The sequence below is a fragment of the Trichosurus vulpecula genome, chromosome 6 (assembly GCF_011100635.1).
Source record: "Trichosurus vulpecula isolate mTriVul1 chromosome 6, mTriVul1.pri, whole genome shotgun sequence".
In the NCBI taxonomy this organism is placed as follows: Eukaryota; Metazoa; Chordata; class Mammalia; order Diprotodontia; family Phalangeridae; genus Trichosurus; species Trichosurus vulpecula.
This window is the reverse complement of record NC_050578.1, coordinates 61,149,919-61,222,007: the sequence shown is the minus strand read 5'-3', so window position 1 is coordinate 61,222,007 and position 72,089 is coordinate 61,149,919.

The window sequence follows — 72,089 nt, the reverse complement described above, 5'->3', positions numbered from 1 at the left end:
TGTAAGAAAATCATGAGAAAAGACTTAGCACCTTAATAAAGGTGGCACAAAAATACTAAAGAAAATAACACCTTAAACACAGGATAGGCCAAATGGTAAAAGAGGCACAAAAATTCACTGGAGAAAACTCCTTCAAAAGAAGAATTGGCTGAATGGAACAAGCTCACTGAAGAAAATAATTCCTTAAAAGTCAGAACTTGGAAAAAGGAAGCTAATAACTCTATGAAACATCAAGAAACAATAAAACAAAATCAAAAGAAAATGTGAAATATCTCATTGGAAAAACAACGGACCTAGAAAATAGATTCAAGAGAGATAATTTAAGAATTATTGGTTTACTCGAAAGTCATGATAAAAAAAGATCCTAGAAATCATCTTTCCAAAAATTATTGAGGAAAATCTGATATCCTAGAACCAGAGGGTCAAACAGAAATTTAAAGAATCCACTGATCACCTCCAGGAAGAGATCCCAAAGTGTAAACTACCAGTAATATTATAGCCAAATTCCAGAGCTCTCATGTCAAGGAGGAAATATTACAAGCAAGTGAAAAGAAACTACTCAAATATCATGGAGCCTTAGCCACAATAATGCAAGATTTAGCATCTTCTACATTAAAGTATTGGAGAACTTGGAATATAATATTCCAGAAAGCAAAGAAGTTAGGATTACAACCAAGAATCACCTACCTGACAAAACTGATTAGACTCCTTTGGGGGAAAATGGATATTTAATGAAATAAAGGGCTTTCAAGCATTCCTGATGAAAAGACCAGAACTTATATCATATTGCTTGACTTTTCAAGGAAGGGTTTGGAGAAGGATGGAGAGAGAGAATTTGAAATTAAAAATTAAAAAAAAAATGTAAAGATGTTTTAATATGCAATTGGAAAAAATATTTAAAGAAAAAGGTGGTAAAGGGCTTCTTTAAAATGTATGGTTTTGTCATTCATTTGAATATGACGGCTATTTAAAAGGAAATTTTATTCTTTTTGCCAAAGAAAATACTTGTGACAAAATGCTTTGCCATCTGTATTTTAAAGCAACATTGCACACTTCATTCCTAGTCATCTGGCATTCTTTTCAATTGGCTGCATTTTTCAGGTAATCTAGTGCTTACGTACATTCTTATTTTAATTTTTAAATGTATGTTGTAAGTTACTTGAATAATTGTGTTTTTCATTATTTTTTAACATATTATAATTTTTCATAATTTTAAAAGTCAATTTACATAGTAGATGGCAAGTGCAGAATGCTTACTATGTTTTGCCAATTCATGTAAAGCATGTCACCTTGGTAACAGTGAAGTAGCTATTATGATACCATTTTATTGAGAATTTATTTTCTCTATAGTCCTGCAGTTGATTTACTGTGACTTGCAAATATAGAATGACTGCCAAGTTGACATGGAAGCTCTGATTTCCCTAAACTGCCACAAATATATAAATACTAAAGCTGGATAAATGACTTAATTGTGGCAAGGTGGCATCCCCAACCACATCTTTTCATTTGACAAGGAATGATGTAGAATTCTGCATAGGATTACTAAATCTGTTTGGATTTTAGCAGGCCTTAAATTTTATGTATTAAATTAGCTATAGGGAACTGATGCTGTTACACCAAGTCTCAAAAAGTCTAAACTCTTAGGTAATTTTTTCTATGTAGACCAAAATGCTAAAGGATTATGGTGCTAGACTGTAAGGTACCATAAGAGCTCCATTTAAAGGCATCTCATTTTAAAGATGAAAAATTAAGGTATAGAGATTTATCCACCATCATACAGGAAGTATCAAAGATAGATTTTAAGCTAAACCCTTTTTTAAAATTAAAGGAGTATGTAGAAGAAAGAAAAGAGACAAGTGGTTTAGCCAAATGAGAAAGAAATCATGTAGGTGATTTGGAAGGATCTGGAATACTGAAACAAGCCAGAGATCAAATTTGAGGAGGTCAAATTTGGCAAAATTGATGAGCAATTGAAAAACAGTCTTCAGGCCCAGATACTGATCAAAACTCCCCCTCTGGGTTGTAGGATAAGGAAGATAAATGATAAATAATGATAAATGATAAATCAAAAATAAGCAGATTAAGAAAGATTAAAGTCAAGGTGGTGGCTGGAAAGCAAGGACTTGCTTAAGCTCTCCCCCAAATCCCTCCCTGTAAAAAATGGCTCTGAACAAATTCTAGAGCTGCAGAACCCACAAAATAGCAGAGGGAAGCAGGTCTCCACCCCAGGATGGTCTAGATGGTCACTGGGAAGGGTCTACTGCACAGTGCTGGGAGCTCAGTGCAGCCCAGTGTGGGCTACAGCAGGATATACCAGACCATGAGTCAGCTGGAGCCGGCCTTAGGGCCATGAATCACTGAGCTGTAGCAGTTACCAGACTTTTCAACCCACAAACACCAAAGACTACAGAGCAGGTTAGTGGGAAAACTGTTGGATGGAAGTGAGAGCAGTCAGGGCCCAACCCTGGGGGTGGTGGAGGTGCGGTTATGGCAGCAGCAGCTGGAGCAAGCTGCTGTGGCTGCAGCAAGCTGCTGTGGCTGCTTTCAGAACTGCACCATCAGCTTCTTCCTGAGGAATCCCTGGCCCAGAGGGTAGGAGGAATCGAGAGGCAGATCAGATCAGAGCAGAAGTGCAGGGAGCCCTTTAATGGCACAGAGACAAGGTTCTATTGCTTTGCACGGCTTGGCTCTGGGTCGCGGTCCTGGTTGGTGTTTTTTGGGGGAGGAAAAGCGCTGCTGTGTGGTGATGGTGGAGTAGAAGTAGCTCTGAACACAGCAGCACAGGCCCTAAAGCTTGGTAGAAAGTACTCTCTACTCTACAAGCAGTCATACCCTGACAAAAAGCTCAAAGTTGGCTGAGAACATGGCCAGGCAGTAAAAAAGGATGCAGACTCAGACTCTAGAATCTTTTTTTTAGTGACAGAGAACATCAAAACATACAGCCAGAAGAAGTCAACAAAGTCAAAGAGCCTACATCAAAAGCCTCCAAGAAAAATATGAATCGATCTCAAGCCATGGAAGAGCTCAAAAAGGATTTGGAAAAGCAAGTAAGTGGAGCAGAGGAAAAATTGGGTAGAGAAATGAAAGTGATACAAGAAAATCATGAAAAACAGGTCAATGACTTTCTAAAGGAGACTCAAAAATACCCAAAAAAACCACCTTAAAAAATAGACTAAACAAAATGGCAAAAGAGCTCCAAAAAGCCAATGAGGAGAAGAATGCCTTGAAAGGCAGAATTAGCCAAATGGAAAAGGAAGAAAATACCACCTTAAACGTTTATTATATTGGAGCAAGTGGAGGCTAGCGACTTTATGAGAAATCAAGAAATTATAAAACAGTACCAAGAGAATGAAAAAATGGAAGACAATGTGAAATATCTCATTGGAAAAACCACTGATTTGGAGAATAGATCCAGGAGAGATAATTAAAAAATTATTGGACTACCTGAAAGCCAGGATCAAAAAAAGAGCATATACATCTTCTTTCAAAAAATTATCAAAGAAAAGTGCCCTGATATTCTAGAACAAGGGGGTAATATAGAAATTGAAAGACTCCACCAATCGCCTCTTGAAAAAGATCCCCAAAAGAAAACTCCTAGGAATGTTGTCACCAAATTCCAGAGCTCCCAGATGAAGGAGAAAATACTGCAAGCAGCCAGAAAGAAACAATTTTAGTATTGTGGAAACACAATAAGGATAATACAAGACCTAGCAACTTCTACATTAAGAGATCAATGGGCTTGGAATATGATATTTCAGAGGCCAAAGGAGCTAGGATTAAAACTAAGAATCATCTAGCCAGGAAAACTGAGTATAATGCTCCAAGGCAAAACATAAATTTTCAATAAAACAGAGGACTTTCAAGCTTTCTCAATGAAAAGGCCAGAGCTGAATAGAAAATTTGATTTTCAAATACAAGAATCAAGAGAAGCATGAAAAGGTAAACAAGAAAGAGAAATCATAAGGGACTTACTAAAGTTGAACTGTTTTGTTTATATTCCTAGGACTATGGAAAGATGATGTTTGTACTTCATGAGAACTTTTTCAGTATTAGGGTAGTTGAAGGGAATATACATATATATGGACAGAGGCTACAGGGTGAGTTCAATATGAAGGGATGATATCTAAATATAAAATAAAATTAAGGGGTAAGAGAGGAATATATTGAGAGAGGGAGAAAGGGAGAGACAGAATGGGGTAAATTATCTCACATAAAAGTGGCAATAAAAACAGTTCTGTTGGAAGTTAAGAGGGGGCGGGTGAGAGGGAAGGAGTGAATCTTGCTCTCATAGGATTTGGCCTGAGGAGGGAATAACACACACACTCAACTGGGTATCTTACCCCACAGGAAAGTAGGGGTAAGGGGATAAGAAAGGGGGGGACAATAGAAGTGAGGGCAGGTTGGGGTAGGAGGTAATCTAAAGCAAACACTTTTGAAAAGGGACAGGGTCAAGGGAGAAAACTGAATAAAGGGGGAAGGATAGGATGGAGAGAAATATAGTTATTTTTTCACAACATGATTATTGTGGAAGTATTTTGCATATTGATACATGTGTGGCCTATGTTGAATTGCTTGCCTTCTTAGGGAGGGTGGATGGGGAGGGAAGAGGGGAAAGAATTTGGAACTCAGTGTTCTAAAAGCGGATGTTCAAAAAAAAAGTTGTTTTTGCAAGCAACTGGGAAATAAGATATACAGGCAATGGGGGTATAGAAATCTATCCCTCCCTATAAGAAAGTAAGGAGAAAGGGGATTGGGGGGGAGTGGGGTGAAAGAAGAGAGGGCTGACTGGAGAACAGGGCAATCAGAATATACACCATCTTGGAGTGGGGTGGAGGGTAGAAATAAGGAGAAAATTTGTAACTCAAAATCTTGTGGAAATCAATGTTGACAACTAAAAAGTATTACATAAATAAATAAATAATTCTCAAAAAAAGAAAGATCAAAGTAGATGAAAGAGTAGAATTTAAAGAGGTAAGCTCAAAGAGAATAAGAAGATAGTTGACAAAAAGGTAAAATATATAAAAAACATAAGTGGCACAATTAGAGGGTTAAGAAAAATGATGGAATGAATCAGTAGGTAGAGTAAATTGGTGAAGCAGACAGATGGTTTGGGCCAAGCTGATATGGAGGTGACTGTGGTTGTGTGCTTGTTCAAAAATTGACAGGATTCTGTTCAGACTGGAGGCTCCTGAGCTAAATGAGGGATATCAATTTCTTTTATATTTTTATATTTGTATACACATCCCAAGATAGGATTCTTATTGGATCTTTTTGCTCCACCTTAGATTATAACAAGCTGATAGCTATTGCTGTTTTTCTTGGCTAGGGGACAGTTGGTACTATTGGGTCATGCCACCATCTCCATTGTTTTATAGACCCCTCCCCTGGCATGCATAATATCTCTCTCTATAGGAATAGAGATTAGGGCAATAATTGGAGAGAAGGGCCTGTATGTGGGAGGAAAAAGAGTGGAAAAGTCCAGTGACATCTACATTCCAAGAGAGGGGACCCAAAGGAGCATCTAGCCTCCTTTTTTGTTTTATATAGTCAGTCTTCACATAGGCACCTGGCTATACTTGAATTGCCTTAAGGATAACTTCATTCTTCAAGAATTGAAGGAATTGATAAAGTAACTTCTGTTATCAATCTGAATCATACCATCAGGGAAAAATTGGTGCTGAGGTAAATTACATGAAAGGGAAAAAGGAGTGGGAGGTCTAGTGGAGAATGACCACAAATTCTTAGTGTGTGATAGAGAGAGGAAACTTGAATAGATTAGATGTTGAAGAACAGATTGTTTCAAAGCACCCAGAGAAAGTAGAGTTAACATTCTCTATACTACAATTACATAAAGGAATTAAACCCAGAGGGATGAGGAACTCTCAAGAAAGGATTCTCAGGAAAGAGAGGGAAATAATTTTGATGAGGATGAAAAAAAAATGGCATTTGTCTGTGGAGATCAAGGTGGGTAAACAGAGAACTTATCAAACAACTGACAATTTTTTTAAAAAAAGACATATAAAATATGGATATAAGGTCAGGAAAAAAAGATAAATAGTAAAAATAATTACTTGTTCTTTTGAAATTAGTGAGGATAGTTCCAAATACTAGAAAGGGTTTTGTTTAAGCTATTTTGGGAGAAAATGGGGGATAAAAGAAAGTAAAAACAACTGTGTGAGATAGAAGGGATGATGATACCTTATGAAAGAGAAGACAAAGATTTTCAGTTTTGATTTTGCTTCTATGTTCTCTGCTAAGAAGAGTGCCAGAGCACTCTGAAAAAAAAAATGACTAAAGCCAATATAGTGAAGATAATGAAAGGAAACATTTTACTTCCCTTGACTTATTCAAGTTACCTGGACAAGATGAACTAAACTGAACACACAAGTAATGAAAGAGTGGGCACATGAGACTCTATCAGTGGTATTTCAAAGACAGGAGAAAAGGCAGAATATCAAAGGAATGGGGAAAGGCAAATCTCATCCTGATTTTCAAAAGAGGAAAGAAAATGGAACCTACAAATGATAGGCCGGTGTGCTTAGACTTTTATTGGTGACAAAATTCTGTATATCTTATTACAGATGTAATTATATATACATATATATACATACACACATATATGTATGTAAATGTACATACATATATGCATATATGCTTATGTATGTTATATATTACAGTATAATTATATAGGATATAATTCTATAGAAAAAAGTTATAGTTACAAAGAGCTATGAAATTTGAAAAGTGATCTTTTGGGATATGATTATTAAATTGAAGATAAGAAAAATGTGGTACTTATGCTTTTTTGTTGTTGTTCAGTCATTTTCAGTTGTGTCTGACTCTTCATGACTCCATTTGGGGTTTTCTTGGCAGAGATACTAGAGTGCTTTGCCATTTCCTTCTCCAACTCATTTTACAAATGAGGAAATCGAGACAAGTGTTAAGTGACTCACAGCTAATTAGTGTCTGAGGCTAGATTTGAACTCAGGAAGAGGAGTCTTCCTCACTTCAGGCCCTGCACTTCATCCACTGTGCCACTTAGCTGTCCTACTACTGTAGGGCATATACAGTGGGTCACAAAAATCTCAGTGCATGTTTAAGCTTTGGAGTATACCCTATAATTTATTTAGAATTTAGTAAAGAGCTTTATGAAATACCTTTTGATATTCTTGTCAAAAACATGGCCATATTATGGTAAAATTTGAAAGATTAAGAACTGGTTGAATGACTGAACTTAGGAAACAATCATCAATAGTTCAATGTCAAATTGGAAGGAGGACTTCAGGGCAATGGCCCAGGAATCTGTGTTAGGGCTTGTGCTACTCACATAAAGGCTTGCTTGTCAAATTTCTAGGTGATGCACGGATTGGGAAGCCAGCTTTCCAAATGGATAACAGGGATTATAATTCAGACAAAAGCTAGTATATGGGGTTGAACCTAATAAATTAGAAGTTGTTTTAATGAAACTTAATAGGGACATATGTAAAATCTTATACTTGAGCCCAAGAAATTAACTTTTACAAGTATAAGACTAGGGAAGCATGTTCAGACAATAGTTTGTTAGCTAAAAGTTCTTGGGGTTTTACTGAACCATAAACAATATGAATCAACAGAGTGATATGCCAGACAAAAATGCTATTTAGATCTTGGCCGGCATTAAAAGAGCTAGAGCTTTCAGCAGTAATGAGTTGGTAGTCCCATGTATTTTGCCATGGTTAAGCCATACCTGGAGTGCTCAGCTCTTGGTGTTCTGGTTTAAGAAATATATTGACCAAGATTAAGACCTTGCCTCCATACTGTATTATGATCAACTGAAAGAATTGGTGATGGCGATCCTGGAGACTGACTTCAAATATCTGCATGGCTGTCATCTGGAAGAATTGCTAGATTTGTTCTGTTTGCACCCATGGAATAGACCCTTGAGAAAGAGGTGTAAGTTGGCTTGATGTCAGGAAAACTTCCTAATGATTTTTCCTTCAGTCAAGAAGATACCAGTTAAAATCCAGCCTCAGAGATTTAGAAGCTGTGTCACTCTGGGCAAGTCATTTAATCTCTGCCTGCCTAAACTTTCTCAACTGTAAAATGGGAATGATAATATCGATGACATCCCAAGGTCACTGTAAGGAAAAATGAGATATTTTTAAAGCACTTTGCAAACCCTAAAATGCTATACAGAATGCTTGCTGTGTTGATGTTGTTATTACGACTGGTTTTTTTTTTGTTTGTTTTTTTAGTGGGCTTCCCCTTTCAGCAGCAGCCGGACGACACCTTGTCAGTTATGTTGCCATAGGAATTCTTTGTCAGGTGTGGGTGGGGCTGTTGAGTTCCCTTCTAATTTTTAAAATTCTATGATATGCGGCAGGTAATAGGAGCCAGGCTTTTGAGGAGTATGTGTTTGGCCTCAGGAAAAGGGAAGAAAAGAATAGGGTCCTTAGATAAATGCCTTGATTTCCCCTAAGAGTGTCTGAACTTTGCATAGCTCAAATTGTACCAAATCTAGACTTTTTGTCACCCCATTAGAAGTAGCACCATTGACTCGCCTTAGGGAAACTGAAAGTTAATTATTTGAGGTTAAAACATCCCCTATCTTGGACCATGGGACAATAGAAACCTCATCTTATTCATCATGATGGACCTGTGACACACTTAAGCTATTAGTTTTTTTTTTTTCCTCAGTTGACTAACGGTACTTTGATGTATGCTTATAAATGAGTCTTACCTGAGATGAAATTCCTAATTAAAATGTACCGCAGCAAAGCAATTGATCTTTGGAAGGCTAAATATGTGCTGACTGAAGGACTAACAGACCACTCAGGCAACACACTCTGCGAGACCTACTCAAGCATGCCCAAAACGAAAATCATGAAATATGATTTTAAAATGCTTGTTTCTTTTTTTAATCTGTTCTTAAATTCAGCAAGCAAGAAATAGATTAGACTAATAACAAGGGAAAAAATAACTGAGCAAGAATTATCTCAAGGAGAGAGTTTGGGAAGTGGAGATTTTTTTCTCAATTAAAATATAAATAATAGAGAATCACCTATTTGAGATAATTTGTATGATTGTAGCTCTGAAACTAGGTGAGGACTCTGCTTTTTTAGATGATTAGGGAAGGTATTAATAGATGATGTGCGGGAACTGATTCATACTCTCTGTCTCTAGCTACTACTATATAACACATCTGCAAGGAAAAACAAAATCATGATTGGGGGAGCAGGGCAGCAGTGGGGTGCCACGCAGACAGTGGCCACGGAAGTAATTGTTACCAGCTGCTCCTGACTAGTGTCCCACTAACTGCAAAACATCCTTAATCGTTTGCCTATTACTATTCACTGTCTTTTTCTCTTAAATCAAACTGTATAAAGAAAAAGCTTTCTGATTGGAATTCTACTGTGTGTTTTTCTTGATGCCTATGGTTTCACCTTCTTTCAGTCAAACCCAAGAGACGTTTATGCTGCCGAGTATGTTAAAAGAAGATGCCTGTGCTTAACTACACGATAAAACTAGAAAAAAAAATCTGTTTTCAGCAGATTCTGATGGTTTCTAATCCCAAAGGAGTTTATAAACCCCTGGGCTATTTAAGGCAATTTGAAATTCATTAAATGAACAAAACTAGGAAATTAAAAGTGAAAAAAAAAACACCTAATGTTCTCCTTCCTCCTTTAGCTTTCCCTCACTTTTTTCATTTTCTCTTTCCTTTCTTTTTTCACCTTCTTTCCTCCTCTGTACTCCTTTCTTTCTTTTTGCTCATTCTCTATTTTCCTTCTTTTTTTCCCTCTTCTCCCTTCCTCTCAGTCTCCTCTCATTCCTATAAATACTATTTGGAACATATAGATTTCTGAGGTTTATGCAGCGCACATTCTTTCAGAAAACAGAGCAATTTTCTTACAATTGCCTACATTAGTTTGCTGTCAGGTGTTTGGGATTTTTCTGTTTTTTTTTCTTTTCCTCTTCTTGAACATGTCAGTTTGTGAAGGGGAAAATCTAATTATTAATCCTGGAAATTGAAATAAAAACGGCAAAGAAAATCTTCACCCAACCACAGAAAAAGAAAGAAGAAGGAAGGAAGGAAGGAGAGAGAGAGAGAGAGAAAGGAGGAAGAAAGAAAGAAAGGAGAGAAAGAAAGGGAAAGAAAAGATAATGCTTGCCCTTTTGTTCTTTCAGGCAATTCTCAACATAATCATTATCACTTGGCCTATATAAATGGACACTTTAATTTAAATGCATGCGAAGTTAATAGTTGACATGTTACACTGTTAGAATATGCTAAACTATAAAAATATAATATTTATCTAGAAATAGTTGCATATATTCAAAAAGTTCCATACATACACTCACATTATTGGGGTCACTTAAAAGATGGATGAATAGAATTCAATGATTTGCTCATAAACATAGACATTGGTAATTGAAGACAAGTTGATGATTAGAAATAAATCTAATGCTGACAGTACATTGCTGATGTGTGTATATGTATATACACATATGTATATGTATGCATATGTATATCTAGGCACATCATATATGTGTGTACATATTCTTGTCTCCTTTTGTTTATAGACATACAAATGTGTGTGCATGTATATGTGTATTATGCATTCATGTATATAGTTATGTGTTAAACAGAAATTACATATAAGATTTATATCTAATCACACATGATTTCATATCTAAAATATAATCTATAAGATCATATATGATTTTAACTATATGTTCATATTCTTCTTTTATATACACATGCATGTGTGTAAGTATGTATATGCATATGCATATATCTAGGACTACCATATACATATATATGTATGTATGCACCTGGATACACACACATATATGCATACATCTAGGGATATGTGTATATATGTGCATGGAATGTAGGGTGTGTTCAGAGAAGAATATTACCTCTGCTGTGAGGGCTGCTTTCCACCTTTGGTGTTCACCTGATTCACCCAGTTCTCACCTGTGGCTCCAAGAAGCTGCAGCATGCACAGTGGCCCCACCCCAGTAAACTGTTTCAGCAAACAGGCTTGAAGGTAACCAAGGAGACTTAAACCTTTTGGTGAATTTGAGGGTATCTACGCCAAGCATGTGAAGATTTCCCCCAGAGGAAAGTGTTGATGAGAACAATTTGTTCCAACTGCCATAAAGGTTGATGAAGCAGCTACTGTGGAGTGTTTAGAGCTTGGTTAGACATCAAAGATGCCAACATCATCCACTGCATCCTGAGCCATCACTAGTTATCTCGATTTTGTCTTGCCGCTGGACTGCAACGACTCTGGAAGGGTAAGTGAGGTTTATGACTTTGCATAACTCTGCCTTACAAATCTATTTTATGCAGAAATCAAAATATATCACCTATACCATTTTACCATTTTTAAAAATCTACCTCAAAGTCATATGGTGACCAGGCTGGACAGCATGAAATCCAGTAGACCTGAGAGACCGACAGCTCATTTTACAAGAGAATCCAGTAGGTACTGCATCCAAATAGCAGTCCTGAGTGAAACAAAGCTGGCAAATCAAAGAAACTCTCAAGGTCTCTCTGAAGAACTTTGGAATTGATTGTGAGACGTAGAAGACACTAGCATAGGACCACGCAGCATGCTGTGCCTGCACCGTAGGTGGCCCGGTGCACGATGAACAACGCAGAATTGAAGTAGCTCACAAGAGACATGAGATGTGCAAATTTAGACACTGTCACTCCAAATGTTGGACTATTTGTACCCAAGCTATGATAGAGACTTCTGCGATCATATTGGTCTGATCATCCACAGTCCAACACACCGTACCTTTGACTCCAAAAAAGTGATGTGATTTTGCTATTCCTTGAGAATGAAGGGCAACAGCCAACATATTTGCATATAGAGATATGTACACACATACTTTAAATACCACTTTCATTTTGGACTTTCTACCCTACTTAAAATCCTTATTCTTTTCTTATTTAGATCAAGAGAATGTACCTAATCTGTGTTCTGTGAGATATCGTTTCAAGAAATCCTTCCTTGTAAGTATGCTTTTCTTTCTGATTCTCTGTTAGTTTTTGTTATTGTTATCTGCTTTGTTTTGATGCAGTCTTCTTATTTCATTTGTATAGATATGTTGTAAGCAAGCATTATCTTTCCACTGGAATATAGTCATTTGTATGAATGCAATCAGTTTATTTCTATGAATCAAATTATTTTAATGCAGCTACTTTTTTTGCTTTCTAAAAACATGTGACTCTCATTTTTAGTTCATGGTAACATGGCAAAGTGCACATGGGAAATTTAAACCTAAAAAATAGCTGTAGAAATGTTATCTCATGAAATAACACCAGGCTTTACCTGAAGGCTGAACTCTCTCCTTTGGCCTGATGATAGTTTTATATTTTAAAAATGCACATATGTGAAGATGGTAAAGCATGAGCAAACAGCGGGTCTTTGGAGAATTACTATAATTGCTCTGACCTCAAAGGCTAAAACATTAAGAAATTCAAGAGAATTGTAGAGCAGAGAGAGGGCCTCCCAGCCGAAGCCACCTTTTCCATTGTAATATTTCGGTTTCTTTCTATGCCCTTTACCATAATCATTTATAGTGATGGTTTAATCTCACTTTTATAGGTCTAAATAATGTAAATCATCTCAAGGCACACTCAACAGCACAAATGTGAAGTACAATTAGTCACTGATTTATCGTTTCAGTGTATGTGCCAGTGAGGAGAATAACCTTGTGATATTCAGAATGGATAGAAATTATGTAATAAAACTGTGTTTGAGTACAAAAAGGGAGGTGGGGAGGGAAGAAAGTTATGACTATATTTGATGGATTTCTTTTTTTCCAAATTTTGTATTCATGCTTGTCCAGCCTCACCATGTTTTGTGGAGTCCAGTTCTATGTATTTATTAAACAGTAAACTCTAAAACTTTCTCAACTTCAGTACACAAGGTGGCACAGCCAGTGAGTTAAAGTGATTGCATCTCTCACCTCCTTCTCCTGCATCTTTCCTAAATGGATTTCATCTCGTTAGATGCAGCATAAAGCTTTTGCCTGGCAAGGTCTTTTGGATCCTTATTCTTTCCTTTAGTATGTATGAATTCCTGCTTTGTTCCACTTGGAAATTTGATGAGCATACGTCTAAGTCATCATCCAAATCATTAATAAAAATGTTAAACAGTAGAGGATCATAAATCCCCAATATAGTCTACTGGAGACCACCTGTCACTCTGAAATTGAACCATTAAAAACTCCTCTTTGAGTTCAGGTTTCCAAACAATGCTGAATCAGTCTGGTTGTATCATTATCTTTAAGCCACAGGTCTCCATCTTTGGCAAAAGAGTACTATCAGATGCTTTATTAAGAGCTTTGATAAAATCCAGGTAAAATTTCCATACTCATGGAGTACAATGAGCTAGATTCTAAAAACTTCTCAACTAAAAAAAAAATTTAAAAGAATTTTGTCAATCTCTGTATGTTTCATTGTATGTTTAAGTTTTTTAATCATTAAAATTATACTAAAATATTTGAAATGAGCAAAGAAATTATTTTTGATAAAAAAATAAAGTGTGGGGAGCTTTACTACGTGAATTTTGCAAACCACTGCATTAAATATTATCCAACGTTCTTTCCAGCTTTAATGCTCACTCCTAATTTGGTTTGATTCTACTTTTTTTTTTTAAATCAACTCAAACATTGCAGCTTCGGTAAGAAATATTCAGTAATTTTAGCACAAGCATTACTTCTATGCATCTGATCAGAGAAAACTGATTTGTGGTAGCCAAAAAAGTGACTGCAACTTTAGGGGGTAATACGGAGAGGTGACTACCTCAATTTATGTCTTAGTGATTCCAGGTGAACTTGTGTGCAGCATTATGGTCACTACATTTTAGCAAAGATTTTGGACCAACTGAAGCAGAATTTTGCTTATTTTGCAAAACTAGAAGTAAAGTGGGGGAGTTGCAAAGAGGAAGATTTTCATTTAATAGAAAGAAAATTGTGCCCTAAAAAAGAGCAGTCCAAAAATATTATGGTCTCTCTTACAAAATTATAGGTTTCCTTTCACTGATTCCGCCAGTCGAAGCCAGAGAGCACACTTGTTGAGGGTGTAAAGAGGATTTGTGTACATATGTGTTGGACAAGAAAAGTACTAAAGTACCCTACAATATTAATATTCCATAATTTTGTAATTCCTATAAATTATACTTCAGCCATACAGGATATGTAATATGTTATTATAAATTTAAGTACGATGTCATTGGGACAATTTTGCCATACCCTTCTTTTGTACATGTGATACCCCACTCTGCATTCCACTAACTGGGCCTTAATAGTATTTTGGGTTCCCAGAGGGTGTCTGGCTACTGTCAATGAGGGTTGTGGGGGTAACCCTGATTTCTAGCACCATCAGTCTTGAGTTTTGACCAATATGCTTCCCATTAACAAAAGAGCAGCCAAAGTTCAATTATTTATTTACTAAGTATATTCTAAGGGAGAAGGAAGAGAGACAGAAAGAAGAGAGATTTTTTCCCCCAAGGGGACTGCAAGCCCCATTTAGAGCTTGATTATAATCTTCCCAACTGGAGATTGTCCACTTCTAGACAAGTTCAAGTTTTGACTAAACTCACCTCTAGACTAATTGCTATTTTTATTAATAGGAAGAGAGGTGTTTTCATCCAGTAGTCAAAAGTACTATAATCCATTCAAACTGACTAACCTAATCACTTCTGATTGTTCAGTTCATTCACAGAGGTATCTGGATCTTCTGTGATCAAAATGGTTTTAGAATTCCACCCCTAAAACTCATTATGTGACTTACCTCAGTAAACTCCCCAGGGGATTTAGGATTCTTCATAGGGTTTATTTAGTCTTTAGTCTGTTAACAATTTACTGAATTTCCCTATAAATTTGAATGTTCATAAATATCCCCAAAGTCTTCTATTATTTTTGATGAGTTATGAAAAACAAAACTTTTCAACTTTTTTTTAACATCTTCTGAAGCAGTGTTGAATTTTGGAAAACATTTCCCCTATTAATTTAAAACATTGTTTTCCGAGGGAATCTAATTAACAAACCTTGTTTTTTCTAATCAAAAGCAAGCCAAGACTGTGCAAAAAAAATAAATACTGCTGTTAGGAAATCATTTCTGCTCCAATTATTTGGATTTCTAGGGGAATAAAATTAAAACAAACAACTAAATAAAAAGCACACAACTGTTCAGAACTTGTGCTTTGTCAAAATAAAATACAACTCAAAGCATATGAACTTGACATTATAAATCTAGGCACTGGTAAAGTTCTCATTTTCTAGTATCTTTATAAGAGAAAAAAGGTTTCCTCTTTAACTTTTTTTAATATAAACTTACGCAAGTTTTACATATCTTGTTTACTTATATGTCAACATGTTACATATAGGTGTACAGAAATATAAATATGATTACTAACTGTGTCTTTCCCTTCACCCTATTTTCCCCTATTTATACTTTTTTTCTCTCCTTTCACCCTGTCTCCCCTCACCAGTGTTTTGCTTCTGACCACCACCTCACTTAATCTGCCCTCCCTTCTATCAGGTCCCCCTCTCTTTTCTTTCCCCTCCTACTTCTGCTCTCCCTTCTATCAATATGGGGTAAGATAAATTTCTATACCCAACTGCATATGTTATTCCCTAATTAAAAAAAAATCCAATGAAAATAAGGTTCAAATGATGCTCACCCCCTGCCTTCTTTCCCTTTATTGTAATAGGTCTTTTGCACCTCTTCATGTGATGTAATTTATCTCTTTCCTCTTCTCCCAGTACAATCTTTTTTCACCCCTTAATTTGTTTTTATATCATCACATCAAAGTCAACTTATACTCAGAACCCTCTATGTATACTCCTTCTAATTCTAATAGAGATGTAGTTCTCAAGAATTACAAGTATCAGCTTCCCATGTAGGCATGTAATCATTGAATAATATGTTGCTGTTGTTTTCTTTCCTCTTTACCTTTTTATGCTTCTCTTGAGCCTTGTATTTGAAGATCTAATTTTCTGGTCAGCTCTGGTCTTTTCATCAGGAAAGTTTCAAAGTCCCTATTTTGTTGAATGTTCATCTTTTCCCCTGAAAGATTATGCTTTCTTTTGCCAAATAGCTGATTCTTGGTTGGAATCCAAGTTCTTTTCCTTCTGGAATATCATATCCCAAGTCCTCCAGATATCATATTTAATGTAGAAGCTGCAAAGTTCTGTGTAACCCTGACTGTGGCTCCTTGATATTATATTTTTCTGGCTGCTTGCAGTATTTTCTCCTTGAGCTGATAATTCTGGAATTTGGCTACAATACTCCTTGGACTTTTCATTTTGGGATCTTTTTCGGGAAGTAATTGGTACTTTCTTTCAGTGACTATTTTACCCTCTGATTCTTGGATATCAAGACAGGTTTCCTTGATAATTTCTCAAAAGATGCTTGCCAGGCACGTTTTTTGATCATGGTTTTCGGTAGTCCAATAATTCTTAAATTATCTCTCCCGGATCTATTTTCTAGGTCAGTTTTTTCCCAACTAGATATTTTACATTTTCTTCTATTCTTTTCACGATTTTGACTGATTCTTGATATCTATAGAGTCCTTAGTTTCTATTTTCCCAATTCTAAGTTTTAAGGAATTATTTTCTTTAATTAGCTTTTATACCCCCTTTTCCATTGGGCCAATTATCCTTTTTAAGGAGTTTTTTTTTTTTCCAGTGGACTTTTTTTTTCCATTTGGCCAATTGTATTTTTTTAAGATGCTTTTTTTCAGTCAGTTCTTGTCCTTCATTTTACAGGTTGTTGATTCTCTCTTGCATGACTCTCATTTCTTTTACCCAATTTTTCTTCTACCTCTCTTATATGATTTTTAAAATCCTTTGTGAGCTCTTCCAAGAAGGCTTTTGGTGCTTGAGACTAATTCACATTCCCTTTTGAGGCTTCACATGTAGGCATTTTGACGTCGTTCTCTTCTTTTGAGTTTATGTTTTGGCCTTCCCTGTTGCCATAGCAGCTTTCTAAGGTCAGTACTCTTTTCTGTTTTTTACTCATTTTTAGTCTATTTCATGACTTTTAAAGTTGAGTTCTGCTTCTAGGCCACAGGGAGCAGTGTCCCAAGCTTCTTGCATTGGGAGGTGAGGAGCCTAGTCACTGGTTTTCTGCAATGGGGTCTCAAGTGCTGATGGTCTGCCCACTGTGCTGGGATGGCCTGGCTTAATTGTGCATGTTGTGCTGTGGTTCTGAGGCTGGCAGCTTGTCTTCTACGGTGGAGCTGGAGGCCTCACACCTGGCCTGCTGAGCCAGGACTGAGGTGTTTTAGTTGCTGATCCATGCTATGGCTAAGAGCCTCCCACTGGCTTGCCCAGACACTGTCTACACTTCTTGGCATTCCCCTGTTACCCAAGTGTGAGAGAGAACTTTCCTTGAAGTCCTTTTAAGTTATTCAAGCTGGAAAATTGTTTCATTCAGTCTATTTGTGGGTTCTGTCACTGCAGAATCTGTTTACAGGCTTGATTTAACATTATTTCTGAGGGAAACTGGGGAGACCTCAGGCAATTTCCTGGCTTCTCCATCTTGGCTCACTCCCTCTTCTGAGTATTTTTAAAAATAAAAATGAAAGTTTTTTAATCTTTAAAATATATTTCTAAAAATCTGTATAGAACTCAACTTTATTAAAATTAATGCTATAACTATTAAACCCACATTTAACTATTTTTACAAACTATTTTTAAATTTACATTTGACTTCCTTTTTTTTTTCCCAACCAGGCTATTACCTGGGAGAAGACACTATGGGATTCTGACCCAGAAGCCAATGTAATTTGCATTTCTGTAGCTCAGATTCTTACAATGAAGCAAATCTGCTAACTTAAGGTTTGTGATGATTGTACCTCAGAAGAGTTAGTCATAACAATGGATAATCCATAATGTATCTATGACAGCTGACTGCAATGCAGGGTGGTCTGTGTGCTCTTTATTCAGGTCATTCACAAAGCAAAGCTTCTTCATATACCCCCTTTTACCTGAATTAAAACACCGAGGATGGCTGGTTGTACTACTGCTGCTGTTAAGCCCTGGGAGAGATACTTTGTGGAACAGGGCCTATCGAAGGGGTGGGGAACCTGCAGCCTCAAGGCCACATGTGACTGAATCCAAACTTCACAGAATAAATCCTCTTAATAAAAGGATTTGTTTTGTAAAACTTGGACTCAGTCAAAAGGCCATACTTGAGGACCTAGAAGGCCACGTGTGGCCTTGAGGCCGCAGGTTCCCCAGTCCTGGCCTATTTATTCCCTGAGCTGACTCCTTTTCCCTTTCCCACTACCATTTTCCCACATTCTTCTTTCAAAATCACAAATAATCTTAATGAAAACTGTTTTTTTTTTCCCTTTATGTAGCTTAACTACTGATGGAACTTTGCCTAGGGCACAAAAATTTAGAGATCATTTGCCCAGAGCACTTTCACTTCCACAGGCTCAACCAAGTAATTTTGAAATGCTAAAAGTCCTATAATGAAGATAGAAGCTGTCAGTTAAATGAAAACAAAACCCTGAAAACAAAAATTAACACGACATTCTTGTTGAAAAAGTATAAACTTTGTTTCAGGGAGAAGCTTTGGGACATTAAAAGCACTATACAATTTCTCAAATGAAATGTAGCTCATTCTCCTCCCATTACCTCTAATCTGTTTATCCTTCTGCATCAGACACAGAGTCTGTTGACCACACTCATTCTGGGAGTCCAGTGAACTCACTGCAGTTCTAGGTATTTGGGGAGAGGGAAGTTTAAAAATTATCTCCAACTGCAGCTCATGAACCTCAACTGATGCATCCTACTTTTACCATTCCTTTATAGAACACATTTAGCTTCTTAGCAAAGGTATTCTAATTAAATAGCAATAAAAAGCAGTAAGGGTTTGGTTCCCTTGACTGTAAAAGAAGATATAAGATGACCCCTTAGGTGTCTTGTTTCAGATTAATGTTCCTTCATATAACTTTTGCGGTCACTCTTCCACAAGTACATATGCTGTTGTGAGAAGAGCAACACGTTGTAGGAATTATGTGTGGTACATCCACACTCAGGTAGCATACGAAAGAACGAACACTCAGAGTACATGTGACCAGGGGACATGAGTGGAGGGTTAATTCATGACTTCAATATTACAGAGCTGCTCCTGTGTTTTACAGACATCTGCTGAACCTGCTTTCCTATAAAAATTCCTTTCTGCTGCTCCCTAACAAGCACTGGTCTCCTTTGAACTCCCCCAATCATTGTCCTGCACTACTTATGGCCAAGCACTGCTCTCCATTAATGCTCCTTAGGCATTGTTTCATATAGGCATTTGTCTTAGGTTCCTCAACTCTTGCTATCTTTATATAATTGTACCATCAATTACTAGGGATGGTGTGGCAGAAACCCTTTAACATACTCTTTTAACAACTCCAGTTTCCATTGGCTGCCATGTTGAGTAAGCCTCTATCCAGAAGAGGAAACAGCATTATCAGCTTTCTGTGATACCTTTGCTATTCCCAGTTAAGATGCTGGCTTCCAAATGGTCAGATGCTTACTTCTCCATTTATTGGAGATGCTGTGATTGGTCAGTTTCACCCCCCAAGAGTAAGGCTTTAACTCTCCGCCATCAGCATTTTCAACCAATAGCTGTGAAGCTTGCTTCAATTCCTAGAATTGAAGGCTATGCCAAGATGTAGGCTGAAATGACCTCCTTAAAATTCTCTTATTAACTGCTTTTCTTCTTCAGAACTCTTCTCTTCTACCTGACTCTTTTTAAATTAAATTAAGTACATTGTCCTCCCCTGAGTCCCTCAACTCTTTGCTCATCTAACTTATGGCCAGAGATACATTTTAGATTTTAACATACTCCATGACTTGGATAAATCCCCCATGGTCCTTCTTCCTCAGAAGGAAAAAAAAATATATCGAGATATTGTGAAAGGGAAACTTCTAACATTGCCCCAGCAGCCCTTTTATTCTCCATAAAAAATACTTTCCAAATCCCCACTCACCTCTTCAGATCAGATGTCCTGAGCTCTACTGCCACTTTTCCCTTCTAGAAATGGTTTATTAATTCTAGAATTCATGAGCCCCCACTTGTGTGCTTCCCCCAATGCTTACCAATTGAAATCAATGAATCAAATTAATTAGCTTTTAGAACATGGTAGTATTATATCACTAAGGTAATACATAATTAGAGCAGTTGATACAAAACATAACCCTAAAATCTCTACAAAGTTCCCCACCAAAATACACAGTGTGAAGTGTGAAAGTAAACGGAATTTTAGATATCATATATGTAAAGGGAGCATCTCACAGCTCCTGGTTGCCAGAAGCCCCGTTCTCCCCTTCATGGGGTATACATGCATACAGGCATGCTGTAGCTTTTTAAACTTTTTGATCCTTGTAGAGCTCTGAAATTGCCTTTCCTCAAGGGTCTCTAACTGGTCTTCATCTCTGGATACAGATAGGGGATCAAGTGATGACTAGGGAAGTAACGAGGCATGCGACTCTTCATGCCCCCAAACAACACTATGATGTTTATAAAGATTTCCTCTGGTCATGAAGGAGGGAGACCAAGACCAAAACCGAGATTGAGTCTGAGGCCAACTCTGTTCTTCTCCAGTCCCCCAAACTCCCGAATGATTCCTTTTCAGATATTAGGCTAGAACATTTCCCCTTTATATTGAAATATGCTCAAATAACCCTTCTATTTTATAAAAAACTTATAGGGTATAACCAAGTCTCCTTAGCCAATACCAATATCCCTTCTATGTTGTATCACTCAAATTCATTCAATGTCCCAATTCCCTTTTGTTGAGTGTAGCCCAAGGATCTGTACTGAATCTTCTCCACTTCTTTTTCTGTAGTCTCAGTGCTCTCATCAATCTCCATGCATTGACCATTTATGTCTTTGCATATGATTCCCATCCTTCAACTCTTTCCTCAGCTCCCATATCCCACATTTCCAATTGCCTACTAAAAATCTCCCCCTGGATGGTCATAGCCATTTCAAACTCAGCATGCCTGAAACAGAAGTCATAATCTTTTCCCTTACATGTGTCTCTTAACATCCCTATCGTGGGGGTGGAGCCAAGGTGGTGGGGAAAAGGCAGACACTCATGGATCTCTCCTAAATTCCCCTCTAAATAACTTTAAATAATACCTTAAAACAAATTCTGGAGCAGCAGAATCCACAAAAGGATGGGCTGAAACACTTTTCCAGCACAAAACCACTCAGAAGGTCAGCAGAAAAGATCTGTCAAAAAAGGAACTATATTTATAACTAAATGGAAATATGTTTTGCATGACTGCTGTATATAACCTATATCAAATTGCTGCGTTCTCAATGAGATGGGAGAAGAAGGAAAGAGAAAGAATTTACAACTCAAAATTTTAAATAATGTTAAAATTGTTTTTCTGCATAATTGGGGGAAAATAAAATATTAAATAAATCTATTTAGCATCCATATTTATGCTAATGGCACCATTGTTTTTCCAGTCACTCAGATTTGCAACCTAGCAGTTATTTTTAAGGATCTTTGACTCTTCTTTACCATTATCTTATTGGTTGCCAAATTCATTCCATTCCATCTCCTCAACACCTCTTGCATATATCCCCATTCTGGTCCAGCCAATCATCACCCTTTGCCTGGATTTTTTAAATGATCTAATTGATATCCCTGTATCCAAACTTTCTCCCCTCCCATCCAGTCTCTATGCAACTGCCAAATTAAACCACACTTCTGGTCATGTCGCTGTCTTGCATAGGAAACTACAGTGGCTCCAATTGCTCTTAGGATAAAATGCAAACTCACCCTTCACATTGGGTTTTAGCCTATCTTTTCATGCTGATTGCACATAATTGCCCACTTGAGTCAAGCTGACCTACCTTCTCCTATTTTATATGACCTTCTTATATGCCTCACTGCCTTGGCACAGTCTTTCCCTCATGCATGGAATGCTTTACCTTTCACCTCTATGCCTGTCAATCCCTCATCCTCTTGAGCTCAAGTGTGATCATTTGTTAGGGCAGTCCACCAAATCACTGTGGCTTTATTTTGCATATAGCCTTTCTCTCCTCATCTATAAGTATTTTATCCTCTAAATAGTGTGCAAAAACTCTGAAGGTAGGAAATATCTCAAATTGTATTTCTCTTTCCTAGAACCTGTGCTACCATTAGGACATTCTTGTTGTTGAGTTGTTTAGACTCTTCATGACCCTGGTTGAGGTTTTCTTGGCAAGGATGCTGAAGTGGTTTGCCATTTCCTTCTCCTGCTCATTTTACAGTTGAGGAAGCTGAGGCAAACAGGGTCTCACAGCTAGTAAGTGTCTGAGGCTGGATTTGAACTCGGGAAGATTAGTCTTCCTGACTTCTGTCCTGCCACCTAGCTGTCCACTACAATTAGCACATAGTAAGTACCCAATACAAGCTTGTTGATCAAGAGTCTAATTGATTGATGTAATTTAGAAGGTTCTGCAGGATTCTAGGGCTTTCTGAAATCAGCACTGTATCGTTCACAAACAGGGCCTTACTAAGAATGGGAATTTCTTCTTCCTTTTGGGCATTGCACTACACAAACTCCATGGCAGCCTTAGACACGTTTGGCAAGCACACATCTACTATTATGCCATTATGCCTCACTGGGCAATAATCTGAGAGTCAATGAGCAAACTTACCACAGTGGTTGATCTTTGAAAGAATTCTTTATGTGTCTGGCAATGAACTAGAAAGACACCAGACACATATGCTTAACAGAGTTTTAACCTCGCTCACATGGGGAAACAAAGTTGTACTGCTCTAAAGCACTGTTTCAATTGTTTTTAGCTTTGATACATACACTTTTTAAGGTAAGGGATGTATTTAAAGAATCTATGTAATTTAGCAGCTTTTGCAATCTTATTTTAGAACAGAAAAGAGGAACATCCCTGGTACATTTTCCTCTATAAACAATATCTGTACCTGGTTTCACTAACAGAGTTGTTTTGCTCTTGTAGCCCTTTGCTCAGCCGGCAACTGGTCTTGCTCTTTGTTTTCAATTCTAATACCAGGGAGATTCTTTATTGGAGGAGAAATTTTGAATTAGCATTTTAAAGCAATTCTACCAAATATAAAGACTATATACATATATATTCTTGTAGTATTAATATTAATTATTAATATTGTTTCATATATGATATGATGTCTTTATATTATAAAATATAATTTTTAAAGCAGTTCTACCAAATCAAAAGCTTTGTTGTGGGAGGAAAAAAGAGGGACCTTATAGACCCTGTGCTTTTTCAGGTCATTAAATATCTATAAAGAAGTAATTGTATGTACTTCCGTAAAGTATTATAGAAACGTTCAACTATTCACTTAGAGTATGTTCATCACACACAGAATATTCTAAAATAACTTCACAAAGAGAAATTTGTCCTATTATTGGATATTCGTATTGTCTCTATTGACTTTATTCTGCAATAACAACGTTTCATTATTTCGTACACAAGCATTGCATTCTCTCTTCTTTTTCAGATGACTTGAGAATTGATCCCTAGGTATCTTCCACTTTTCTTGCCTTTTGTATAGAAATCCTCTACGTATACTTCATCTAATTTAACTTCTTTTCCCATTTTTGTTTTCTTTAATGTCATTCTTACCTTCTCATGCAGGATATTAGGAACTGTGATGGGAACCACTACCCCAGTGTAGTGGTTTCTTGATTATTGTGAAAATTTTTCCTTAAACATTTTGAGGCATATTTTTTTTCTTTCCTTTGTATATTTTTTGTTGTCCTAGTGTTCTTCTTAAACTATATGGTAATGAATTGCTTAACTGCAACTGTCATCAAGCTTTATGTAAACTTGCTTTTTTTTTTTACAACACTGTATCTCTCAATTTTGTGAAATTATGTCACTTCCACCATTTTTTCACTCCTCTTCATCCCCTCATAACCAGATTTTGAAGAGGAGTTACAATTCTACATGTGTGATGCTTTTGGCTGCTGAATCATTCCACCTGGCAAAGAGATGAAGTGTTTCTAGCTCAGTAATAATTAGGCTTTGGGGTTCTCTTTCTGGAAAATGTTTAAATGATTCACTATTTACACTATATCCTTAAAATTGTAACCCTATGTGGATGTCTTATTCTTGAAAAAATACATTTCCTTTATTTTGGGGTCAATATCTTATTCAGATAAATCATATTAAAAATATTTTAATTTGTATCTTATATTTTTATTGTTATTAGTCTTTCCTTTTTTATTTCTAATTGGGTGTTGATTTTAATCTTTTCTCCAAGAATCTGATGATTTGACTAGACAGATCATATGGAAATGAGTTCTGCATTAGTGAACAGCCATTTTCTTTATATTGAAATAAAATCAATTTCATTTTTTTACTACCTAGAACTCACTTTTCCATTACTTATTGACTTTTCTTGAATAAAATATTCATGATATATTATTATAAGTATTCTTACTTGTCATCTCTCCTTCTAGTCTCTTGTTCCTTACTTGTAGGCCATATTTTCCAATATAATTTTCACAATTTAAGCAAAAAGCAATTTTTGTTGTTCTTGTTGCATGACTCCTTTGCCTCTAACTTTCACTCTCCTCCTCCTATTAAGCATGGAATCTTGCAGCAGAGTGGCAAACAATAGGTGACATTGTGCCCAGCAAATATCAGAGGGAAAGATTCAACAGGCAGACAGTCAGAACAGGAAGCAGCTTAAAGGTATGTAATACCTCAAGGCAAAATATGGATTTTCAATAAAATAGAGGACTTTCAAGCTTTCTCAGTGAAAAGACCAGAACTGAATAGAAAATTTGACTTTCAAACACAAAAATCAAGAGAAGCATGAAAAGGTAATCAAGAAACAGAAATTGCAAGGGACTTACTAAAGTTGAACTGTTTTGTTTACATTCCTACATGGAAAGATGATGTATATGATTCATGAGACCTCAGTATTAGGGTAGCTGAAGGGAATATGCATGTGTATATATATATATATATATATATATATATATATATATATATATATATATATATATATATATATATGTGAATGTGTATGTATGTATATATCTGTGTGTGTGTGTGTGTGTGTGTGTGTGTGTGTATACACATATATAAAAGAGAGAGAGCAGACACAGGGTGAGTTGAAGATGAAGGGAAGATATCTAAAAGAAATACAATCAAATTAAGGGATGAGAGAGGAACATACTGAGAGAGGGAGATAAGGAGAGATAGAATGGGATGGACTATCTCCCATAAAGGTGGCAAGAGGAAGCAGTTCTGTGGGAGGAGGGGAGAGGGCAGGTGAAGGGGGAATGAGTGAACCTTGCTCTCATCAGATTTGGCCTGAGGAGGGAATACCATGCATACTCAATTGGGTATCTTACCCCACAGGAAAGAAGAGGGAGGAAGATAAAAAAAATAAAAGGGGGGGATGATGGAGGGCAGGGCAGATGGGGGTGGAGGTAATCAAAAACAAACACTTTGGAAAGGGCACAGCATCAAGGGAGAAAATTCAATAAAGCAGGATGGGTTGGGAAGGAGCAAAATATAGTTAGTCTTTCACAACATGAGTATTGTGGAAGCATTATACATAATGAAACACATGTGGCCTAGGTTGAATTGCTTGACCTCTTAGGGAGGGTGGGTGGGAAGGGAAGAGGGGAGAGAATTTGGAACTCAAAGTTTAAAAACAGATGTTCAAAAACAACAAAAAAAAGTTTTTGCATGCAACTAGAAAATAAGATACACAGGCAATGGGGTGTAGAAATTTATCCTGCCCTACAAGAAAGGAAGGGAAAAGGGGATGAGAGGGGAGGGGGGTGATAGAGGGGATAGACTGGGGAACAGGGCAACCAGAATATATGCCATCTTGGAGTGGGGGGGAGGGTAGAAATGGGGAGAAAATTTGTAATTCAAACTCTTGTGAAAATCAATGTTGAAAACTAAATATGTTAAATAAATAAATTTAAATTAGAAAAAAAAAGAAAAAAAAGGGTATGTAATACCTGGTCACCCCAGGAAGGGACGACTGTGGATCTAGGGAAGCAATCATCATGGACATTTGCAACTGAGAAATGGTTTGGCAACATGTGTTCTTTATGTTTGCATCTAGCCACTGCTATATGCTTAGTTATTCCTCACTGAAGAACTTTGGAATCAATTGTTTGACTTGGGATACTCTAGCAAAGGACTGCCCAGCACAGCACACACATCAAAGAAGGCTCTGTGCTCTATGAGCAAAGCAGAACTGCAGTAGCTCAAAAGAAATGTGAGACTAGCAAATTTAGAAACATCTCCACTGCAAATGTTCATATAGACTATTTGTGCCTGACCTGTGGTAGAATGTTCCAAGTTTGTATTCATTTGCGAAGCCACAATTGGACACATCATACCTTGACTCCAACACAGTGATGTCATTTGAGAACAAAAGATAACAATCAACCAAATTATTCCTATTTATGCCATGTATTGTTGAGGGATGGTGTGCCCGAATCTTACAGGAGGAAAATTCTGCATCTACTTTTCTTGATCATTAAATTGATTCTTATCAAATTTAATTATTATTGTTATTGGTAACAGTAGTAGTAATTCTTATTAACTGATTTTGCTTTGTGATAATTGTGTCTAATGGCTGATTATTAAAGGTAAATGCATGTTAAGGATCATGAGTTTATAGAACTTACTGGTCTTATAAAACACTCTTAAAACTGTGAGAGTAGTAAATTTCTGGGAGCCAAGACAGAGGAGTAATCATCAAGTTGCTCTCACCCTCCCTTATAGCCCTTGAAAAACCCAGAGAATATTGCCCCAGGGAAAATCCTGAAATAGTGATACCAGCAGAAAGACAGGGTACAGCAGGCTTTTACCTTGGGATGCTAGGGGGATTAAGGGAGAGGTCCCTCTTGCTGTGGCTGAAAGAGACCAGTACAGGATGGGAGATATGTCAACAAATCAGAGCTTGGAATATGATATTCCTTAAGGCAAAGGAGCTTGGATTACAACCAAGGATCAACTACTCAGCAAAACTGAGCATAATCTTTCAGGGGAGGAGATAGACATTCAATGAAATAAGGGAATTCTTGACTTTCCTGATGAAAAGCCAAGAGCTCACTGGAAAATCTGATCTTCAAATACAAGACTCAAGAGGCATAAGAAGTAAACAAGAAAGGAAAAAACAAAACATGTTATTCAATCAGGGCAAACTGTTTACATCACTACATTGGAAGATGATACTTAATAACTCTTGAGAACTGTATTTTTATTTTGTCATCTAGAAGCAAAATACATAGACAGAGGGGGTGGGTTTAAGTTTATTTTGATGTGATGATAAAAGACCTAATTACGTTGTGAGAAGGGGTTGTAAAGGGATAAGAGGAAAGGAGGAAGCAGTAAAGGGTGAATTACATCAAATGAAGAGGCACAAAACATATTACAGTACAGGCAAAGAAGGGAGGGAGGTGAGCATTGTGGGGACTTTGCTCTCATCAGATTTGGCTCAAGGAGGGAATAACATACTCAGGTATAGAAATGTAACTTGCCCTATAGACAGTTGGAGGGGAAAGGAAAAAGAAAAGGGACAGAGAGATACAGGGGAGGGGGGAGAAGTAGTAAGCAAAAAGGGAAAGAAAAGGGAGGGGAGCTGATAAAAGGGAAGGCAGATTGAGGGAAGTAGTAGTCAAAAGCAAAACTCTTTTGAGGAGGGGAAAGGAGAAGGGAGAAAGAAAAGCAAAAAAAGAGTGGGAGGAATAAGATGGAGAGAAAGACACAGATAATAATCATAACTATGAATGTGAATGTGATGAACTCTCCCATAAAATGGAAGCAGATAGCAGAATGGATTAAAAACCATAATCCCACAATATATTGTTTACAAGAAACACATTTGAAACAGGGGGACACACACAGAGTAAAGGTAAAAGGCTGGAGTACAATATATTATGCTTCAATTGAAGTAAAAAAAAAAAAGCAAGGATAGCAATCCTAATGTCAGATAAAGCAAAAATATACATAATTAAAAGAGATAAGGAAGATGACTATATCCTGCTAAAAGGATATAGACAATGAAGCAATATCATTACTAAACATATATGTACCAAGTGGTATAGCATTCAAATTCTTAGAGGAGAAGTTAAGGGAGTTACAGGAAGAAATAGAGAGCAAAACTATACTAGTGGTGGACCTCAGCCTCCCCTTCTCTAAACTTTTAAATCTAATCTCAAAATAAACAAGAAATAAGTAAAGGAGGTGAATAAAATTTTAGAAAGTGTAGATATGGTAGACCTCTGGAGAAAACTGAATGGAGATATAAAGGAATATACCTTCTTTCTTAGCAGTACACAGCACCTACACAAATATTGACCACACACTATGGCATAAAAACCTCACAATCCAGTGCAGAAAGGCAGAAATATTAAATGCATCCTTTTCAGATCATGACACAACAAAATTATATGTAATACAGAACCATGGAAAAGATAGACTAAAATTTTATTGGAAACTAAATAATCTAATCCTAAAGAATGAATGGGTCAAATAACAAATTACAGAAACAATCAATAACTTCATTCAAGAGAATGACAGTAATGAGACAACATACCAAAACTTATGGCATGCAGCAAAAGCAGTACTTAAGGGAAATTTTATATCTCTGAATGCTTACACAAATAAAATAGTGAAAGAGGAAATCAGTGAATTGGGCATGCAACTGAAAAAGTTAAAAACTGAAAAAGCAAGAAAAAGAAATTGAAAAGAAATTGAAAATTGAAAATCCCCAATTAAATAACAAATTAGAAATACTGAAAACCAAAAGAAAGATTAATAAAACTGAACTTAAGAAAACTATTGAGCTTATAAAGAAAACTAAAAGATGGTTTTATGAAAAAACCAATAAAATAGTTAATTTTGGTTAATTTGATTTTAAAAAAGAGAAAACCAAATTAGCAAAATGAAAAAGGTGAATTTACTACCAATGAAGAGGAAATTAAAACAATAATTAGGAATTATTTTGCCCAACAGTGTGCCCAGAAATTTGACAATCTTAGTGAAATGGATGAATATTTACAAAATATATGAATTGCCCACATTAACAGAGGAGGAAGTAAAATATTAAAATAACCCCACCTCAGAAAAAGAAATTGAACAAGCCATTAATGAACTCCCTAGGAAAAAATCTCCAGGGCCAGATGGATTTACAAGTGAATTCCATCAATAATTTAAGAACAATTAATTCCAATACTATATGGACTATCTGGGAAAACAGGCAAAGAAGGAGTCCTACCAAATTCTTTTTATGACATAAATATGGTACTGATACCTAAACCAGGAAGAGTCAAAACAGAGAAAGAAAATTACAGACCACTTTCCCTAATGAATATAGATTCAAAAAGTTTAAATAAAATATTAGCAAAGAAATTACAGCAACTTAATACAAGAATAATATACTATGACCAGGTAGGATTTATTCCAGGAATGCAGGGCTGTTTCAATATTAGGAAAACCTTCAGCATTATTGATCAATTCAACAACAAAACTAACAGAAACCATATGATTACATCAATAGACGCAGAAAAAGCTTTTGACAAAATACAACAACCACTCCTATTAAAAACACTAGAGAGCATAGGATTATATGAAGCCTTCCTCAAAATGGTAAGTAGTATCTAACTTAAACCAACAGCAAGCATTATATGTAATGGGGTAAGCTAGAAGTATTTCCAATAAGATATGGAGTGAAACAAGGATGTCTATTATCACTACTGTTATTCAATATGGTACAAGAAACATTGGCTTTAGCAATAAGAGAAGAAAAAGAAACTGAAGGAATTAGAATAGACAAAGAAGAAACAAAACTATCAGCCTTTGCAATTAATATCATGGTACACTTCGAGAATCCTAGAGAATCAAGTAAAAAACTACTTGAAATAATAAAGAACTTAAGCAAAGTTGCAGGACAAAAAATATACCCACACAAATCATTGTCATTTCTGTATATAACTAACTGTAATGGCAAGCAAAATGGGACTTTTCATTGTTCTTTGTTTGAATGGGCCGGTAAAGTGGGATCTTTTTCGTATTGGAATGTTTCTCAGAATTAAGAAAATTGAGAGTCATTGCACTGTATATGATGTGGTGCTGGTGGTTGGAGCTTTCCCACACTCTAAATGGTGAGCCTCAAGGGCCCCAGGGCCCTGAGACGGGTATGTCAGATCTGAGGTTGGTGTTTGACTTTTGGGGGTATGCTCATCGAAAAAATAAGGGTGATGACACTCTGGGCAAGTCGTTGAACCTGCCTCCCCCCCTGGTTTTATAACCCAGATAGATACATGTTGGTGCTTCTCTGTTAACAATGAATTGTGATTTGAATCAGACAAGGTCTGTCTGTTGATGTTTGTAATTTCTGTTTGTATTTGCCTTGAAGTTCAGGGAGCTGATCTTTTCCCCCCTCTGAACCAATTCTAGAACTGCAGAACCCACAAAACAGCAGAGGGAAGCAGGGCTCCAGCCCAGGACAGCCTGGATGGTCTATGGGTGAGGTCTATCCCACAAGGAGCTGGGAGCTGGGAGCAGAGAGCGGAGCTGAGCAGAGCCCAGTGTGAGTAGCGCGGACCAACCAGACATCAGAAGCCAGGCTGAATGTGCTCTACCACCCTGAATCAGTGAGCTGCAACAGTTACTGGACTTCTCAACCCACAAACACCAAAGACAGTGGAGAAGGTTAGTGGGGAAAGCTGCTGGAGTGGAAGGATTTCATGGTTTGGCTTCCAGCCCCGGGGGCAGCGGAGGTCGGCAGCTACAGCTGCTGCTGCTTCTGGCCCCAGGCCCACCTGGTGGGAGGAATTAAGTGGCAGATCAGAGCAGAAGTGCACAGCCTGCTGAAGATCTAAGCCTAGTCTAGATTGGGGGTTCTTGGGGAAGGAGCAGTGCTAGTGTGGCAGAGCTGGCACCTCCCCCCCAAACGTGGAACATAGAACTCTTTAGTCTACAAGCAGTCACACCCCACTGAAAAACTCAAGGGTCAAGTTAGTTGGTTGGGAATATGGCCAGGCAGTGAAAATGCACCCAGATTCAGTCTCAGACTTTGCATTCTTTCTTTGGTGACAAAGAAGACCAAAACATACAGACAGAAGAAGTTAACAAAGTCAAAGAGCCTACACCTCCAAGAAAAACATGAACTTGTCGCAGGCCATGGAAGAGCTCAAAAAGGAGTTGGAAAAGCAAGTTAGAGAAGTAGAGGAAAAATTGGGAAGAGAAATGAGAAGGATGCGAGAAAACCATGAAAAACAAGTCAATGACTTGCTAAAGGAGACCCAAAAATACTGCAAAATACACTGAAGAAAACAACACCTTAAAAACAGACTAACTCAAATGGCAAAAGAGCTCCAAACAGCCAATGAGGAGAAGAATGCCTTGAAAGGCAGAATTAGGCAAATGGAAAAGGAGGTCCAAAAGACCACTGAAGAAAATACTACTTTAAAAATGAGATTGGAGCAAGTGGAAGCTAGTGACTTTATGAGAAATCAAGATATTATAAAACAGAACAAAATGAATGAAAAAACGGAAGACAATGTGAAATATCTCATTGGAAAAACCACTGACCTGGAAAATAGATCCAGGAGAGATAATTTAAAAATTACTGGACTACCTGAAAGCCATGATCAAAAAAAGAGCCTAGACATCATCTTTCAAGATATTATCAAGGAGAACTGCCCTGATATTCTAGAGCCACAGGGCAAAATAGAAATTGAAAGAATCCATCGATCTCCTCCTCAAATACATCCCAAAAAGAAATCTGCTAGGAATATTGTCGCCAAATTCCAGAGCTCCCAGATCAAGGAGAAAATACTGCAAGCAGCCAGAAAGAAACAATTTGAGTATTGTGGAAACCCAATCAGAATAACCCAAGATCTGGCAGCTTCTACATTAAGAGATCGAAGGGCTTGGAATACGATATTCCGGAGGTCAATGGAGCTAGGATTAAAACTTAGAATCACCTACCCAGCAAAACTGAGTATCATGCTCCAAGGCAAAATATGGATTTCTAATAAAATAGAGGACTTTCAAGCTTTCTCAGTGAAAAGACCAGAACTGAATAGAAAATTTGACTTTCAAACACTAGAATCAAGAGAAGCATGAAAAGGTAATCAAGAAACAGAAATTGCAAGGGACTTACTAAAGTTGAACTGTTTTGTTTACATTCCTACATGGAAAGATGACATGTATGATTCTTGAGACCTCAGTATTAGGGTAGCTGAAGGGAATATGTGTATATGTATATGTGTGTGTATATATATATATATAATATATGTTTATGTATATATATATAAGTGAATGTGTATGTATATATCTATGTGTGTGTATATATATATCTATGCATATATATGTATACATACATATATACATATATATGTGTGTGTATACATATACACACACATATATAAGAGAGAAAGAGAGCAGACACAGGATGAGTTGAAGATGAAGGGAAGATGTCTAAAAGAAATAAAATCAAATTAAGGAATGAGAGAGGAACATACTGAGAGAGAGAGAGAGGGAGATAGGGAGAGATAGAATAGGGTGGATTATCTTGCATAAAGGTGGCAAGAGGAAGCAGTTCTGTGGGAGGAGGGGAGAGGGCAGGTGAGGGGGGAATGAGTGAACCTTGCTCTCATCAGATTTGGCCTGAGGAGGGAATACCATACATACCCAATTGAGTATCTTACCCCACAGGAAAGAAGAGGGAGGAAGAAAAAAAAGGGGGGGGGGATGATGGATGGGAGGGCAGATGGGGGTGGAGGTAATCAAAAACAAACACTTTCGAAAGGGGACAGGGTCAAGGGAGAAAATTTAATAAAGCGGGATAGGTTGGGAAGGAGCAAAATATAGTTAGTCTTTCACAACATGAGTATCGTGGAAGCGTTATACATAACGATACACATGTGGCCTAGGTTGAATTGCTTGACTTCTTAGGGAGGGTGGGTGGGAAGGGAAGAGGGGAGAGAATTTGGAACTCAAAGTTTAAAAACAGATGTTCAAAAACAAAAAAAACATTTTGCATGCAACTAGAAAATAAGATACACAGGTAATGGGGCGTAAAAATTTATCTTGCCCTACAAGAAAGGAAGGGAAAAGGGGATGGGAGGGGAGTGGGGTAACAGAGGGGAAGCCTGACTGGGGAACAGGGCAACCAGAATATATGCCATCTTGGAGTGAGGGGGAGGGTAGAAATGGGGAGAAAATTTGTAATTCAAACACTTGTGAAAATCAATGCTGAAAACTAAATATGTTAAATAAATAAATTTAATTTAATTTAAAAAAAAAATTAATGAAAAGAAATGCTAGGGAAGGTGGCCGAGCAACTGAAAAGTAGTATGGCAGAAACTAGGCATAGACCAACATCTTACACAGTATGCCCAAACGAAATCAAAATGGGTATATGATTTATATATAAAGGCTGATACTATAAGAAAACTGGGAGAGCAAAGAATAGTGTACCTGTCAGATTTATGGAGAATGGAGGAATTTATAACCAAAAAAGAGATAGAGAACATTATGAAATCCAAAATGAATAATTTTAATTACATTAAATTGAAAAGTTTTTGCACAAAGTCAATGCAGCCAAGATTAGGAGGGAAGCAGAAAACTGGGAAAAAATTTTTACAGCTAGTGTCTCTGATAAAGGCCTCATTTCTAAAATATATAGAGAACTGAGTCAAATTTATAAGAATACAAGTCATTCCCCAATTGATAAATAATCAAAGGATATGAACAGGCACTTTTCAGAGGAACAAATTAAAGCTACCTGTAATCAAATGAAATAATGCTCTAAACACTGTTGATTAGAGAAATGCAAATCAAAACAACTCTGAGGTACCACATCCCACTTATTATTTGGCTTACATAACAAAACAGGAAAATTATAAATGCTGGAAAAGATGTGGGAAAATTAGAACACTAATGCATTGTTGATGGAGCTGTGAACTGATCCAACCATTTTGGAGAGCAAATGGGAACTATGCCCAAAGGGCTATAAAAATGTGCATACCCTTTGACCCAGCAATACTACTTCTAGGGCTGTATCCCAAAGAGATCATAAAAATGGGAAAAAGGATCTGTATGTACAAAAATACTTATAGCAGCTCTTTTTATGGTGGCAAACAATTAGAAATTGAGGGGATGCCCATCAATTGGGGAATGGCTAAACAAGTTGTGGTATATGAATGCAATGGAATACTATTGTGCTATAAGAAATGATGAATGGGCATACTTCAGAAAAACCTGGAAAGACTTTTATGAACTGATGCTGAGTGATGTGAGCATAACCAGGAGAACATTGTATATAGCTACAGCCACATGGTGCGATGACTAACTTCGATAGACTTAGCTCTTCTCAGCAATGCAAGGTTCTAAGAACTTCAAAAAGCTTGCGATGGAAAATGCTATGTCCAGAGAAAGGATTACAGAGTCTGAAAGCAGATGGAAGCATACTATTTGCTCTCTCTCTTTTTTGTTTTGTTTCTTCTTTCTCATGATTCATTCCATTGATTTTGATTCTTCTTTACAACATGACTAATGTGAAATTATATTTAATATGAATGTGTGTGTAGAGCCTCTATAAGATTGCACTGTCTTGGGGAGGGAAGGGAAGGAGAGAAAATTTAAAACTCAAAAGCTTGTGCAACTAAATGTTGAAAACTAAAAATAAATTTTAAAAAGAAAGACAAAAAAGGAAAAAAATAACAGGAAAAAAAGTAGAGTAAAAAATACTATGCAAGTCGTCAGCCCATAATGAAAAATCCAGGCCTACCTCAATAAGCAATCAAAGTCTGTGAAATTGTATGGATCAAAACAATGATATTAAAATGAATTTTAAAACAATGAAATTAATTTTAAGCTTTCAGAAAAGACTTGTTTTATTCATGCAATTTTAAAGACAAATTTCAGTTAACCATTCAACACATCATTGTAATGTAACTCTTATATACAAGTCAGTATACTATGTCCTGGAAGTTAAAGACAAAAATGAAACAGACCCTGATCTCAAAAAACCTACATTCTGACACTAAGCATGAACAATTGGCAGTGTGAAAAATATACCACTTTGTAACTCAATATTTGCTCTGTAATGGATTCCTCACGATATGTTTGGTCCAATTTATCAAATTGTAATTGGATTTATATTTGTCAATCAATGAATTAGTAAGTAAGCATTTGTTTATATTACCAAGTGCATACATTGTGATAAGTCCAAGGCATATAAAAAACATTTTAATGAGTGTGTGTGTGTGGGGGGGGATAACTTTTATACATGTAGATATATACAAGTTACTTTAAAATAAATGTAAGGTATCCTTAGAGGGAAAGGTACAAGTGGATAGGGGATTGGAAAATGTCTGCTGTAAAAGGTGGTTCATGAGCTGAATCTTAAGCAAAGAGAGGGATTCCAAAACACGGTGATAAGAAGGGAAAGGATTCTAGGCATTTGAGACTACCAATGGGAATTTAGAGATATGGAGCATTGTGTCTAAGGAATAGCAAACACACCAGTATAACTGTACTGTAGCTTGTATGAATGGTAGTTATGTGTAAGCAGACTGGAAAGGGAGGAAGAATCTGGGTTGTAATGGAATTTAAATATGAAACAAAGAAGGGTTCTTGGGACTGTAGAGGTAAGAGGGAACCATGAGAGTTCATTGAATGGACAGGTAATATGGTTGGACCTAAACGTGAGGAAAATCACTCTGGCAACAATATGGAGCCTAGATTGGAAGAATGGCTTGAGGTAGAAAGACCAAACAAGAAGCTGTTAACAGTCATCTTCTTGAAAGGGAACATGGGTCTGATGTCAGATGTGTGAATAGAGTAAATGGGATGGATATGAGAGACAGGGGCACAGAAATGACAAGGTTTGTCAGATAATAAGATATTGGAACTGAGAGCAATAAGAAATTGATGGTGAAACTCAGATGGCAATCCTGGGTGACTGCAAGTATAGTGCTGCTCTTGACAGTAACAGGGATGTTTGGTAGAGGGATAGGTTTGAGAGAGAAAAATGAATTTCTTTTAGACAAGGTGAATTTGAGATGCTGGAGAACATTCAATTTTTCATACAGAACTGGAGCTCAGAGATGTGATTAGAACTGGATACATATGATACATGTGTTATATATATACATATAAATACATTGATTATTGAATATGGATGTTAATTCATATACAGTTATTCCCTCCACATTGTGGGGGTTAGGGGTAAAGTGCCCCCAGGATTGGGATAATCCTCATAAAATTATTTCACCCTCCCTTTCTACCAGAGAAGTCTAAATTATCATGGTATGAAAAGACAAAATATGCTGATATTATATAATACTCTGCATATATATTACACATCTAAACTTTTTCTACGTCATCTGCAGGGCTTCATGTGTTATCTGCAGCTTCCACAAAACTCCCCCCAAAATCCCCACTTAATTTCTTATGCTGACCAGCAATATATTGAAACCACGATGGGGAAAGTCGTGATGTGGAAGTCATAACTGCATGTCTATACTTTGATACTCTAAGGATACACATTTCCATTTGTGCCACCTCAGATCACAACTCTTTTATGTTTTATTAAATTGTTATCCTATGCTTTTTGTAGCTTAAAAACATTCTCAGGTGCCCAATTTCTGTTGATGTACAAACTTAGTTCCTTTGATCACACATACAGTTCATTTCTATTTGTATATGACTGAAAGATTTACAGCATGGTAAGACCCACCAGAACTTGTCTCTGAATATAGAACTAAGGATTGCCAGCATACCAAGAAAGAAGAAACATCAGAATAAGACATTCATGGTTGACACATTCTGCTCTCCCACAGGTTAGAGAAAATAGCCTTCTGGACTTCTGGAATGTGCTTTTGCTCATTTCTGTAACCAAGAATATAACACATGGCTTTGTGATAGTAGCAGGACTTGGAGGTGTCTGAAGAAAACTAGAATTTGGAACAAGAGAAAGGAGAAGGACAGACAGCTCATTTTTCTTTCCTAGGGGTAGGGACAAAAGTGAAGAGGACAAAATGAGCTGTAGAAGTTTACCAGGAGCAATTCCAAGGGCCAAGGGCGGTGGCTGACATTCAGTTTCCTGGACTAGAGAAAAATGAAATATAAAGCATGGTGGTGATGGTGGTGGGGGAGGGGATGATTAGAGAGGAAACAAGCTTATCATTGTAATTCACCCATGAGTCTGAAGGTCTGGTAAAAGCAAATGCTTTGCCAGGAAAGTGGAGCAAATGGATAGTTGGTCCTTAATTTCTTTCCCGGTCCACCTTTAAACAAATGCAACTAGTCTTTTTTTTCTGAATTTGTTCGCCCTAAGTAGTTTTTGTTTTATTTTTTCTGACCTAGTTTTATTTCTCATAAATGGTCAACCCACACATTGGTATTTCCTCGTGTCCATTTGTTTGTGGTTTGAGTATGTCGTGGGAGGCTTTCATTTTTTAGTCACACAGAAGTAAACTGACTTGGAAACTTTCTTCGTAGCTTAGTTCTGGAAACCACAAGCCCTGACTCATTGTTTAAGGTTTTCTCTAACTGGAAGCCCATATTAGGAGCCATTTAGCCTACATTTTATTGTTATATCATTAGCTATGAAAACAGAATCTTAAGAGCGGATCCTAGATATTCAGCTCCTTAAAACTAACGAGTCTAACTTTCCTTACTGGCTCCCTGGTTAGCCCCTGAGGGTGGCCTTGGGAAGGAAGAGGGGAAGAGTTGAAAGAAGTAGATAAACTTTGCTATAAAGTGACCCCTAGTATTGTCAATGAATGAATAAATGCATGCAGTGAATTTATACACATACATACATATATATGTATATATATATATATATATATATATATATATATATATATATACATACATATATATATATGATTCATAGGGCAGCCTATTGACTGCATTTTCCAGAAACAATAACACTTGATTTGATTACTGTGCCCAGAGCAGAGGGTGTAAAGGGGTCTGGGGATGGCAGCAGGTAGCACTGTCTAGACAGATGGCAAGACAAGTAATTGGATATGAAACAGTCTAGAAGCTTGCTTGCAAGACCATACTACATAAATTTTCGTGCACTAAGCAGCCAATTAAAATCTCCTTACTCCCACAGCAAGAGCTCCAAAGTTAAGTGAATTAACTTCTTCTGGGTCGAGAGCATAGGTCCTAGAGATCAAGTTCAAAGGTAGCTTGACCACAAAGAGAAAAAAAATATATATAACAGAATATTTGTACGCAAGAATTTATACACAGATATACATAGAATAAAATGTTTGTGGAAAGGAAAACTGATTTTGCCAATTATATTAAATAATATATTCAATTAGTACACCAAGCATCTATTATGTGAGAGGAAACAGGTGCCATGGTGTAATGGAGAAATGACTAGCCCAGAGTTTCTTAATCGACAAATTTAATGGCCTTTTCCCAATCTGCATCCTTCACCCCTCTGCAACCACTGACATTGTCAATAACCCTCTTCTCCTTAATAATCTCTTATCTCTAAGTTTTTATGAAACTACCTCCTCCTGGATCTCATCCTCAGTCTGCTTGACTGGATCATCCTCCAGATAACATCCCCTAATCATGGATATCCCAAAGGTTCTGTCCTGGGCCCTCTTTGCTTCTCCCTCTATGCTATTTCACTTGATGATATCATCAACTCCCATGGATTCATTAGCATATCTTTACAGTTGATTCTTAAATGCATTTGTCCATTCCGAACTTTTCTCCTTACTCCAGCCTCATATCTCCAATTGCCCATTGGACACCTTGAACTGGATGTCTTATAGACATGTTAAACTGGGTAAGTCGAAAACTCAACTCACTTTCCCAAACTTCTTCCTAACTTTACCATTATTGTCTAGGGGACCAGCCTCCCTTCTAATTACCCAGGCTCAGAATACTTTTGACTCCTCACTTTTTCTCATCCCTCATGTCTAATTAGTTGCCAAGTTTTGTCTTTTCTACCTTTGAAACATCTCTCGCATGTGCCCTTTCTCTCCTCTGACACTGTTAGCCACCTTGGGACAAGTTCTCATCATCTCATTCCCGGATGACCACAATAAGCCTGATGGTTGGTCTCTTTTTTCTCAAGTCTCTCTCCATTTCAACTCATTCTCCACTCAGTTGTTAAAGTGATCTTCCTAAAGCACAGGTCTGACCACTCACTCAGCTCCACTGGATCCCCTTTGCCTCCAGGAAAAATGTAAAATTTTTTCTGTGGCATTTAAAGCCCTCCATAATCCTGCTCACTCCTTTTCACATTTTCTAGTTTTCTAAGTTTATTCTCTACCTCATATTCTCCTTGTATACTGTGATCCAGTGACATCAGTCTCAACCACAGCATTTCATCTCATATCTGTATCATAACTTCCTTTAAATTTTAGGTCAAGGCCCACCTTCTTTAAGAAACCTTTCCTAATATTGCTTGATCTTAATGCCTTCTCTCTGAGATTATCTCCAATTTCCCTGGTAAAGTATATCTCTTGTTTGTACATAGTCCTTTAGCATGTTTGTTTGATTTTTTTCCTCATTAAATCGTGAGCTCCTAGTAGAAGGGACTTCTCTCCCTCTCTCTATTTCCAGTAATCAGTGCAAAGCCTGCTAAATAGATTGTTATTGTTGGATTTTTTTGTCCTTTCTTCTCCTAGAGAGCCAATGACTTGAGGGTGATGTCTTGATTTGCGTGTGAATGCGTGTGAATTGAATTTGAGTTAGGCAGAGCTGTGCAAAGTTGTCAGCAGCACTCTCTTCACCAGAGTCATTGAAGTTCACTGGCAGGACAAACATCAGGAGGCCTGGTGATGACCAGGGATGAAGTGGGTGACCTTGGCCTTTTTAAATTAAGGTCTCTCATGGGTCTCAAAGAAATGGCCATTCAGTAACTAAGAGCCAGGTAAGAATTGAGACAAAAGATGGCCCATTTACCATCCCAAAATATTAACGTGAATGACAGGTTCATGGGTAATTTTAGATGGACCAATTTCAATTGCATGATTAGGTCAAAAGCCAGACTTGTGAGGGTTTAGAACAGTTAAATGAGAGGACATGGAACTGCTGAATACAGATTTTTTTTAAGTTTAGATGAGAAAAGGAGAGATATAGGATATAGAATAATAAATGGTTGGTATGGTAGGATATGACAAGGTGTTTTTTATTTTTAAGGATGGGGGAAGTCTGTGGTGTGATTGTAGGCAGCATGGAAAAAAAACCAGTAGTACAGAAGATTGAAGGGGAAAGAGAGACAGAAGAGGAGAGATGGAAACAAAGAATAATAGTGAGGGCAATCTGTTGGAGAAGACAGAATATGGGATCAAAGGTATATGTAGAGAGGTTGGCCACCTTTTCTTCAAACACTAGAATGAAGTAGGAGATAGTGGAGGATGATTTGGGGGGGTATTATTTCATAGGAGAAGGGGTGGTCTTGAGTGAAATGGTCTCAGTTTCTTTTGAAATGTGAGTTGAAGTCCTCAGTTGAAAAGATGTGGTACGGTGAGGGGAAGAAGTAATATGACTTGTGAGAGGCTAGTGCAGAGAAGAGATGGTTGGGAACAGCCATCATGGTGAGTTTTCTGATTTCCTCTAGTTCCATTTGGCAGCACAAGTGGGAATGAGGGAGATAAATGGTGGTATTACAGATAATCAGACAAAACAGCAAGGGGTTGGTGCACAGAAGATAGTGTACAATTGGACTGGTTCATTAAGGGGCAGAAACTAGGAATGGAGAAGAGTATGGTCAGTTCTGGCATAATGTAACATATGCTTTCTAAAAATCACCAGGCCATGCAAAATTGTACAAATTAGGACCAGCAAAACGCAATCTTGTAGGATAACACAAGGTGAACTGACATGTTTAAAATGTGTGCATGTCTGCATCTGTGTAGTGTGCACAGTTTGGTTCATCCGGCTGCAATTTTCTGCATGCACCTAGTATTTCTAACAGACAAAACTGCACATAAGCTAACATGTGCTCAACTTCTTCTCTAATATTTCTATCACATTGTAATATATTTGTGTTTTCAAATGAGCATTATGGCAGAACTGACTGTATAGCAAGAGCAATGATGATAGTGTGGGAAAGCAGTGAAGGCTGCTTGAGGCAATGGTAAAGAATAAGGATAATGTTAGGGAGAGTAAGGTGAAGGCTAGTCAGAATGATAAAAGATAATGACTGGATAAGGGAATGTAGGAAGCCATGAAAATAAAAGTGCAGTACAGTTATCCCTTCCATCTCATGGGGGTTTGGAGCATGGTGCCCCCGTAATCCGGAAAATCCAAGTAAAAATGTTTGGCCTTACCTTTATACCAGAGAAGAAGTCTGAATTATTATGGCATTAAAAGAAAAAAAATGTGTTGATATCATACAATACTATACACATGTTTTATGCATTTATGTCTTTCTAAACTTCTGTATCATCTGCTGGCCTTCACGTGTTGTCTGCAGCTTCCACAAGATTCCCATTTAATTTCTTACACCGCAATATGTAGAAATCACGATGGGGAAAGCTGTGATGTGGAAGGGATAACTGTATTTATTGGTGATGGCAAGATCAGGGCTATGACTTTGTGAGGCTGAGGTGGAAAGGAGACTAACACGTTGGGAGTTGAGTAGATTGGGGAACAAGAAAGTTAGGTTACATGAAGGAACATCTATATGTATGTTGAAATGAGTGCAAGAGTTAGAGTGGAGGATACTACAATCCAGTCGTTAAGAAAAGAGGAAAAATGTCTTGAAGGTTGGTAGATAATATACCTCAATCAGACTTGAATATCATAACGCTACACTATGACAGAGAATGGGAATCTGAATGACTGGTAAGGTTCCAAGAAGGTTGTAGTTTCTGACTGGTGGTCGGAGGTTTTCCGTTACGAATGGGGTTATGTCTCAAAAGTTTATTTACAAACTGATCGTTTAGGAAATTCCTAGACCTGCATGCAAAAACTTATTTGAACCCACAATATTCCTTAATTCTCCTGCCAAAGACCTGTTCTGATATCTCATTGTGGAATGGAGACAACTCTAGGTTATTCAAGGCTATAAAATGAAAAACACACTGTAAGGCACGGGCATAGGTATGAGGCAGGATGGACACTCAGCCCAGCAGCATGCTGAGAGAGAGAGACTCATCATTAGAAACTTAGGCGTCACTTGATCAGTTCTTTTAATCACAATAGTGTATGAAATCATCAATTAATACAGAGGAACTGCATCGATGAAGGGACCATGAACATAATTGAAATCAGCAATATTTTGATATACTGAAAATAGTGAAGAAGGTCTTTTTTAATATATTGCAGTACTGAAATTAATCTTTTCTATATGTAGGTGAAGTTGACAACTGAGGTGTTCAATAAATGCTTGTTGACTGACTATAACAGGTCTTGCTTCTGATGATATATATATATATATATATATAATACATACACATTTGTATAGATGCATATATAAAACTATACATCATGTATAATAAACATATACACACATATGCACATTTATGTTATGTATTATATCTTTATCTTAAATAAAATATATAATATAAAACAATATGCTATATTATTATACTATCTATCTAATCTATCTATATATCTATGAAACTGATCCATCTATGAAACTGATCAATCTATGAAATTGATGTTACCTTGGGCAAGTGATTTAACCTCTTGGTTGCCACCAGGCAAATCCCTACACATGTGGTTTACAGACCAGTGGACAATCTGTAATAGTGCAAACTTCCATAACGGGAGTTTTCCATGTCAATGAAATCACAGATATGGAGGAACACACACACACACATATGCAAATGAAAAACACTGTACTAGGTGTTGGAATTAAGCAAAACCAAAGCAATTCCAGCCCTCAACGTTCTTAGTTCCATTTGGGCAATACAGGGCAAACTCAAACGAATACATTCCAGGTCATTTGAGGATGTGGAAAGTATTCACTGGAGCAGTAGAATCAGGGAAGGCTTCCTTAATAAGTGAGACTTGAAGGGAGATGAGGACTCTGAGAAACAAACAGGATAAAGTAATGAGTTCTGGACATGGAGGAGGGCTTGCAAAAGTGACAAATGAAATGTAGGTACTTAGGTAAAGTGAGCAGAATTTTGGAATTAGAGTCAGGAAACCATGAGTTCAAATCCTGCCTCAAACCCTTATCATGCATGTGAACCTGGGCAAGTCTCTTAACCTCCCTTGTTCTCAATTTCCTCATATTAGAGATAATAATATCATGTACCTCATTGGGTTGTTGTGAGGATGCAATGATACGATATGAGCAAAGCACTTTGAAAACATTAGAACACTCTGTAAAATACACCTTGTTATATTGAACTTGGGAAATAGCTTCAGGGCTCAAAGAAATGTTGTAATTCAGACCTTCATCATTCTCATTTTGACACTTACAATGATTTCTCTGACTAAGGGTCCTCACATCTCCAGTCCCTACTCTACACAACCACTAAAGTGATGTTCCTAAAGCCCAGGTCTGATGATGTCAGTCTCCTACCTAATAAAACCCAGTGGCTCACTGTTGACTCTAAGATCAAATATTGATTCATTTTTGCCTAAATTGTTTTTTTAATAATGTTTATTAGAAAACCGATATGATCTGACCTTGAATTAAGAAAGGCATAGTATGCAGTTTTAGCAAGGGGATAATTTTTTGGTACTCTGCCCTAGTAGATCACTTCTAGAGTACTGTGTTCAACACTGGCAACCACATTTTAGGAAGGATATTGATAAACTGAAGCCATGCAGAGATAACGAAATCATGCCAGATAACCTTTTCACTCCCAGAGTGACTATCGTGAGACCCAAGTAACTCCTTAGGTATCTAAGTTTCCAAACAAGTGCTGATCTGCCTTGATGTTGAGAATTTCCTCAATACGATTTCATATACTAATGAAATCATGTCTATACCAATATATCTATATGTCCAGTTTCAGATTTCCAAGTGTACAGATACGCAGCCATGTAGAATCCAACAATTAAAATGAACCTTGGAAACAAACAAAAAACGTGGTAGCAAAAATTTTCTAAACCTGTCCAGTCTCTATCTCATTTCAATTCAAAGCAAAAACATTTCAGGACTACAAAGTAATTCATAAAGTCAATTGTAATGGCATTCCCTTACAAAATAATTCATAAAGTCACTCATTGCCTTCCTTCCCCCAAAATAAAATAAAACAAAAACCCTAAAACCTCAAGAAAAAATTCACAAAAAATGAATGAAGAGACAAACTCCAGTTTTCACACTATGCCTCAGTTTTTCACACAACTGCCATTTGACTCTAGTCCACAATAGCAGATCTCATCCATACTCTAATGCAGAGTAGAAGAAAATCTCAAATCAATTGTAACAAGACTGAACCCAAGCGACAGGAAGGAAAGTGGGGAGTCACATCAGACCAAAATATATCACGCAACAATATAGTCATTTCTTCACTGACAAGGCAAACTCAGCATCGAACAGAAGGAAAATAGATTTTCATCCATGTAGTGTCAAAGATAACATGGCCCAAAATCATGACATATAAGAACTAAATGTTCTATTTGTGTGAACTCACAACTGTGGCAATACACGATGGACTACAAAAATATTATTTTCCTAAACTTCACAAATTTTAGTGGCAACAAGTAATGGGTTAGTTTTAAATGTAATATTTTGAATTATTGAAAACATTTTCAATTCACATGAAATACGTTCATTGACCTTTTCTATAGCATTTCCTATAGAGTGTGAAGTACAATTTAACCTTCAAATCTGGAGCACTTATCATAGCCAATTTCAACATGATTCATGGTTGATGTTTACCTGTTTTCAACGTTCTTCTGCCTATGGAGTAAGGAATCGCTACAGAGCAAGGGCTCCTTAAATTCATGTTTGAACAGTTTTCAATTTATAAACTATTACATGCTTAAGTATTTTAATATCTTTGAAATTTTGTTCTGCAAACTTGAAGTAAATGAAGAGAGTGAATGAAGCTCTTTAAAAATAATTTATAGAGTATTACTCAGAGAAAAAATATCTATCATACTTATCACAGTATTTTTTGTTTATTTTCTAGGGAAGTGGTCTCTAAATGTGTTTTAATCATATTCCTCCTAGTAGCAAAAATGTCTGAGCATATACTTGCAATACTTAATAAATTATATATCTGTACTACCCTACAAATAATTAGGCATGTTATAAACTTACACAAAATTAAGAACAATTAGATAAATAGGGACTAATACTTTGAACACATTTTATATACTAATGATGCAAAAATATTTTGCTTTCATTAAAATACTAATAATAGTTTCCTTAGTGAGAACCATGTGATGGAATATGCCATATTTTTAAATGGTTTTACATTTAGCGACATACAGATTCAAAAATCTGACTCTAAGTTAATTTTATTATGATACTTGTTTTTAATGGTTGCCATAGGTGAAAAAAAGCAGTTAATATTTAACAGCTTGCAAGCCAGCCCCAAAGCCAGGAAAACCTAGGTACAAATTCAGCTTTGACATCGTTACTCTGGGTAAATCACTTGACCTCTCAGTGTTATATACAAAATAAATTAGAGAGCAATATAAATATAAATTATATAAAAATTGCCAACCTTCAGTGATGGAAGATGTTTCCTGATCTTGGATATCCTCCCTATAACACTAAAACCAGAGGTCTAGTATCTGTTTTTCTGCCATAGATAAAAACAATACTACACAAAGATTTATAGCTACAAATGGAAAATGTGAATCATTGGCTATGCTTACATTACAGTCATTTAAAAATCCTTACACCATTTATGCAAAGTCTTTTTTTAAAATTTGGCTGGTAAATTTCTACCTTTCCTGTTGTTATAAAGCCATTTTTTGTAAACAAAAAGACATTTTTCAAATAAATGGTTTCAAAAGCCATTGAACCTCTTATTTAGAATATTTTCAAACATTTTAGAACATTCTTTTCCCAAGTTGTTTTTTTTATGTGTAGAGATAGTTTTTATAGGTGAAACATTTATGTCATTTTCTAGAACTCAGAGGGGGAGTAAGTAAACAATGAAGGGAGATTGGTCAAAAGTGTCAAAGGCTACGGAGTTGTTAAAAAGGATAAGGATTTTAAAGGGTCATTGGAGAGAGCAGATTCAGTTAAGAGTCAAAAATAATTGGAAGGATGAGAATCAGGGTAACTAAAAAGATGGTGGTGAAATTTAGGGAAAGAGAAGAAGTTTAGAAGAGGTGAGGTCATTGGGGATAATATCATATATAATGGAATCTGCAGTGGGCATCACAGCATAGCCATATTTGCCCATTTATACTCTGTCCCAAAGTGCAGACTCAGTCTGTGGAATAGCACTTAGGGCAAACATAGGAAGGAGAAAGAACGGATACTGAGGTAGAAGAAAAGACCAAAATTTTGAAACTTTGGAACTTTGAAAAACAGCAATTATTCATGCAAAAAATTTAAAGGTAAGTTTATTTGAACATTTGGAAAGGGATCCATGATAATAAAAGTCTATCATTCTAGTAGGGGGCAAGCACGTGGGGTGCCTGAGTCATTGCTAGGCTTTAATCACGTTACCATAAGGAACAACCACTGGGACCATGGTGGGCAGGAGTCTTCTAGGTTGCTGAGCTATAACAGGTGAAGGTGGTAATGTAGTTAGTTGTTTTGAAGACTGGCTTTGAAGGGAGGGTAAAATGTGCCCCACCTTGCCACTCCTCAGTTGGTTGAGCTCACACCTCTTTGGGTCGGGCTCTAGCTTCCCAAGAGGCCTTGATTGCCATTTCTGAGATGAGAGAAAGCCTAGGACACAGCAAAGAAGGAAAAATACTGGGATGAGGGCAGGAAGAGGCACATTCCTCCACTCCTCACTTTCACTTCTAGACTGTCTCTCTACCATCATCATTCAACAACTCCTCTTCCCTTGAGGCTCACTCTGTCTGGTTTTATCACTCTATCCAGATACTGCTTAGAGTCATTTGCTTATCTCCAGATAATTCTTTTTCCTTTTTCAGATAGTTCCTTATGTGGCTCACAGTATTCTTTTCTAGCGCAACCCCTACTTCTCTTCCTTAGGAGGTTGGACATAGAATGCCACATTTCCTGGGAACCTCTAGTTCTACAAACAGAGTAAAAAGACTGCTGGATTTAGAATCGGAAGGCTTGAGTTCAAAACCTGCCTCTGCTACTTGCTGTATCTTTGACAGGTCACTTTACTTCACTAGGCCTCAGTGTCCTTAAATATAAAACAGGAGTGCATTAAACTAGATGAATTTGAAGGTCCTTTCCTTCTCTAAACCTATGATCCTCAACACCATTTCCTCTGCATTGACTCATTTTGTCCACAGGGACTTTTAATTTCATCATCTTTCATTATTTCTACCTTCATGACAGGATGTAGGGTGTTCAGGGAAGACTATTTCCTCTGGTGCGAATCTTCTTACAGTCAGTCTTAAGTGCCTACTATGTGGCAGGCATTGTGCTGAGTTCAGGAAATACAAAAAAAGGTAAAGATAAATAAATAAACAATTCCTGCCCTCAAGAAATAAGATGCAAACAACTATATACTAACAAACTATATGCAGGATTAATTGGAGGTAATCAATAGAGGGAAGGCATTAGAATTAAAAGGAACCAGGAAAGTTATCTTACTTTCTTTACCTTACCTACCTAACCTGTAGGAGGTAGTGTTTAGTTGGTACTTGAAGGAAACAGAAAAAGGAGGAAGCTTATCTATGCAAGAGAGACAGTGAAAATGCCCAAAGTCAGGAGACAAAGCAGCTTGTCTGAGGAACAGTAAGGAGGCCAGTGACACTGAATCACAGATTACATGGCGGTAAGTTGCAAGTCTGTGGGTGCAAGTTTTGAATGATTTTGAATGCCAGAGGATTTTCTATTTGCTCCTTGAGCCACTGGAGTTTATTGGACAGGAGAAGCAAGAAGCAATATGGTCAGACCTGAATTCAGGATGAATGCTTTGACAGATGAGTGGAAGATATCCTGTAGTAGGAGAGACTTGTGGCAGACAGAGCTCAACCAACAGACTATCACAATAGTCCAGACATGAAGCTATGAGGAGCCTGTACCAGGATGGTGGCAATGTCAGAAGAGAGAAGTTCCATGTGGAAAATATATTAATGGACAAGTCTTAGCTGCAGATTGGATATGAAGTGTGAGTGAATGAGGAGTTGAGGATAACATGTAAGTTTTGAGTCTGGTTGACTGGAGGGTGGTGTTATGCTGGACAGTAACTGGAAATTTAAGAAGAAGAGATGAGATAATGAGTTTAATTTCAGAAATGTTGAGTTTAAAACTCCCAACAAGTAGCTGGAGATACTAAACACAACCACCTATACCTTATCTCCTACTTTACTGATAAAATGGAGTTCATCTTCTATGATCTGCCAGTTCTCACTAGAAAACTCTTCTTCATTGTACCCAACACACTTTGCTTCGATCTCTCATGAAATAATGGTAAGTCCAAATTACTCATGATGGAAATGCTGTCCACATCTAGAAAAAGAACTAGGGAGTCAAAATGCAGAAGAAAGCATACTATTTGGTCTCTCTCTTTTTTTCTGTTTCTTGTTTCATGGTTTTTCCTATTGGTTCTATTTCTTCTTTACAACATGACTAATGTGAAAATGTATTTAATACAAATGCATATGTGTAGAGTCTTGGAGCGGGGAGAGGGGAGGTATGGGGAGAAAATTTGGAACTCAATATCTTATAGAGGTGAATGGTGAAAACTATAAATTAATTAATTAGAATGCTTGACATTGCTATAATCCAACGTTCTTGTTATTTTTCTCTTATTTTTTTCACACCCAAACATATACTAATAATAGTCCATATGTGTGGCTTCCTTCCCCCTGCCCCATTCCATTGACTTTTCAGTACCTTATAACCTGACTTCTCCATCCAGCAGTTACCTAAAATTGCTCTCTTCAAATTTAAAAGCAGTCTCCTACATGTGGAATCCAAAGGTCTTTTCTCAGACCTTACTAAACTCACAATGAAGATTTCTGTTTTTTTTTCTTGGTAATGTTTACATGTGAACTGAAGACTAGATAAGTTTACATTGTCTCTTGCACCACAATGGGATATTCCCTGACCCAATATGAATTTTACTGGATAACTCTATAAATAGGTAGGCAGCTGTTCTCCAGGCCAACACAGGTGCCTATTTCTCTGATGTCTTTTGTTTATAGACAATTAGTTACACATGATTACAAACAGATCCCAATTGGAACATTTATCACATTATCAAACATCATTTTCTAAATGTGAAATGTGAAACCAAAATTCACATTTAGTACACTTAAAGATTCAAAATAATCAAAGCAACAATTCTGGTTTGGGAAGTTGTTTTTTTTTTTTAAATTAGCTACTATATCTATATATAAGGTTTTGAAAACTAAAATGCTGTGTATTCTTATTTTTCAATTATATAATTTATTCATCTTTCAGAGATGAAGTTTACACATTTTAGAGGAAATAATCTGAAATATTCATGACAAAAGTGATGGTCTCTCCTCCTGGTTCTGGAATGAGTGGACCCAGGTTCAAATCATGAAGGATATTATTTGTGTGGCTCGAAGGAAGTCAGGTCATCCATCTAGACACCATTTTCCTCATCTGGAAAAGGAAGGCATGGCTTCTGAGTTTATTTACACCTCTAATAATTTTAGGCAGCTCCCTGGTTCAGTCCTGCCTCAGACACTTAGCTATGTGGCTCTGGCTTGGTGCTTAACACATTTGGGCCTCAGTTTCCTCGTATGTAAAATAAGAATGTTGTAACTGATGACTGCTAATAGTCCTTCTAGTTCTAAATCTATGATCCAATGAACCTTATTCTCAGAAATAGCTAAAAGAGAGATGGCAACTCAGAGAACAATGTTAGACAGTTACCGGCTACATCCCAGCTCTGCACTCTGAATATTAATGAATCTAAGCAACACCTAGAAAGAAGTATTCTTTTCATTAGTCTCTATGTTCGTAATAACAGTGGCAATTAGTTTTTATGGGCAAACCAGATACAAAGTTAAATTAATTTCCTCTTTTCATAAATCTTATTTGGATAATACATTATAAAATAAGAGACACAGGAAAGGAAATCAACGGTTTTAAAGTTAATGAAGACCATGTCGACAGGCTTTTAAATACCATTTTCAACCTTGTTATCTTGTTAGAGAAAAGTAAGTCTGAAAAGATCCAAGAAACTAAGGAAGAAATGTAGTACAGTTTAAAAAAAAAACAATGAATTTTAAATCGATGGACCTGGCTTTAAATCTTTTTGTGACATTGGGTTGGTCCTTTCACTTATCTTGATCTAAGTTTCTTATCTCTAAAATGAGAAGGCTGAACTACATGGTCTTTAGGGTCTTCTCCAACTCTAAATCATTAATCTTGATCATATTTTCAAGATAATACCCTAAATCTTGTACAACGTGGCAGGGACCCAGTCTGAAAAGTAAAAGTCAGACTTAGGGGATCAGGAATGACAGAGTAAAGCTTAGAATTATGCAAATTCAGAAGGAAAGTGCTAGGATCAAAGTGTGTGTAAGGAAATTGTTGGATCCCACACATAACCCATTAGCTCCTTCTGCTTTATCACACCTCATCCAGACAAGTGTTAAGACCCACACAAAAAAGTTTCATGTAAATAATACCAAACACATAAATATGTCTTGCCTAATAAAAAATTAAGGAAAAATGAGACTTTCAATTAATTTCTCTATTTCAGAATATATTTTTCCATAATGTTTTAGAATAAGTGACACATGACAAGAAGAGATTGGCAAATTGGTGAAGGTGAAAGTCACTAATACTTTGCAGATATGTCCTTCTGTTCACTCCTCAGCAAACTTTCTTCCAAACCGCCAGGTTTCTTTGCTAGACCTCCTGAAATAACATATTATTGTTATATTGTCAGAGCAAATTCTGTGACATGCCAAGTACATCTCAGAGTTCAATTAAAGTGACAACACTGGCATGCCTCAATAGTTTTGCAGTAAAAAATGTTAAAAACTGAGGGAACTTCTAAATGACATTTAATTATAATGCTCTCTCATGATAGGAAATTATTCTGGGAAGAGGAGGAAAAAAGAGCAAAAGAAAGACTGATTTCATATTTTGGCTTTTACTTCCCTGGAGACAGATAACCAACAAAAGCTGCAGCTTGGTTTGATTAAGTCTGCATGTTTTTCCTGACCTCATTAAAAGAGTCAGCTGATGGATTTCCAGATCAATTTGTATGCAAATGTAACAGAAATGGGACTGGAGTATTATAACGGAGCTGCCCCCCTTTATTCATTCTTCTTTCTATGATCGTGTCTTCATTTATGAAAAAAATGAAATTTTAAAGGTAGATAGCAGAAGTTTTGATGAATATTTACTGACTATTTGAAACAAAACTTTACAAGATTAGCATTTTTTTTCTTCGCAGAGGAGTATGAAGTGTGGAAATATTCTCTCACTTCTCTTTAATTTTTATAAACACAGACTGACATTTCTTACTCATTCCTGAAACATTCTAGTGCTTCTTGAAATGCCTGGGGAGGACTATTCAGAATGCACAGATAATCATTCACGCTCAAGTATCTGCTTTATTAGGACTGAAGGTGGGTTCAGGCCCCGGTGTGCCTAATCTTTCACCATTAACATAAATAAATTAATAAATTTCTAGGAAAAGTAGAAATATTAATCACTGGAGGGCAATTCCTATTGTACTTATCACTTTATGTATGTATTTTTCTTGTCCTGTTGATAACTGTTTCCTCATACGCAATTGACCAGAAAGCATTTATTATATGCCCACATTCTGAAACTTTAACACATCTAAATATAGAAGATATATATATATATATATATATATATATATATATATATAAAACACAAATATAGAAGAAATATATAATAGAGAAAACAAATATAAATAGGGTGGGATTTTTTCTGTTTTTTTTCTTTTGGAGTGCTTCTCAGCACTAAGGCAATCAAGTGAATCTGATTGAGTCATTTGTTTGAATCAAGAGTCTTTGATGACCTGCTTAAGTCACAAAGCCTAAGTCACATGAGTTTGAGTGGCATGGTTGTGACACCTCTGATCCCAAAGTAGTATATACATACATACATACATACATATACACACACACACACACACACACACACACACACACACACTCTGAGGTAAGCATTTTGCTTTGGGGCTCACTCACTGGAAGAGCATTCCTGTGATTTGGCCAGACAAGATTCTGGGTAGCCATTAAGGAGCTCCCCCTCGGCTTTGAAAACCCACATGTTGGTGCTTCTCTCTCTAGTAACTGTATATGTATTGCTATGGACAGACAGAAGTCCTATCTATTGATTTGTGTTATTTGCTCTGTTTATATATTTCCTGTTTGTAATTTCTGTTCGTGTTTTCTCTCAAGTTCACAGTGCTGACTTTTTCCCCTGAATTAAATGAATGGTATATGTATGTTTAATTAAAGTGCGTAGTATTAGTGGAGCCTGGATGTAGTAGGCACTTAATGAATGTTTGTCTGCTCCCTTTCTCCCTCAATTCCTTCCTCCCTCCCTCTCTCCCTTCCTTTCTTCTTTCATTCCTTTCTTCCTTCATTCCTTCCCTGTACTTTTAATTCAGTCCCTTCCTTTTTCTCATTCAGATATATTCGTTCACCAAAAGTAAACTAATCTCCAAACTAGAAAGGACCTATTGTCCATCTTGACCAGCCCATATCTGAAGAGGAACACCTCTGCAATATCCCCAGTAAGCTATACAGTAGAAGGAATATAAGCCCTGGAGTCAAAAGATCTGAGTTAAAATTCACATATGATGCTTATTACTCATATGAGATTGGACAACTCAATACTTTGCTAAGCTCCCTCTGTCAAATAAGAAGTAGAACTAGATGACCTCTTGGGTCTCTTGTGGCTTTAGATCTACGAGCCCATGAGCCACACTTTTCTTGATCTTCAATAAGGAAGGACCTGCCATCCAGCAATTCAGTCCTTCACATTTTGGGATACTTATCAATGTTAGATATTTTTTTGCTTACATCAAGCTACAGTTTGTTTGGAACTTCCACCAATTGCTCCAAATTCCGCCTTTTCGGAAGAAGCAGAAAAGATCTAAATGTTCTGCTACATGACAGCTCTTTTCTCCAGGATACATGTTCCAGTTCTTTCAGAAACTCCTCTTGTGACAAGATATTCAGGCCTCCTATCATCATAGTTATCTTTCTTTGAAAGTGGTTGAGCTTAAGGTCCTTCATGAATTGTAGTGCACAGAACTGAATTAAACGCCCTAGACATGGGATGAGTAGAGCAAAGAAGCTCGGGATAGGGATCTCCCTTATTCTTCTCACTATCACTATGAATTTAGTGAAAGACCACATCTTCTTCCAGAAATCATGGAACTCCTTGAGCAGCCCCTGGAATGTTTGGGGGCTTTATGTAATCAGGACAACATTGTCTACTAAAAGGAGCTTCTGGAGGATCTCATTCTCCATAGAGATTCTTTCTTCTATGAGGACACTGTATAGGAAGCCTCCATGACAGTAGTGAGTAGCTTTGTCAAGCATGTGTCACTTTGTCTTATAACTTGTTTGAAATTAATAAACACATTTGTAATTGTAATAACTGTATGAGAGATTTGGTGTTGGAGAGCCTTTAAGCATAACACATAGATAGGTGAGCACAAAATAATCTAGAGGAAGGGCACAAGAAAGTTGAGTAGATCCCCTATGAAATATCTTTGGGAGAAATATGGAATATAGAACATATAGAAAATATAGAATATAATATGTCTATAGAAATACAGAATATAAGTAATGATGAAAATGATAACAATAAGTAAATAAATAATAAGTTTGTAAACCCCTTTGCAAAGCACTTTACAAATGTTATCATTACAAAAACCCTAGGAAGTAGGTGATAATGTTACTCCCATTTTAAAGATAAAGAAACTAAGGTAGACAGAGATTAAGTGATTTGCCCAAGTTCATACAATTAATAATGTTTTACCCAGGGTCACATAGCTCGTAAGTGCTGGAGGATGAATTCGAACTCAGTTATTCCTAAGTGCAAGTCTACCGTTTTGGCTCCTGAACCACCAAACTGTGTCTAAGAAATCCAAAGGATCAAAACACGGGAAAGCTTTCTGATTTCTAAAGTTTGGAAGAATCCTCTCGTTGGTGAGAACAGACATCCATTGCAGGAGGAGAAGTGAAGTCAGATCAAATGGCTTTCTCTGACTGCCATGACTCTCTGTTGACCACATTAAGCTCGTAGTTCATTAAAATCCTTGGATATTTTTACATGAATGAGTGAAAAAGTATTTATTAAGCATTCATGTGTGAAGCACAGTGCTGAGTACTGCGAATAAAAATAGAAAATCTAAGGCAAATCTCAGAAAGTTCATGTTCTAAAGAGGGAGATAACACACATAGATGGTTTCCTCTGCTAGTCAGATAGAAAATTCCTGTAGCTTTTATAGTCGATTAGCAAATCAGAGAGCAATACCTCATCTTTAATGTCATTTCCAATGATAAAATCATATCTGCTCACAGAGATGGACACTACATCATGAGAAGAAACAGGCAATTCTGCAAAAGTGTTAGTGTTGGACAAAGTCCAAACACACCAAGGGGATGCTACAAGAAGCAGGCAAAAATCCAGTGTTCTTGTAAGTAGGAAAACCCCACATGCTGGGGAGGAGGCCTTGCTAATGATTATCTGAACCTCTTATGGCTGCTGGAAGGGCTAACTTCATTTCAATTGACCCAGCTGATTTTAAGTGCTCCACAAGCCAGGCTCAGTCTCCCACAGCTCAGGCACCTGCATGCAGATGCTATTCATTTGGCATTAGATACTGATATTTTATTTTGACCAATTATACATATTCAGTAGCCTAAGCCAATTATTCAGTTACTAAGACTGGTTGTAACATAGGCTCACAAATGCATTGTTATTAAGGAATTCAGCAGTACTGCACCTTGCTGTGCTTGTAGGCCATTAATTTCCCCTCTGGGATACATGCTTTGCAAAATTTGATTTTTTTCCCAAGTTTATCAACAATTGGTCAATAAAATATGATGCTCTCTCATTTATCAGCATTCCAAGTTAAATATCTCTAGTTCAGGAAAGTACATTACCCTTGGAATGGCCCATATTCATTGGGGACCATCTTTTTTTTTAAAGATTTTACGATTTTAAATTTGGTATCTTATTTCAGTGATTTCTTGATCATAGGAGAACCAGAAGATGAAAATAACTTGTGGGAAGTCTTCACGAAATCTAATTTTCTGTATATGATGATATCTACATTTCATACACCCTAATGAGAAGAAAAAAAGGTAGATTTTTAATTTCCAGGGTTAGATCATCACCTCCATGCAGTAAGTATTCATCCCACTGAGAGAAAGTACATATAATTTCATGTGATGCGTTTACTAAAAATAGAAATGAAGAGCTTAACACTTTTCCATGATTATTCATTTTCTTCTGCGATTTTCCTCCATTAAATGTTTACTAAGTAACTTGATGGACTATGGGAGAAGGGCAATCTATGACATTGAAATGGATACTATATGGACATTGTACAGAAAATAAACTGTTATCGACTTCTGAACATATGCTATTCCATTAAAAGGAAAATAAAATAAACCAGTGCTTCTTAGCCCTGAAACTCTACCTCATAATGATATAGCTCTGTTTAGTTACAAAAATTCCAGCCATATGTCATTTTCTCCTAAGCCTAAAAGCTTGCCCTCTCTCTCTTATCCAAAAAGAACAAAAAAAAGAGAAAGGAGAAAGGCGAAGAAGGAAGGGGAAGACCTTTGATACTGCCTCTAGTATTCATCTTCTCTCTTCTCTCCACTTCTAGACTTTATACTTTATACATGTTATCAATGAGATAGCACGATTCAAGGGTACTGAATAGGACTATGCAAAAAAGTCCTTGCTTTATTAAGAGTCAAAAAGGTCCATAATCACCTCTCTAATCTGGCTTCCTACTACTCAACAGCTTCTCAAGGGGCTTTTCTTGATTTATGTCACCTGCATGAAGAACTATAGTCTCGTTCTCAGTACTTGTGATGTTGGGAAGTCAGCTAACTTCTAAAGGTCTCAGTTCCTTCATCTGTAAGGTCAGTCTTTGATTGGACTAAAAAATCTATAAAGTCCTTTACGGAAGCAAAATAGTTTGATCCTCCTTGTGGTTCTGACTACACAGGGTGGGAGTGAGGGAGAACCTGATACAATAATATGAAATTCTGATCCCCTGGGTCTTTTGTCACTTCAGATCCCAGGTGGTGGTGTGACCCCTTCCCTGGGCATTTTGATGTTAGAAGTCCTCAACTAATGTTCTTCTTTCGGGGCAATAAACATCCACTGATTAATAATTGAGGATCTCAAATTGGTCTCTATCTTAAATGGTTTCAGAGGGGGTGGCCAAAAGGGAAATGATAACTGAGAAATTCAAGAAGTTTTAAAACTGTCTTCTTAAATTATCTTTTTATGGAAACTTATCATTATCCTAGAAAGTAGGGATTACAATGACTTAGGCCCACTTCTGGTACCATATCCCCTTTGAAAACATCATTTAGAAGGTAGTTGTGTAAACTAGAAGTGATTGTTCTATTAAAAAAAAAAACAACAAAAGCATTCAAAAAGTATATAGCACAGATGAGATTACTCAACCTAGCCTGCCCAAACCAGCTGTTTTTAATTCACGAATTGATCACAAAACTAGGGTCATGAGTCCATATGGATTTTATATGATAATTCTCAGGAAGAAACTTCTTAATTACTTCTGGTTTGTCACCTCTCCAATCCATCTTCCACATAGCTAGCTGCTTAATTAATATTCCTGAAACACAGATCTAACCATGTCATTCTCCTAACTGAAAAATCTTCAGTAACTTCCTATTGCCCCAAGGATAAAATATAAACTCCTCATCCTGGCTCATTCATACACATCTCACACACACAGTGTATGATCAATCAATCAACCAATAAACAGCTACCAACCATTGTGATAGGCACTGGTGATATAAAGACAAAAAAATGAAAATAAATCCCTGTTTTCAAAGACGTTAAATTCAATCTGGGGAGATTTGTACATGTACCAATATAAGAAGGCAGGTGTGGAAATGTGATTTCTATTCTAATTGCTACTGAAATTCCTGGAGGAAAGCTCCTACTCCAGGGTGGGTTCACACCTTCTCTGTAACTCAAGATCTTAAAAGATTTGGCTAGAGCACTGACATGTGAAGTGATCTGTCTAGTGTCACAAAACCAGCATACATCCTGATATCTATCTCACCCACCTCCCTCCATTATTATAATTCTCTCACTTCTGAAATGAGTGTATATTTACTTATCTTTTTATCTGTTGCACTGCCCCCTTCCCTTCACCTCTGCAGAATGTAAGTTCATATAAGGCTGGGAATACTTCACTTTGCTGTTGTTAAACTTTATATATATATATATATATATATATATATTTATATATGTGGGTGTGGGTGTGGGTGTGTGGGTATATATATATATGTGTGTGTATGTGTGTGTGTGTGTATGTATATATGTGGGTGGTGGGTGTGTGTGGGTGCAGGTGTGTACACACACAAATACATATATAATGTATACATATATACACACATACATATATACATATACATGCATATATACCCACATACTTATATGTGTGTATACATACTGGCTATATATTTTATATATGATATATGTGTGTGTGTGTATATATATACACACACATATATACTAGCTATATATATGATATATATTATATATACTGGCTATCTGTATACATATGTATATATATATGCATACTTATAATACACACACATATCAGAAATGGCACTTGAACCCAGGTCCCTCTAGCTCTCTGAACAATTTTTTATGCATTTCTATCTACATGGCACCTCCTGAATTTATCTAAGCATATATGTAATGTCTACAACACAAATGCAGGGTAGTCTGGGGTTGGGGATTGTATAATCCAGTGTTCCCTAAACTCAGCAAGCATCTCCTATGTCCATACATGTTCAGAGGCTGCCCCCATGTCTTAAGTTCACTTTTGCCTTCCCTCAGTCTCTTGGTATGCCCAGCTTCCCTTTAATTTCATTTCAGGCATCACTTATAAAAACCCTTTCCTGATATCTATCTCACCCACCTCCCTCCATTATTATAATTCTCTCACTTCTGAAATGAGTGTATATTTACTTATCTTTTTATCTGTTGCACTGCCCCCTTCCCTTCACCTCTGCAGAATGTAAGTTCATATAAGGCTGAGAATATTTCACTTTGCTGTTGTTAAACTTTATAGAGCAGCTTGTACTGAGTATATGGTAATAAATATTTGTAGAATTGGATTTAAGTCTTTCCCAAAATTCATATCAATCCTCTGCTATGAAAAGCAAAAAAATCTGCAACAGGTGATTTGTAATACATAGAATGACAGCATTTGCCATTCCTATAAGACAATCTGTATTATCGCTGGTGAATTTAAGAGATTTTTAACCTGCGACCTTTCCTGAGCTTTTGTCATCACATGCTATCCACCTTCTAGCAAATGATCAGTCTCAGAGGATGGCTGAGATCACTAAATGGGACCTGAAGCTCATTTTAGAACTTCTTTCTTATCATTCCAAATATCAGGATCCAAAGGAGAAGTCAGTCCTACTGAATTCCTCCTGGGGTGACTTCTCATCACTTAGCTCGGTTGTTTTTGTCTAGACTTAGCTAAAGGTTTACCAGATAAACAGGAAAGTAGACTGAATTTCTGAATTGATTTTTTCCCTAGTAGAGGGAGTCTTTTTTTAGGAACCATATAACTGGATCCTATTTGATGTCAAAATTCAAAGACTAGAGTGTACATGTTTTGGAGTGGCACTGCCATGTTTGAGAATTACAAAAAAAAAATTGTATATCATACAAAGTGACTTGGAATTAGTAAAACACAGTGGCCAAGAACAGGAGAAAATGGTGGTATCCAGATTAGACGCTAGAGATGGAACTACAGTTGGGTTGCTAACTCAAGTGCAAGCAAAGTGGACCAAGTCTCTGAGGCCATGAGGGTCTTGAGTATGGCTAAGAAATCCTTCCCCTTCTCTATCCACTCAGGGAAAAGCATCCTTCCAGTATGTTTTAGCCCCTCCCTAATTTCCTGCTTTTCCTTTCATCTTCCTTCTAGGCCAGCCTCTGGCAGATGGGAGATGGAGAAGTTTCAGTTTCTTTGATTATTTCATATTCTTGTTTGTGTTATCTAAACTGCTTATGCATATTTTATGGTCCTTAATGCTACTCGGTTATTGAATGCTCAGTTTGAAAGTGAGAGAAGGGATTTTCTCTTTGAACCAAGAGAGAAAGCTTAGCTGGAAAGAGACAGACAGAGAGACATACACATACACACACACACACACACAGAGAGAGAGAGAGAGAGAGAGAGAGAGAGAGACACAGAGAGAGACAGAGAGAGAGAGGGAGGGAGGGAGGGAGAGAAAGAGAGACAGAGAGACAACAGAGAGACAGAGAGACATACTGACAAGGAAAGAGATAGAAAGAGAGACACAGAGAGATACACAGAGACAGAAACCCAGAGAGACAGAGACAAAGACACAGTGACAGAGAGAGAGAGAGCACATGCCAGACAAGGAGACAGAGACAAGAGAAGCACACAGAGATAGAGATACAAAATGACACACACAGAGACAGAAAAAGAGACAGAGAGGACAGACAGAAAGACACATAGAAAGAGAGAGATAGAGAGACAGAGACACAGAAACAGACAGACACAGAAAGAGACAGAGAAGTAAAGAGACACACAGAGAAACAGAGAGATAAAGAGACGGAGAGAGACAGGGAGACAGAGAGACAAAAAGACAGAGAGAGACAAAAAGACAGAGAGAAACAGAGAGACAGAGAAAGACAGACACAGAGGACAGACAGAGACACACAGAGAGATAGAAACCGAGAGACAGAGAAGCAGAGAAAAAGAAAGAGAGACAGAGAGATGAAGAGACAGAGAGAGACACAGACAAAAAGACAGAGAGAAACAGAGAGACAGAGAAAGACAGAGACAGACGACAGACAGACACACTGAGAGATAGACAGAAACAGAGACACAGAGACAGAGACAAAAAGACAAAGATAAGGGACAGAAGACAGATGGTGACACACACAGAAAAAGAGACAGAGAGAAATAAAGACAGAGGAAGAGACAGAGAGAAAAGAGGGCCTACTGAATGTTCTTGTTCTTCATCAGCCTTGCAGGCAGGATACATGAAAGACTGGGTATACCCAAAAAATAGATATTCCCACACTGAATCTGGACAACCAGACATTGTGAGCAAAACCCAGCTACTTCAGCCTGAGAAACTTTAGGAGACGATTTCACCTGCACTAAAAAGTGTTCTTCCAAGACAAAAGGAAAAACTAATTTTGTGGTTGTCTTTTAATGAGCTAGAGGGTTTCAATTGTTTATTCCCAGCAGAACTCTCAGTCTCTGAAGTTGTTGGTGCTTGGGGTTGGATTGCCTTTACCTTTCCTCATTAGGTTCCCTTGGTAATTAGAAGAACTTAAATTTCTTTATAATACCAGTGTTTGACTAATATTACAGAATTGCTGTGAGTCATGGAACACCATAAGACATGGAGAATCAACATTTAGTGCTTTAATGTCATTTTGGCAGGAAGAAGGCAGTGGAATATCTCAGGGATTTAAGTTTAGCCTTTTTCTGTTTAATATCTTAAATAAATTAAATAAATAATATCTTAAATTACTTGAATAGGGTTATAGATGGCATGATTATCAAATTTGTAGATGACACTACACTATGGGGGTCAGCAACCACCCTATAGGAGAGAGCCAGGATATGTCAGAAAACTGGGCTGAAGCTGAGAAAATAAAAATTAGCAGGAATATGTGTACATACATTTGGGTTCAAAATACCAATTTCACAACTTATAAAATGAGGGAGTTATTATTAGACAATACTTTATGTGAAAATGATATTACAAGCTCAATATAATTTAACATGAAATAGAAGTCAAGAAAGTTAGCATAACATTAGGATATGCTTAGAACTGCATCATCCAGATTTACTTAATTTGTTAGCTTATAAAAGATTGGGTCTCCACATCTCCCCAAGGCTGGAAGTGAAAGGGCTATTGACAACTTGATGCTAGCATTGATTATCATAGGAGAGCCCTGGTCTTTTCATTTCCAACCTTGGTTTGTTCACCACCCTCCCTCCCTTAAGCACCCTGGTGGCCCTCCACTCTTAGAGGCTCATCATACTGACATTAGCCTTAACATGGACATCACTTGGACTTTACCCATAACAGTTCAGAACTCATGAGTCTAAAGAGATCTACCAGCCTCAACGTGCCAAAGTCTGGGATTAAAGGCATGACACATCATGCTTGGTAGCAATCAGATTTTAATAGATTATAATGCCATTGTATTATGTCCTGAGCAGACCATGTCTAGTATATTCTATTTAATTCTAGTCAACACAATTTGGAATGGAATTGCCATTCAGAATAGAATTACTACACAAAAGAGGGCAAAGCAGAGGATAAAAGTTTGGGTCCATCTCATATTAGGATAATTTAAAGGATTTAGGGATATTTAGCCTTGAGGAGAGAAGGCTCAGGGCGGGGCATTATAACCATCTTCAAGGACTTAAAAGCCTCTACTGGGAAAAGGAAATAGACTTGTACTGTTTGTCCCAAAACTATAAAACTGGGCAGAAAAAGTGAAAACTTCAGAGGCAAATTTTGGATTGATGCTATAAAAAAAACAATATCCTAATGAAATGTGAATTCTGTGAATTAAAAATTATTACTATTTGGAGCACTTTTATTGAGCCTAAACTTCCCATAACAGCAAAGATATATATACGTATATATACATACGCACATATACATACATATATGTATGTGTATGTATATATACATACATAGATATAGATACATAGATAAATATATACACATACATATATGTATATGTGTGTATGCATATATATGTATACACACACACACACACGTACATACATGTCCGGGTGTGGGCCATACCAGGACAGACCAGACCAGGAGTGAGGTGGAGCAGGCCTTAGGGTCTTGAATCACTGAGCTATGGCAATTACCAGACTTCTCAACCCACAAACACCAAAGACAACTGAGCAGGTTAGTGGAAAAACTGCTGGATCTGGGTGAGAGAAGTGCACGATCCAGCCCCAGCCCCGGAGCAGGGGAGGTGGCCGGGAGGAAAAAGCAGGAAGCTCCTGAGGCTGTTTTCAGAGCTTCACCATCAGCTGTTTCCCGAGGAGTCCCTGGCTCACAAGGAGAGAGGAATCAAGCAGCATATGGGAGCCAGAGTGCAGGGAGCCCTTTTCTGGCACAGAGGCAGGGCTCCCGTGCTGTACCCTGCTTGGATCTGGGTCATGGTCCTGGTTGGCGGTTCTTGGGGGATGAGGAACATTGGTGTGGCAGAGCTTGCAGTGACTGTGGAGTAGAAGCAGGTCTGAAAACAGCAGAGCAGGGCCCCTAAAGCTTGAGACAAAGAACTTGCCAATCTGAAGGCAGTCGTACCCTGACAAAAAGGTCAAGGGTCAAGTAGTTGGCTGGGAACATAACAGGCAGCAAAAATGGACTCAGACTATAGAATCTTTTTTGGTGATAAAGAAGATCAAAACATACAGCCAGAAGAAATCAACAAAGTCAAAGAGCCTACATTAAAAGCCTCCAAGAAGAGGGGCGGAGCCAAGATGGCCACGTGAAGGCAGCGTCTTACCGGAGCTCTCTCACAAGGTCTGTCAGATTCCTATAAAAAAGTGAATTTGAGCAGATCTGAGAGAGTCAGAAACCCCGAGCAGTCTGCGTGGGGCAAATTTCCGAGCCGGGAGAGTCTGAAAGGCCGGAGGAACGAACCTGCAGGCTCGGAGAGTGCTCGGTGCGGAGCTGCTCCAGACCAAAGCGGAAGCGGCTGGCCGGGAAATCCATGTGGGAGACGGGCTGGGAGAAAGCTGGGCACCCGAAACTGGCGGAGAACCACAGGACTCCCAACACATTACGGCAGTCTGTGGGAGCCACGAGAGGCAGCGCAACTCCACCCATGACACACCGTCTCCAGAAGTTTGCAGCCCAAACATATTGAACGCTGCTTCCTGAACTTCTGGGAGTTCTTAATGTCCAAGTAAACAGCTCTAATCCCTCCCCTCCCCACCCAGAGAATCCCTCGGGGGGGAAAAAAAAAGAACGCTGGAACTGAGCAGAAAGTAGTGGGGCTTCAGTAGTTAAATAGCAGAAGTTCATTAGTCCTAGAGGGGCAGAGTCGGCAGGGGTCAACGCCAACAGCCCAGACATAACCTTGCTCCCCCAGGGGAAGTGCCAGACATCAGCTCAAACAACAAACAGCTGAGACCATTGCTGAAAAGCAAGTGCTGGAGAGCACCCACAGGGAGTGAGACGCCAGGGAGCCAAACCCCTCCCCCACACCTCAGGAAACTGAAGGTTATAATTCTAGACTCACAACCCCCAGAATAAGAAAGCTGGGACAGATAGCCCTGAGACCCACAGATAGAAATTAATTGAAAAGCCAGCAAAAGGCAAACCAACATGAAGAAGAACACAAAAAAACCGAGGACAATAGATTCTTTTTATGCAGACAGGCAGGATCAAAATATCAACATAGAAGAGGATAGCAATGACATGGTAGATACATCAGATACCTCAAAAGCTAATATGAACTGGTCTCCAGCCCAAAAAGCACTGCTGGAAGAGCTAAAGAAGGATTTTAAAAACCAAATTAGGGAGCTAAAAGAAAATATGGAAAAAATGGAAAAAAAATTCACTGATGAAATCAACTCCCTAAAGAATAAGATTGGCGAAAAGGATACGGAGATTCAGAATCTAAAGAGAGAAAAGGACACTCTGAGAGGCGAAATCAACCAATTGAAAATGGAGACTCAAAAGCAAAATGTAAACACTAACTCATTCAAAATTAGACTTGAGCAAGTGGAAGCTAATGAATCTATGAGGCATCAAGAAATAATAAAACAAAACATAAAGAATGAAAAAATAGAAAACAATGTGAAATATCTGATTGGCAAAACAACTGACCTGGAAAATAGATCCAGGAGAGACAATTTGAGAGTTATTGGTCTACCGGATATCCACTATGAAAAAAGGAGCCTTGACAGTATCTTCGAAGAAATTATCAAAGACAACCGCCCAGAGGTCCTAGAACCAGAGGGCAAAATAGTCATTGAAAGAATTCACCGATCACCCCTTGAAAGAGATCCCAAACTGAAAACACCAAGAAATATTATAGCCAAATTTCAGAGCTATAAACTCAAGGAGAAAATACTGCAAGCAGCCAAAAAGAAGCAATTCAAATATCGTGGAAGTACAGTCAGGATCATGCAGGATCTCTCAGCTTCCACATTAAAAGACAGGAGAAATTGGAATATGATATTCCGAAGGGCAAAGGAGCTGGGACTACAACCAAGGATCAATACCCAGCAAAACTAAGCATAACTTTACAGGCAAGGTGAGGGACATTCAATGAAATAAGGGAATTCCAGACCTTCCTGATGAAAAGGCCAGAACTCAATGGAAAATTTGATCTCCAAATACAAAACTCAAGAGAGACATAAAAAGGTAACCAGGGGGAAAAACCCCACAAACCTTATTAACCAATAAGGGCAGGTTGTTTACATCTTTATGTGGGATTATATCATCTTGTGTATGTTTTTTATGTGTATATATATATATATATATATATATATATATACACACATATATAAGTCATTCTTGTGAATGGTACAACTATTATGACAAATGAAAGGGATATACATATGTGGTGAATGCCTGTATAAATAAACTGATGTAAAGATATAAAATATAAATAAGAGATATAAAGGGAGGGCTATGAGGGAAGTGGTAAGGAGGTAGTAGAAAAGGGTAAATTACACCAAAGGAAGTGGCACAAAAACATATTGTAGTAGAGGGAAAGAAGGGAGGGAGAAGAGCACTATTTGAGCTTTACTATCATCTGATCTAGTTCAAGAAGGGAATAACATACTCTGATAAGTTTAGAAATCTAACTTGTCCTACGGGAAGTGGGAGGGTAAGGGGGAAAAAAAGGAGGGGGGTGGGCAGAAGGGAGAGGAGAAGTAGCAAGTGGGTGACGGTAAGATAAGGGAGGGGAATAAAGAGGGAGGGTTAACTGAGGAAAGCGGCGGTCAAAAGCAAAACTTTGTTCAGGAGGAGAAAGGGAAATGGAGAAATAAAAGCATAAACAGGGGGAATTAGGATGGAGAAAAAGACACAGATAGAAATCATAACCCTGAACGTGCAGGGGATGAACATTCTCACAAAACAGAAGCAGATAGCAGAATGGATTAAAAACCATAATCCTACAATATGCTGTTTACAAGAAACGCATCTGAAACAGGGGGATACACATAGGGTTAAGGTAAAAGGCTGGAGTAAAATATATTGTGCCTCAGCTAAAGTAAAAAAAAGCAGGTGTAGCAAACCTAATCTCAGACAAAGCAAAAGTAAAGATAGATCTAATTAAAAGAGATAAGGAAGGATATTATATCCTGCTAAAAGGCACCATAAACAATGAAGCAATATCATTGCTTAACATATATGCACCAAGTGGTAAGGCATACAAATTCTTAGAGAAGAGGTTAAGGGAGTTACAGGAAGAAATAGACAGCAAAACTATAATATTGGGAGACCTCAACCTCCCCCTTTCTGAACTTGATAAATCTAACCTCAAAATAAATAAGAAAAAAGTTAAGGAGGTAAACAGAATTTTAGAAAAGGCACATATGATAGACCTCTGGAGAAAACTGAATGGGGATAAAAAGGAATATACTTTCTTCTCAAAAGTACATGTCACATACTCAAAAATTGACCATGTACTAGGGCATAAAAACCTCACAATCCAGTGCAGAAAAGCAGAAGTAGTCAATGCATCCTTTTCAGATCATGATGCAATAAGAATCATTTTTAATAAAGTACCATGGAAAAATAAGCTAAAAACTAATTGGAAATTAATAATTTAATTCTAAAGAATGAGTGGGCCAAAGAACAAATCAGAGAAACAATTAATAATTTCATTCAAGAGAATGACAATAATGAAACAACATACCAAAACTTATAGGATGCAGCAAAAGCAGTTCTTAGGGGAAGTTTTATATCTCTAAATGCCTACATGAATAAAATAGGGAAAGAGGAGAGCAATGATCTGGGCATACAGCTGAAAAAGCTAGAAAAAGAGCAAATTGAAAACCCCCAATTAAATACCAAATTAGAAATACTGAAAATCAAAGGAGAGATTAATAAAATTGAAACCAAGAAAACTATTGAATTAATAAATAAAACAAAGAGCTGGTTTTATGAAAAAAACAATAAAATTGATAAAACTTCGGCCAATTGGATTAAAAAAAAGAAAGAAGAAAATCAAATTACTAGTATCAAAAATGAAAAGGGTGAGGTCACCTCTAATGAAGAGGAAATCAAAACAATAATTAGGAATTATTTTGCCCAACTGTATGCCCATAAATTTGACAACCTTAGAGATATGGATGAATATCTACAAAAACATAAACTGCCCAGACTAACAGAGAAGGAAGTGAAATTTCTTAATGACCCCATATCAGAAAAAGAAATTGAGCAGGCCATCAACGAACTCCCTAGGAAAAAATCTCCAGGGCCAGATGGTTTTACATGTGAATTCTATTAAACAGTTAAAGAACAACTAATTCCAATACTTTGTAGACTATTTGGGAAAATAGGTGAAGAAGGAGTCCTACCAAATTCTTTTTATGACACAAATATGGTACTAATACCCAAACCAGGTAGAGTTAAAACAGAGAAAGAAAATTATAGACCAATTTCTCTAATGAATATTGATGCAAAAATTTTAAATAAAATATTAGCAAAAAGATTGCAGCAACTCATTACGAGAATAATACACTATGACCAGGTAGGATTTATTCCAGGAATGCAAGGCTGGTTCAATATTAGGAAAACTATTAGCATAATTGACCATATCAACAACAAAACTAGCAGAAACCATATGATCATCTCAATAGATGCAGAAAAAGCCTTTGACAAAGTACAACACCCATTCCTATTAAAAACACTAGAAAGCATAGGAATAAGTGGAACCTTCCTCAAAATTATAAATAGCATCTACCTAAAACCATCGACAAGCATTATTTGTAATGGGGATAAACTACATGCATTCCCAATAAGATCAGGGGTGAAACAAGGATGTCCATTATCACCCCTATTATTCAATTTGGTACTAGAATCATTAGCTGTAGCAATAAGAGAAGAAAAAGAAATTGAAGTAATTAGAATAGGAAAAGAAGAAACTCAATTATCACTTTTTGCAGATGATATGATGATTTATCTAGAGAATCCTAGAGAATCAAGTAAAAAACTACTTGAAATAATAAACAACTTTAGCAACGTTGCAGGATATAAAATAAACCCACATAAATCCTCAGCATTCCTATACATTACTGACAAAGCCCAACAGCAAGAGATAGAAAGAGAAATTCCATTCAAAGTTACTGAAGGCACTATAAAATATTTGGGAGTCTATTTGCCAAGACAAACCCAGGGCCTATATGAACATAACTATGAAATACTTTTCATGCGAATAAAATCAGATCTAAATAAATGGAGAAATATCAGTTGCTCATGGTTAGGCCAAGCTAATATAATAAAAATGACAATTTTACCTAAATTAATCTATCTATTCAGTGCCATACCAATCAAACTACCAAAAAATTATTTTACTGAGCTGGACAAAATAATAACAAAATTCATTTGGAAAAACAAGAGGTCTAGAGTATCTAGGGTATTAATGAAAAGACATGCTAGAGATGGTGGCTTAGCCACACCAGATATTAAACTGTACTACACAGCAGCAGTCATCAAAACTGCCTGGTACTGGTTAAGAAACAGGGGTGTGGATCAGTGGAATAGGATAGGTACACAAGTAGGTGAAATCAACAAGTTTAGCAATCTACTCTTTGATAAACCCAAAGAGGCCAGCTTCTGGGCTAATAATTCACTATTTCACAAAAACTGTTGGGAAAATTGGAAAATGGTAGGGCAAAAACTGAGCATAGACCAATATCTTACACCATATACCAAAATAAAGTCAAAATGGGTTCATGATTTAGGAGTAAAAGTTGATACTCTAAGTAATTTGGGAAAGCAAGGAATAGTTTACTTATCAGATTTGTGGAAAAGTAAAGAATTCATGACCCAACAAGAGATAGAGAGCATTACAAAATGCAAAATGGATAATTTTGATTATTTCAAATTGAAATGTTTTTGTACAAAAAAAGCCAATGCAACAAGAATTAGGAGGGAAGTAGAAAATTGGGAGAAAATCTTTGCAACTAGTATCTCTGATAAAGGCCTCTTCTCTAAAATACACAGGGAGCTGAGCCAAATATATAGGAATACAAGCCATTCCCCAATTGAGAAATGGTCGAAGGATATGAACAGGGAGTTTTCAGAGGAAGAAATTAAAGCTATCTACAGGCATATGAAAAAATGCTCTGGATCGCTACTGATTAGAGAAATGCAAATCAAAACAACTCTTAGATACCACATCTCTCCTGTCAGATTTGCTAATATAACAAAAGAGGAAAATGATAAATGCTGGAAAGGATGTGGGGAAATTGGAATATTGTTGCATTGCTGGTGGAGTTGTGAGCTGATCCAGCCATTTTGGAGAGCAGTTTGGAACTATGCCCAAAGGGCTATAGAAATGTTCTTACCCTTTGACCCAGCAATACCACTTCTAGGGTGGTATCCCAAAGAAATCACACAAGCGGGAAAAGGACCCATACGTACAAAAATATTTATAGCAGCTCTTTTTGTGGTAGCTAAGAATTGGAAATCAAAGGGATGCCCATCAATTGGGGAATGGCTGAACAAGCTGTGGTATATGAAGGTGATGGAATATTATTGTGCCATAAGAAATGGGGATGATGCAGACTTCATAACAACCTGGAAAAACCTACACGACATAATGCTGAGTGAGCGGAGCAGAGCCAGGAGAACGTTGTGCACAGCCACAGATGTATGGATTCCATGAGGACCAACCCTGACATACTGTGCTTTTCTCAGCAACCTAAGGGGCAAGGACAACTCCAGGGGACTCACGATGGAGAATGCTATCTTCATCCAGAGAAAGAACTGCAAAGTTTGAATACAGATCGAGGTGTACTACATGCTCGCCTTTTTTGCTTCTTTTTTTATTTTTGTTTTTGGGGTTTTTTTTTTGGTTCTGTTTCTTCTTTGTCATGATTCATTCCATTGGTCAAAATTCTTCTCCACGACTTGACTAGTGCATAAATTAATTCAATGCGAAGTTATACATGACAGTTATATGAGATTCCATGCCGTCTTGGGGAGGGAGGGGAGAGGGAGAGGAGAAAAACTGGAACTCAAAACTATGTAGAACCGTGTGTAGTAAACTAAAAATAAATAAAGAAATTAAAAAAAAAAGAAAACCGCAAATTTAAAAAAAAAGCCTCCAAGAAAAATATGAATTGGTCTCAGGTCACAGAAGAACACAAAAAGGATTGGGAAAAGCAAGTAAGAGAAGTAAAGGGAAAATTGGGAAAAGAAATGAGAGTGATGCAAGAAAATCATGAAAAATAAGTCAATGACTTGCTAAAGGAGACCCAAAAAATACTAAAGAAAATAACACCTTAAAAAATAGACTGACCAAAATGGCAAAAGAGCTCCAAAAAGCCAATGAGGAGAATAATGCCTTAAAAGGCAGAATTAGCCAAATGGAAAAAGGGGTCCAAAAGACCACTGAAGAAAATACCACCTTAAAAACTAGACTAGAGCAAGTGGAAACTAGTGACTTTATGAGAAATCAAGAAATTATAAAACAGAACCAAAAGAATGAAAAAATGGAAGACAATGTGAAATACCTCATTGGAAAAACCACTGACCTAGAGAAGTCCAGGAGGGATAATTTAAAAATTATTGGACTACCAGGAAACCATGATCAAAAACAAAGGGCCTAGACATCATCTTTCAAGACTATCAAGGAAAACTGCCTTGATATTCTAGAACCAGAGGGTAAAATAGAAATTGAAAGAATCCACCAATTGCCTCTTGAAAAAGATTCCAAAAAAGAAGGCTCCTAGAAATATTGTAGCCAAATTCCAGAGTTCCCAGGTCAAGGAGAAAATATTGCAAGCAGCCAGAAGAAACAATTTGCGTATTATAGAAACACAATCAGGATAACACAAAATCTAGCAGATTCTACATTAAGGGATCAAATGGCCTGGAATATCATATTCTGGGGATCAAAGGAGCTAGAATTAAAACCAAGAATCACCTACCCAGCAAAACTGAGTACAATACTCTGGGGCAAAATAAGGATTTTCAATAAAATAGAGGACTTTCAAGCTTTCTCAATGAAAAGACCAGAGCTGAATAGAAAATTTGACTTTCAAATACAAGAGAAGCATGAAAAGGTAAGCAGGAAAGAGAAATCATAAGGGACTTACTAAAGTTGAACCATTTTGTTTACATTCCTACATGGAAAGATGATATTTGTCACTCATGAGACCTTTCTCAGTATTAGAGTAGTTGAAGGGAATATATATATATATATATATATATATAGACAGAGGGCACAGGTTGAGTTGAATATGAAGGGATAATATCTACAAAAAATAAAATTAAGGGGTGAAAGAGGAATATATTGGGAGGAGAAAGGGAAAGATAAAATGGGGTAAATTATCTCACACAAAATTGCCAAGAAAAAAAAATTCTATTTGAAGGGAAGAGGGTGCAGGAGAGGAGGAATGAGTGAATCCTGCTCTCATCAGATTTGACTTGAGGAGGGAATAACGTGCACACTCCATTGGGTATCTTACCCTACAGGAAAGTAGGGGAATGGGATAAGAGAGGGGGATGATAGAAGGGAGAGCAGATAGGGTGAGGGGGTAGTCAAAAGCAAACACTTTTGAAAAGGGACAGGGTCAACAGAGAAAATTGAATAAAGGGGGACAGGAGAAGATAGAGGGAAATATAGTTAGTATTTCACAACATTGCTATTATGGAAGTGTTTTTCATAATGATACATGTGTGACCTATGTTTAATTGCTTGTCTTCTCAGGCAGGGTGGATGGGAAGAGAAAAAGGGAGAGAATCTGGAACTCAATGTTCTAAAAAAAAATGCCCCCAAAAAGGTGTTTTTGCATGCCACTGGGAAATAAGATATACAGGCAATGGGGTATAGAAATCTATCTTTCCCTACAAGAAAGTAAGGGGAAAGGGGATTGGTGGGGAGTGGGGTGACAGAAGGGAGGGCTGACTGGGGGATTGGGCAATCAGAATATATGCCATCTTGGAGCTGGGGGGAGGATAGAAATATGGAGAAAATTTGTAACTCAAAATCTTGTGGAAATCAATGTTGAAAACTAGAAATATTAAATAATAAAAATATGAAAAGATATGAGCTCTCAAAAGTCCAGTGAGATTATGTAACTTGTCCATGCATCAGAGGCAAGATTTAAACTCAAATCTTCTCATAGTATCAAGATCTCTCAAGATCCTCAATACAGGCAGCTCTGCTGTGATGAGATATACGAATTCCCTAAAAGCACTTCGCTATGCAGAGTTGTGCAATACAAAACACAGGGCTTATAGGGTAAATGGGGTTAGTGGGATAACACTGAAAAACTTTGTCAGTGATGTGAAAAAAAAGATAGAAAACTAATAAAAAGCGGTGTTAAATGTTAAAGCGGTGTTATGTTAAAAAACGCTTCAATCTGCATTCAGACTCCATCAGTTCTTCCTTTGATGATAACCTTTACTATTGTTTTTCTTTGGAGCTGCATGTAAGGTAAATACTGTACTTTCCATTGTCATTTGCACGATGCCTATCTTCAGGTCTTTGGAAGCAGTGGAGTTCCATGTCTCCCTGCCTTACAGCAACATGAGTGAAATCTTTTGTTCTGTAAAGACTGACCTTTAAGTCAAAGCTATCTAT